The 72,089-nt window shown below is 45.1% G+C and overlaps 1 protein-coding gene across 2 annotated transcripts; it reads right to left on the bottom strand.

Annotated features, from left to right (window-relative positions):
* Positions 1 to 38,927: 38,927 nt before the first annotated feature.
* Positions 38,928 to 66,534, bottom strand: LOC141153289 (uncharacterized). Of its 2 annotated transcripts, XM_073638002.1 has the most exons (5): positions 66,461 to 66,534; positions 46,376 to 46,690; positions 44,215 to 44,316; positions 41,114 to 41,136; positions 38,928 to 40,287 (listed from the first exon to the last, which is right to left on the bottom strand). In XM_073638002.1, exons 1-5 carry the CDS (start codon positions 66,516 to 66,518, stop codon positions 40,159 to 40,161), a joined length of 627 nt encoding a protein of 208 aa, XP_073494103.1. In that variant the 5' UTR covers positions 66,519 to 66,534; the 3' UTR covers positions 38,928 to 40,158. The 2 variants fall into 2 exon arrangements, 1 of the variants encoding a protein (XP_073494103.1); XR_012247276.1 differs by lacking the exons at positions 44,215 to 44,316; positions 46,376 to 46,690; positions 66,461 to 66,534 and adding an exon at positions 41,403 to 41,523 and having other exon boundaries at positions 40,177 to 40,287.
* Between the last annotated feature and the right edge of the window lie 5,555 nt (positions 66,535 to 72,089).

Genomic DNA, 72,089 nt, shown 5'->3' with positions numbered 1-72,089 from the left:
GGTTTTGCAGTTCCACGGGTCAAATCTCTGTATTATCCTGCTTTTGGCAAATTTTGCCGTAAAAAAACACTGTAATAGTGTCTTCCTGTTAGCTGGACGGTTTTATTTAAATGGAACGCAACCGACCCCGGGGTCCGCAATGCAGCCAAATGGACTGCTGCCGAACACTATCCGGGAGGAAAGGAAAAGCGACAACTAAACAGATAACCCGTCCGTGTTAACAGCACACCGGACCGGGTAAAGCGGTACGCTCTATCTCCGTTAACAGCACGGAGGAGAGAGCGACCGGCGACGCACCTAACAATTATCTTAACCCTTCGTGTTAAGGCACACGGAAGGGTGAGACGGTTCGCACAATCTCCAAGAACCGCAGGGAGACGTGCGACCGTGGGAACAGCAGTAGCCCTGTCTTTGATACAGGCGCTACGCTATGGGGATTGGCGCTAAAGCGGTTCACACAATCTCCAAGAGCCGCAGGGAGACGTGTGACCGGACTAGGAGCAGTAGCCTTGTCTTCGGTACAGGCGCTACGCTATAGCAGTCGGCGCTAGTATGTGGGTGTGATACCCGCCGGGTATTTGTGCACTCAGCCGGCATGCTACCGGACTGAGCAGACCCGCTCTATATGGCTACCTGCCTGCATAAAGCTATGGCTCTTAGAGGAGCCCAAGAGTTTCAGCGTGCACACCACAAACAACCAGCTCAAATGATCTGAGCGCGCCGCCATGTTTGTGGGCGGGCCTTTTAAAGATTAAGCCCTGCCCCACTGTCGCACCATTGGTGACGACACCCGTGACCAATCAGGCGGTGCCAGATCACCGGGTCAGGTGGGTGCCAAACCACCAATCATGATCCGCCAGGTCACGGACATGCTCAGAACGGCAAACTCTGGACTCCGCAAGCACTGTCTCCCTCTGCAACCGAGGCTTAACATTGTTAGGCACAACTACCTGGGAGATAAACAGTGCTCGTGGACCAGCTAGGCGTTGAGGCTGACGATGATGCTGAGCAGCATCAGGCCTGGCTGGACTGAAATGGGAGACCAAAGAAGGTCCTGGACCCATTTCAAATCCAACACCAGACCGACGCCTAACACTTCCTGACTGTTCAGACACAAATATATCTGTTTAAAAGATTCTGGTGTAGGCCAGACACATAAAACTGTGGTTTTCCTTTTCCACGGTTCTAATCTCCTTTTTATTACCCTTTTTTCATTGATAGTGCGAGTGTAAGCTATTTTACTTCATTTACAATGGGCAAGGCGCGTGGCAAGGGACGTGGAACTGGACGTTCTGGTGATGGTGCGTGTAGAGGACGGGGCCGTGGCCAAGGTGAAAATGTGCCACTACCAACAGCCACATCTTCTCGCTCCCACTTCTTGACCAAATTACTAGGGAAGCACACTACAACACCAGTATTGCGAACTGATCAGTGTGAACAGGCTATTAATTGGATAGCAGATAATACTTCCAGTTACCTGGGCTCCACCACCTCCGGTCGGTCTTCCACACGGTCAAGTTTTAATAGCCGTGAGTCTCGACCGCATACTCCTCCTCACACTGATGCTCCTTCCTCCCACCATGCCGAGTGTCGTCAGACAGTAACTGATCCCACACTTGGACACTGTTATGATCTGCAACATGTACTAAGGAAAGATAGGGGAAGGCTGTCCCTACAGTAAGACTAAGCGGAATCCCTACGATGTAGCGGGCTGCTGTTCCTAGTGAACAGACCCGCCTTAGTCCTCGGCTAACGAACGAAGACCTATAGAATTAAGGGAGGGGTCCCTAAAAGAACTAAGGACTGGGACAAAAATGGGACACCTCCTAAACAGAAGTTGTTGCAGAACACAAAAAGACAAACTGACAAAAATGTACTAGAGGTCCCAGAAGACCAAGCAAACTTGACAGAGAAAGGCACCGAAGCACCAGGCTAGAGAAACAGTCAAACACTGAAGTCCAGCACAGCCAGAAGGGCGGAGCTGGAATATAAAGGCAGATGGTCACGTGACCGCAAAACACAAGATAGAAAAAACAAACAGGAGGGTTCTAACAGTACCCCTTCTTTTATGAGGATCCTACGGATCCTCCAGGCCCAGGCCCATCCGGAAACCTCCTGTGGAAAGCTTTAACAAGCCTTGGAGCAGAGACATCATCCATCCTTACCTAGGAGTTGTCTTTGGGACTGAAACCCTTCCAGGAGACAAGATACTGTAATCTCCCTCTATGCCATCTAGAATTTAAGATACGAGAAATTTCATATTCGCCATCTTCCACAACAGGAGGAACTGTGACAGTGGCTTCCCTATCAGATGCATCAGCCTTTTTCAACAAGGAAACATGAAACACAGGATTAATCTTCCAGGAAGTAGGGACATCTAACCTAATAGCAGACGGGTTAACAACCTGAAGCACTTTAAATGGACCCACAAACTTAGGACCCAGTTTTTTAGAGGGAATCCTCAACCGCAGGTTCTTCGAGGACAACCAAACCATGTCACCCACAGTAAACAAAACCTCCTTACGTTTCCTGTCAAAATACTTCTTGGACTTCTTGTTAGCCTCTTGAAGGTTGCAACGTACATTAGTCCAAACTCTCTCCAAATCACCGGAAAAATTCTCCTCCTCCGGCACCGCCGACCCCAATTTGGAGAACGAACCAAAAGACGGATGTCTCCCAATACAACAAAAAAAAGGAGAACACCCAGCAGAGGAGGATGTATGATTGTTAAGAGCAAATTCTGCGAGAGGCTGAAACTCAGACCACACCTCTTGATTGTCCACCACATAACAATGCAAAAGCTGTTCAACATCCTGGTTCTTTCTTTCAGTCTGTCCATTAGACTCAGGATGATAACCAGATGAAAATGACAAATGGACTCCCAACCTGTGACAAAAAGCACGCAAGAAGTGAGCCACAAACTGAGGTCCTCTATCAGAAACAATATCCGTGGGAACGCCATGGCGCTTGACAATTTCCTTAACAAACGACTTTGCGAGTGTCTTAGCGCAGGGCAGCTTAATGAATGGAACCAAATGACACATCTTACTAAAACGGTCCACAACCACCCAGATGACAGTGAAACCCTCGGACACAGAAAGATCAGTAATAAAATCCATTGTGAGATACGTCCAAGGTGCACTAGGAACCTCCAGAGGGCAAAGCAACCCCGCAGCAGGAGTATGTGAAGCCTTTGACCTAGCACACACAGTACACTGACGCACCCACTTGATGACTTCCTTCTGCCATCTAGGCCACCAAAAACTGCGACTGATAAGTCTCTTAGTCTCCGAAATTCCTGGATGACGTGCCAACCGAGACTCATGACACTCCACAAACAAATCTCTCCTAAAGGCTCTAGGCACGAACAACCTCCCATGGGGAGTGTTAGATGGAGCAATAGGAAATCTAGCGCCTTCTAAAAAATGACGCCAATGTTCAAACGCAAGTTTAATAGCCAGCAATTCCCGATTTCCAACATCATAATTCAGTTCGGTTTCTGAAATTTTTTTCGAAAAGAAGGCACAAGGATGTACTCCACCCTTGTTCTCCTGAGACAAAACTGCTCCGACCCCCACCGATGAAGCATCGACCTTGACCGAAAAAGGCTTGGTCTCATCAGGCTGCATAAGGATAGGGGCAGAACTGAACCTCTCTTTTAGATACTCAAACGCTTCAATGGCCTCAGTAGTCCACTGGGCCGTATTCGCACCTTTCCTGGTGAGATCGGTTAGAGGTTTAACAATTACAGAAAAATTCTTAATGAATTTCCTGTAATAATTGGCAAAACCCAAAAATCTCTGTATAGATTTCAAACCAATAGGCCTAGGCCATTCCTGCACAGCCTGAACCTTCACAGGGTCCATCTCGAAGCCCTTGCTGGAGACAATGTAGCCCAAAAAACTAATTTTCTGCACAGTGAACTCACATTTCTCCAGCTTAGCAAAGAGTGAATTATCACTCAATAACTGCAAAACTTCACGTACACTCTGCCAATGGGACTCTAGATCTGGTGAGTAAATCAAAATGTCATCCAAATACACAACCACATTCTTACCAATCAAAGGTCTCAGGATGTCATTAATAAGGTTCTGAAAAAATGCAGGTGCATTGGTAAGACCAAAAGGCATCACCAGATTCTCAAAATGACCTACCGGAGTGTTAAAAGCAGTTTTCCATTCATCACCCTCCTTGACTCGCAACAAATTGTATGCCCCCCGGAGATCAATTTTGGAGAACCACTTGGCCCCCACTAACTGGTTAAACAAGTCAGGAATTAACGCCAATGGGTAGGAATTGCATACGGTAATCTTATTAATTTCACGAAAATCCAGACACGGACGTTAACCGCCGTCCTTTTTTTTAACAAAGAAAAATCCAACTGCCACAGGCGACTTAGAAGGTCTAATGTGACCAGCAGCCAGGCTAGTCTGTATGTACTCCTCCAAGGCCTTTCTTTCAGGGATAGTCAGATTAAACAAGTGACTCTTGGGAAGAGTAGCTCCCGAAACAAACTCAATGGCCCAATCATAATCCCTATGAGGAGGTAGAACTTGCGACTCCTCCTCCGAAAAAACCCTACAAAAATCTTGAATAGGTACCGGTAATTCCCCTTTTTCCACCGCCACAATGCCATCATAACAACATTTATCATAGCACTTCGGACTCCAAGACTTAATCACATTAGTAGACCAGTCCAATAAAGGATTGTGCAGTTTTAACCAAGGCAATCCTTGAACAACTGGAGAGGGTAAATTATCCAATACAACCAAGTCCAAAATTTCTTGGTGAACTCCATTGATAGTGAGGGGAAATGCAGCAGTCTTGTGAGTAATACATTTCAAAGGAGTGTTATCAATTGCAATCACAGAAATAGGTGATGACAAAGGTTTGGATTTCAATTTAAGGTTGTCCAAAAATCCTTTATCAATCACATTAAGTGTTGAACCACAATCCACAAATACCTGAAATTCAATCAAATTTCCCTGCAGAGTAGTACTCCCAGAAAGAAATACTCCTGCAGAGCGTAAACAAGCTATACGGGCGTAACTGACCGTTTTTTTTTTCTTTACTTAAACGAGGCTCACAATACTTAATCAAATAGTCAGCTTTACCACAATAAAGACACAATCCCTCGGTAAACTTCTGGTCTCTTTCCTGAGAGCGGAGTGACATCGCACCAACCTCCATCGGTTTTCCGCCGTCAGAGCAGACTTTCTGGGGACTAGGACCTGGCATTACAGGAGTCTTTATCTCATTGAGCCTGCACCTCAGTCTCCTGTCTATACGAACAGCTAACTGCATAGCATCCTGCAGAGTCTCAGGTGCAGGGAATGCAATTAAGAGATCCTTAACCCTTTCACTCAGACCAGCAAGAAATAAACATCTCAGCGCAGGATCATTCCACTTCACTTCTGAAGCCCATCTTCTGAAGTATGTGCAATAATTTTCAACATCATCTGACCCCTGATTCAAATGTCTGAGTTCTGATTCAGCAGATGAGATTCGATCAGGATCGTCATATAATAGCCCCATAGCAGAAAAAAATTCTTCAACAGACCTTAAACACGGATCATTAGGCTGGAGAGAAAAGCCCCACCCCCGTGGATCATTGCGCAAAAGTGACATAATAAAACCAATGCGCTATGATTCATTCCCAGAGGACCTTGGTCTCAAACGAAAATATAACAAACAAGCATTTTTAAAGGAAAAAGAATCTTGCTGTTTACCATAAAAAACATCAGGCAGTCCTACCTTCAGTTTGACAAAATGCGCTCCAGAACAGCTACTCACGTGTTGCTGAAGCTTGGCCACCTCCAGAGACAATCCCTGCAGGCGTTGAGTTAAATCCTGTACGGAAACCATACTGATCACCGAATTTCTTTGCTTTTAGTTTTTTGCGACTGGACTTACTGTTATGATCTGCAACATGTACTAAGGAAAGATAGGGGCAGGCTGTCCCTACAGTAAGACTAAGCTGAATCCCCACGATGTAGGGGGCTGCCTGTTCATAGTGAACAGACCCGCCATAGTCATCAGCTAGTCTGAACGAAGACCTATAAAATTAAGGGAGGTGTCCCTAAAATAAATAAGGACTGGGACAAAAATGGGACACCTCCTAAACAGAAGTTGTTGCAGAACACAAAAAGACAAACTGAAAAAAATGTACTAGAGGTCCCAGAGGACCAAGAGAACTTGACAAAGAAAGGCACCAAAGCACCAGGCTAGAGAAACAGTCAAACACTGAAGTCCAGCACAGCCAGAAGGGAGGAGCTGGAATATAAAGGCAGATGGTCAAGTGACCGCAAAACACCAGATAGAAAAAACAAACAGGAGGGTTCTAACAGACACTCTGAAGAGCTGTTCACTGGTCCATTTCCAAATTTGTGCCCCTCGCCTGCTCCGCTAGAAGTGGTGGAAGAGGAGATCCCATATAGTGATGCCCAAATATTTGAACAGCCACGGCCACAGGAAGTCGACTCTGGCAATTTGTCACAAGAGGTGGATGATGACGAGACACAATTGCCACGAAGTGAGGAGGAGGATCGTGGTGCGCAAGTGGAAGAGGAGGAGGTGGTGGATGATCTAGTAACTGACCCTACGTGGCAGGAGGACACGCAGAGCGAGGCCAGAAGCACACAGGGGGAGGGAGGCAGAGTACCCCAACAGGCAGAAAGAAGCAGTGTGGTGGACGCACACAGAAGGTGGGCAACAGTTCCCTGTAACACCAACACGAGGGAGGTTGCCAGTACAAGCGGTAGGTCTTCCAGAGTCTTGAATTTTTTTAAAGACTCTGCTGATAACCCCAAAAAGGCCATTTGTAACACCTGCCATGCCAGCATCAGCAGGGGTGACAAAACTACCAGCCTGACCACAACCAGCATGATCAGGCACATGGCAGCAAAGCACACGATTTTGTGGGGCGAACCCCAGGGTCCACGACGAGTGCCAGCGGGTGTCACCACTGCTTCTTCCGCTGTTGTGCGTGTGATAGAACCCCTTGTTGTGCCTGCAAGGCAATCCCCTGTCCATACTGCATGCAAAGATGCCCCCTCCTCTCAGTCTTCATTTGTTATGGCAGTTTCTCAAGAAACAGCATCAACGTCCACGTTCACGTCCCACCGCAGCGTTCAATTGTCCATATCCCAGAGCTTTGAAAGAAAGCGCAAATTCGCAGCCAACGCCACACAGGCCACAGTCCTAAATTCGCACATTTCACGACTGCTTGCGTTGGAAATGCTGTCTTTTAGGCTGGTGGAGACGGAATCCTTCCGCAACCTTATGGCGGTGGCCGTCCCTCGGTACTCGGTCCCCAGCCGACACTATTTTGCCCGGTATGCCATCCCCGCACTACACAAGCACGTGTCCCAAAACATCTGCCGTGCCCTCAACAACACAGTTACTGGGAGAGTCCACCTGACAACGGACACGTGGACAAGTGCTTGTGGCCAGGGACGGTACATCTCCCTGACGGCACACAGGGTAAACATAGTGGAAGCCGGGACCCAGTCAAACCTTGAGACGGAACACATCCTTCCCACACCGAGGATTGCGGGCCCTATGTCAGTCAGAGTTGCCCCCACAGTGTACAGTTCCTGCGCATCATCCTCCTCCTTATGTTCTGCCTCCATCTCAGATATCACCACATCAGTTACAAGCTGGAAGCACTGCAGTACTGCCTCAGCCAAGCAGCAACAGGCTTTGCTGAAACTCATAAGCTTAGGTGATAAACCTCACACTGCTTGTGAGTTGTGGACAGCTGTGAAAGAGCAGGCAGATCTGTGGCTGAGACCGCTGAACCTACATCCAGGCATGGTCATGTGTGACAATGGCCGTAACCTGGCGGCGACTCTGAGGTGAGGCGAGATCACACAGGTACCATGCCTGGCTCATGTGCTTAACCTCGTGGTTCAGCGGTTTCTTAAATCGTACCCCGAGTTGCCAGATCTGCTCGTCAAAGTACGCCGCCTGTCAGCTCATTTTCGTAAGTTGGCTACAGCTTCGGCCGCCCATGCTGTGTTGCAGCAGCATTTGCAGCTTCCGGCACACCGACTGGTGTGTGATGTCCCCACACGTTGGAACTCTACCCTCCACATGTTGCAAAGGATTTGTGAGCAGAAGAGAGCAGTTGTGGAGTACCAGATGCAACAAGGCCATCGATATTCAGGTCAGACTCCACACATAAGACCTCAGGAGTGGACCTGGATGTCTGACATATGTACCATCCTGACAAACTTTGAGGAGTCCACCAAGATGGTGAGTGGCGATGACGCCATCATTAGCGTCAGCATCCCACTTGTCTGTCTTTTGCAATGCTCTCTGCAGAGAATTAAAGAGGCATAGCGGGCGATTACACACAGCCCAGCCTCATCTCATCCCAACGTGCATTGGGGGACAATGAGGGAGAGGAGGAGGAGGAGGAAGAACAGGAGCTGGTATCATGCGCAGTAGACGGTAGTACCTGTACAACTGTCATGCCGTCGGTTCAGCATGGGTGGCCTGAGGACTGGGGGGAGGAGAAGGAGGAGGAGGAGGAAGAGGAGAGCATGGTCAGTCGTCATCTTGGTGAGGACACGGAAGTCTTGCCCGTTACCAGTCTGGCACTCACGGCTGACTTTATGTTACGCTGTCTTAACCGTGACCCTCGCGTTGTCAAAATGTTGGGTGACAGTCATTACTGGTTAGTGACACTTTTAGACCCCCGCTGCAAGAATAACTTTCACTCTCTTATTCCTGAGGTTGAGAGGTCTACAAAAATGGGGCAGTACCAGAAGGCCCTTGCTGCAGAACTGTTAAAAAAATTCCCATCTGAACACGCTAGCGGCAGAGGTCAATGTTCGTTGCCCAACCAAGGCGTAGAGGCGAGAGAGACGCAACTCCAATCCAGCAGAGGCAGGGGAACACTGTCAACATTCTGGGACAGTTTTCTGAGACCCGCCCAGCTTACAGGCCCTGAGGCGCAGGGTACTCTCACAAGGAGTGGAAAGTTTCAAAAGAGGGTGAGGGATTACCTTGCCGACCGTACCAGCGTCCTCTGTGATTCCTCTGTGCCTTTTAATTATTGGGTATCCAAGCTGGACACTTTGAATGAACTCGCTCTATACGCCTTGGAGGTCCTGGCCTGCCCTGCCGCTTGCGTGTTATCGGAGCGTGTTTTCAGTGCCGCTGGGGGAATTATAACAGATAAGCGCACTCGCCTGTCAACTGACAATGCTGACAAGCTAACTGTTAGGGGGACAGTTGCAGACAACTTTATTATAATGGAATCCAACCGAACCCGGGGTCCGCGATGCAGCCTGATGGACTGCTGCCGAACACCTTCTGGGTGTGAAGGAAAAACTAATAGAATATCAATCCCTTCCGTGTTACAGCACACTGGAACAGGTATAGGAATTCGCACTATCTCCGTTAGCAGCAAAAGAGATATGCGGTAAAAAACTATCTGTAGTCCTGTTACAGCACAGGGACTACACTGGCAGCGCTAGGACGCGTGTGTGACTACGCCGATGGGTACACGTGCCTCCAGCCGGCATGCTACCCGGACTGAAGGGTACTACTCCACGTGGCTGACAACCGATAACCGTGGATATGACGTCTGCAGGCTGCTCGGGGTGTTCGGCGACCCCTTTGGCAGAGCCAGACTGCTAGACGAAGCTACCTGCATATTTCCACTACACCTGCCTATGGAAACTACACGTGGAACACAGTCATCCACACAACAGCATCACTTGCTCAATGATCAGAGCGCGCCGCCATGTTTGTGGGCGGGTCTTTTAAAGACTAAGCCCTGCCCACCTTCGCACTATTGGTGGCGTCACCCGCGACCAATCAGCTGACTCCCGAACCACCAATCACGGTCCGCCATGTCACGGGCATGCTCAGTACCGAGAATCCTGGACTTAGGCTCCAACAGCCCTGTCTCCCTCCGCAACCTATGCTTAATGTTGCTAGGCACAAATACCCAAGAGACAATCTGTACATCTCATGGACCAGCTAGGCGTTGGGGCTGATGATGATGCTGAGCAGCATAAGCACCAGCTGGACCAGAATGGGAGACCACAGTAGGTTCTGGACCCATTTCGAATCCAGCAACAGCCTGACACTTAACATTATCCACCCTTCTAACATCCTCCTCCACTTAACGCTCATTTTCCTCAACGAGCAGGGGAGCATGAATGTGGTCCACTGATTCACAGGGAAGATCCTCATATCCGTGACCCCTCCGGTGTACAAGGTACCCTTTTTTCCCACGAACCATCTTAGACCCCATAATAGCCTGCAGCTCGAGATTAGCACCCCTGGAGTCTGTAGCAGGTTGGGGTTCAGCGAGTTTTGACAGGTGAACGGGTCTAAGGAGCGACACATGGAAAGTGTCTTGACTCCTCAGGTGTCGTGGTAACTGTAACCGGTACATTACAGAGTTTACCTGGGCCAAAATTTTGAACGGACCAATAAAGCGAGGAGCAAACTTAGCAGATCTCCCGCATAATCTAGTATTGCGAGCCAAGAGCCACACTCTGTCGCCCGGATAGTATACGGGGGCTGGATGACAAGAAGTGTCAACCGACTCTGTATCTGTGGAGTCCGTCATGGTTGATGGGTGGAGAAGACCAGCCGGACTTTGACGTAATGATTTATCTCTCGCACAGAAGGCACATGCGAGAACAAATTCCTTGACGTCCTGGCACCACCGGGGCCACCAATAGGACCGTTGAAGGGACTTAGTGGTACGTTTGACCCCAAGATGGGCTCCGATCTTAGGGGCATGAGCCCAGTAGAGCACCTCATTTTGTAGATTAGGGGGAATAAACGTCCTTCCTGAAGGAACCTGGTTCTTTTTTACATAATCTGACAAGACCTGGGTCTCGGGGACAGACAGAGGATCTGTGCCGGGAGCCATATCGGTAGAAGGGTCAGAGACTACCCTCCGGGTGACTGTAACCATACACTGAGACATGCAATTCTCACTCCAGGAAGAAATTCTCCCCGGATTCCAGTCAATGTGTGGAGTGTGACAACGTAACCATGGAAGACCCAAAAACACCTCATCTAATCCACCGGGAATAATAAGAAAGGAGATAACCTCCCGGTGATCCTGAGGATATGAGATGGTGAGGGGAATCGACTGGTGGGTCATTTGCGTGTCCAGGAGTGAACCGTTGACTACCCTAATGTTCATTGGTCTTGGCAGTAACTCTATAGGGATGGCATGCCTCTGGGCAAATGTAGATGACAAAAAATTGCCATCGGTGCCAGAATCCACAAACACCTTGGCAGTAACCGTGGTTGCTCCGAAGAACAATGTCACCTTATACAATGATTTGGAGGTAGAAGCCCCTGAATCGAACACACCTCCTCCAACGGTGGTTAGACACACTCGTTTACCCAACTGCTTGGAACCCTTATTAACGGGGGACTCCAAGAGACGTGCTGGTCGGGAACGAGAAGAGTTAGACTCAGTTCGGGATATATCCATAGCCTTAGGCTCCAGGTCGGGAGTCTCGGGTTTGGAAATGGGTCTAGAGAAGGATGGTGCCAACCGATACTGAGGTCTGGTGACCTCCAGCTCTAACTTGTGTTCTGCATGACGCAAATCTATTCGGTTAGCGAGAGATATTAACTCCTCCAGGGAGGTTGGAATCTCTCTGGTAGATAGAGCATTTTTAATATGCCCAGCCAGACCCTTCCAGAACACCGGGATAAGCGACCGCTCAGACCAATCCAGTTCAGCCGCCAGGGTTCTAAACTGGATGGCATAGTGGCTGGCGGTGGCCGAACCCTGGATCAGCGCAAGAAGCTTAAGAGCCGTATCATGCGTCACCTGAGTACCTAGGAATATACTTTTTAGGGTCTTAAGGAAAAGACCCGCATTTGCTACAACCGGATCATTCCGCTCCCATAGAGTAGTAGCCCACTCCAGAGCCCTGTGGGAGAGTAATGAGATGACATAACCCACTTTGGCTCTTTCGGAGGGAAACCATGCCTCCATCATCTTCAAGTGAATGGAGCATAAATTAATAAAACCCCTGCAGAATTTACTGTCCCCACAAAATTTTTCCGAGAGAGCAAAACGGGGTAATAGGGCAGTTGCAGTGGTTGCAGTATTCACCGCAGCCGAGTTAATAATATTGGCTGCAAGAGAAGCCGCCTGGGTAGCTACTGCAGTGATATCAGCGACCGGGACAGCTTGTTCCAGAGACTTAAGTCTGGCCTCAATTCGCTGTATATAGTGCAGCAGTTGCTGGTTGTCGGCCATGTTTGGCAAGACTGGAACAGGAATAGGAATTCGCACTATCTCCGTTAGCAGCACGAGAGATATGCGGTAAAAAACTATCTGTGGTCCTGTTACAGCACAGGGACTACACTGGCGGCGCTAGGATGCGTGTGACTACGCCGATGGGTACACGTGCCTCCAGCCAGCATGCTACTGGACTGAAGGGTACTACTCCACGTGCCTGACAGACGATAACCATGGATAGGACATCTGCAGGCTGCTCGGGGTGTTCGGCGACCCCTTTGGCAGAGCCAGACTGCTAGACGAAGCTACCTGCCTATTTCCACTAGCCTGCCTATTTCCACTACACCTTCCTATGGAAACTGCACGTGGAACACAGTCGTCCACACAACAGCATCACTTGCTCAATGATCAGAGCGCGCCGCCATGTTTGTGGGAGGGTCTTTTAAAGACTAAGCCCTGCCCACCTTCGCACTATTGGTGGCGTCACCCTCGACCAATCAGGTGGTGCCAGGTCACCGAATCAGCTGACTCCCGAACCACCAATCACGGTCTGCCATTTCACGGGCATGCTCAGTACCGAGAATCCTGGACTTAGACTCCAACAGCCCTGTCTCCCTTCGCAACTTATGCTTAACATTGCTTGGCACAAATGCTCAAAAGACAATCTGTACATCTTGTGGACCAGCTAGGCGTTGGGGCTGATGACTATCCTGAGCAGCATCAGCCCTGGCTGACCCAAAATGGGAGACCACAGAAGTTTCTGGACCCATTTTGAATCCATCAACAGCCTAACACTGACCCTTATTAAAATGAACAAGCACTGTATTGGGCTGGACTTCTCATCGACAACAAAGTAGCATAAAGTCGAATCCACTGTGTTATTTTGGGAGGTGTATTCCCATGCACCGCTTCACACCCACACATGGGTATACGCTTCCTCATTTCAGCTGTATTTTTCTCTTCTCCTTATCCTCAGCTTCCACCACCACTATACCAACAGGGTGATCTTGGTCCGTGTTGCCAGCATTGCAAGTTCCTCCGTCCTAATTTTTGGCAGCTTTTGCTTAGAAGGCATAGGCAAAGACTATGGGAGACCCAATCCCCAATAAAGGGAATAATGTTTTTAAGATGCTGTACTGCATGGCTCTTGTTTGCCAGCATTGCAAGTTCCTCCATCCTAATTTTTGGCAGCTTTTGCTTGGAAGGCATAGGCAAAGACTATAGGAGACCCACTCCCCAATAATGGGAATAATGTTTTTAAGATTCTGCACTGCATGGCTCTTCCAAGGGGCATTTAAACCGTCTTGTTAAGCTACTGCAAGCTCCACGTCTCTTCCAATGGGTATTAAAAACGTCTTGTTAAGCTACTGCAACCTCCACGTCTCTTCCAATGGGTATTAAAACCGTCTTGTTAAGCTACTGCAACCTCCTCGTCTCTTCCAATGGGTATTAAAACCGTCTTGTTAAGCTACTGCAACCTCCACGTCTCTTCCAAGGGGCATTAAAACCGTCTTGTTAAGCTACTGCAACCTCCATGTCTCTTCCAATGGGCATTAAAACCGTCTTGTTAAGCTACTGCAACCTCCACGTCTCTTCCAAGGGGCATTAAAACCGTCTTGTTAAGCTACTGCAACCTCAACGTCTCTTCCAAGGGGCATTAAAACCGTCTTGTTAAGCTACTGCAACCTCCACGTCTCTTCTAAGGGGCATTAAAACCGTCTTGTTAAGCTACTGCGACTTTCACGTCTCTTCCAAGGGGCATTAAAACCATCTTGCTAAGCTACTGCGACCTCCACCACTTTTCCCAGGGACATTAATATTGTCTTTTTATTCCACTGCGACCTCCACCATTCTTCCAAGGGGCATTAAAACTGTCTTGTTAAGGTTCTGCGACCTCCACCACTTTTCCCAGGGTTATTGATATTGTCTTTTTATTCCACTGCAACCTCCACCATTCTTCCAAGGGGCATTAAAACTGTCTTGTTAAGCTACTGCGACCTCTACCACTTTTCCCAGGGGCATTGATATTGTCTTTTTATTCCACTGCGACCTCCACGTCTCTTCCAAGGGGCATTAAAACCATCTTGTTAAGCTACTGCAACCTCCACGTCTTTTCCCAGGGGCATTAAAACTGTTTTGTTAAGCTACTGCAACCTCCACGTCTCTTCCAAGGGGCATTAAAACCATCTTGTTAAGCTACTGCGACCTCCACCACTTTGCCCAGGGGCATTAAAACTGTCTTGTTAAGCTACTGCGACCTCCACCATTCTTCCAAGGGGCATTAAAACCGTCTTTTTATTCCACTGAGACCTCCACCATTTTTCCAACGGGCATTGCATTTCCTCCTAATTTTAGTCAGCTTTTGCATTTCAATGCATAGGCGAACACTAAGGGAGACCCACTCCCCAATAATGGGTAGAAGGCTTTTAGTATGCTGTAATCCACGTCTGTTTCAAGGGGCATTGCAGTTCCTCATAATTTTTGGAAAGCCTTCCATTCACTGCTTAGGCCAACAGTGTACAGGAGACCCAGTTGCTATAAATGGAAAAAATGGTTTAGTTAAGGCCCTCTGACCTCCATGTTACTTCCAAGGGGCATTGGAGTGCCTCGAAATTTTGTTAGGCATTGCACTCACTGCATGCCCTTTAACTGTGTAGCCGAACCGCTCCTTTTGGTACAGAACCATATCCTACAAGACATGTGTGGTTGACTGGCCTGATATTGATGTGAATGGTCCCTGTTACTCCTGCTCTTTCTCCTTTGCCACCACCTCATCCATCATTCATCACCTGAAGCTTTGTTTTAACGGGAGTCATAGAACTGGGATAGTAGCAGGAAAACATCCAGCAATCCTCGGAGGAGGTAGGATATGCGCCAAAACGTTGACCACCTCAGGCCTAGCCGCTACTACATACATGTGCTTGCATTCCAAGGAAACAAAGCAGACACTAACTTCTATCATCATCATCATGCTCCTCGTCTTGGCACTCTCAACTCCCCTGATGAAGAAGCCAGGGCCCACCGGAGGAGTGTGGTTCTCTGGTGGGCTCGTCCAATGCTGCCCTAAAGCAAGCCAGGTTAAGAAAAGTGTGGAGGAAGTTGACAGGAGAAATAGGGGCGGCTGGGGACCGTTTATGGACACCCAGCTGCCCCCAGGCGACTGGGGACCGTGTGTCGACACCCGGCCGCGGGGCGGCTGGGGACCAGGTATGGACACCCGACTGCCGGGCGGCTGGGTACTGAGTATGGATACCTCGCTGCCGAAGCAGCCATGAGGTAGTGGCCAGCTTCGGCCTCCTCCACACTAAAAGGCCCCATTTCAAGTGCAAGCTAGCAGTATGGTATTGCAGCCTGGGGGTGGGTGGGTGGCAGGCTCCATACTTGCGCTTGCATTGCAGGAATGGGGGAGGTACAATTGAACACTACCCTGGGACAAGGACTTGCACGGGGATATTTGCAAGTCTGCATCTTCTGATGTGGCAAGGATCACTTCTGATGGGCACACTTTTAGGCAGTGACCTGGGTGTCAGAGATGCTTCCAGGGGTCTTCCCCATGCTGTTCCCATGTCTTTTCAGCACTGTATGCATGTGTCACACAGCACATGGCCAGATAAGATTGTAAAATGTTAAAATGACATTTCCCGGTGAATGCATTTGTCACGGTTGAAAGCAATACAAAAGTGCAAGAATGCATAAAAAATGCTACTTGTGATCATAGTGTGGCACCCCAGGGGTCTGGTTACCACAGTAATAGAAATATCACATCTGGGAGCAAGTGGGAGGTTCCCTGGTCAGGAGCCCTTGAACATGCAACACCTCCTGCCCCAGTCCAGGGAGGGGAGGAACCTGCCCTTTATAAACTGGGTCTGGGGCGGGGTTAGTCAGACTAGAGACTAGAGACTAGAGAACTGAGACTGGAGACTGAGACTGAGACAGAGCTGAGTCTAGTTCCGAGTTAGCTGCAGACACAGGAAAAGCAACAGCTAGGAGCTCTGTAGGAGCAGGAGCTGAGTGCCAGGGACTGGAAGCAGATATAGCTCATCCTGGCTGAAGACACTACGACCGGACAATGGAGTCCGAGGCTGTGAGGATCTCTACGTCCAGCAGCAGAAACCAGCCGGCAGGGGATTCCAGGTCCTCTGGCCATAGAAACCCAGAGGCTCAGTCACGAGCAAGGGACCAGCACCGCCATCGAGGAGCGGAGGCTATCAGAAGGCCCCAAGTCACCAGCCATACGGGTGAGCACTACACGTTACACTCAGGGACGTGGGCTACTTTCACTCGCTTACAGAAAGGTAGACAGAAAGAGTGCAGACAGACGGGGAGGCCTACAACTACACCTGGCCAGTGGAACTCCTGTTTGTTCACAGACTGACCAGGCCTCTTATGCTAGCCAGTACTCCCCTGAGGGTCTGCCTTATCTTCATCAGTAAAGACCCTGAACTGCACTGCAAAGACTCTGAGTCGTTCCTGCTACACCCGTGCACCATCACTCCCAGCATCCCTATACACTGCCCTGAGGCTACAATCCTCCCGTGGGGGGTTGTACTACACTCTGATGCACCCACAACACCAGCCTCAGTGGTCTGCCCTGCAGCGGCGGTTCATCCTGACCGCAATCCACGGGTGGCGTAGTCGGACATTAACCTAAAACATATAAAAGACTGCCACTGGTTTGACCACCCTGAGCCATGGGACCGGGTCGCCGCCATGGAGACTACAACCCCCAGAGACCCGGCTCCGGGTAACCCACACACGTGCACACATGGCCTAGGGGGTGCGTCAATAGCCCAAGGTGTGGAGGAGTATTTTTGTTTTTGGTTATTTATTTTACCTTATACACACGTCTTTACCCTGGAAAGGAAGTTCCTTAACATATTTCACAGGAAAGCAGTTTCAGTTTCGTTTTTGAATGTTTTATTGTGAGCCCGTAAAAGTGGCTTAATACCTCTGACCACGTTGTTGACAGCACTGACCTGGGGGTCAGAAATGCTTCCTGGGGCAATGCCCATGCTGTCCCCATGTCTTTTGAGCACTGTCACTATCGTTTTGGGCACTTTTTAGGCTTTCTACAGACTGCCGGGGGTGCCGCCGCAAAAATGCTCGGGTCTCCCATAGACTAACACTGGGCTCGTTGCTCGGGTCGAGCACCCGAGTATCACGGTGAACCCGGTCCGAGCTTCGAGCACCCGAGCATTTTAGTGCTCGCTCAACACTAGTGTTGAGCCACCCCCGTAGTGTTCGAGTTCGGTTCGGTTCGTCGAACACCCGTATGTTCGCCGAACTGTTCGTCGAACTGTTCGTCGAACAACTTCGAACACCGTTAAAACCAATGGCAGGCAAACAAAAACACATAGAAATACATAGAAAACACCTTCAAAGGTGTCCAAAAGCTGACAAACTGCTCAGAAGACACAACTAACACATGGAAAAGTGACAAGTACATAAAGTCATGCGAAAAGAAAAGAGGTGGAGTAAAAGGAGGGGGAGATACAGATATAGGCATGTCATGCCCTTCTAAAACCAAAAAAGTGCGAAGCCGACACGGCCAGTCCGTTCCTGCCCGTGCGACCTCCGTGTCGCCGGGTTTGTGCCAGAGCTGCGGTGGACCCTGACTGCCAGCCCCCCCTATCCCTATACTGGTGCCTGTCCGCTGGTGGGTCGAGCGAGCCCCCCTGTGGTGGAGGCAGGTCTAAGCTTTTTAATTTAAATTGTCTCTCTAATTTGAATCAATACACTTTAAATCCTTTTACAAGGATCTATTGGAGGGCAAGTCTCATGCCAGCAGCCGCGTAATTCCAGCTCCAGTAGCGTCCACTAAAGCTGCTGCAGTTAAAAGCTTTTATAAGGATCGAGCTCGGCGGTCCACCGCAAGGCGTCCTACCGCCAGTCCCAGCCCCTATGCCTTGGGGTGTCTCCCCGATGCTCTTCACTGACTGTCCCGGGGGTCCGAACCATTTCCTTTGAAAAAATGAAGTGTCCAAACTACAGGTAGTGGAGCTTGCGTAACAGCTGGGATAATCCGCTGACTAGCAGACACTGCTACTAGGCACAAAGTATTTCCTGGGCTAGATGCAGTTAAAAATTTGTAATTAGATACTCTCGTTGGATGCTGAGAAAGCACTCCATGGAGTCTCCTGGCACGCCATATATTATTCCCTTAAAAAGCTTGGGGTAGGGGTCTAGGGGACCCTTTTACAGGCAAAATCACGGCCCTGTATCACAATACGTCACCTAGGCTGAAGATAAATGGAACATTTTCATCACCTTTCATAATCACCAATGGGACAAGGCAGGGATGTCCTCTGTCCCCTCTCTTATACATCCTAGTGACAGAGAACCTGCTCTCATCAATTCGCCATAACCCCAATATTAGGTGGATTGAGGTGGGAGGCACCGAGTACAAGTTCTCTGCATTTGCTGATGATGTCCTAGTATATCTAACTCAATCACATATATGCATCCCTGCTGTTATGGCTGAAATAGATCACTTTGTTACATGGTCAAATTTTAAAATCAATGCAGCGAAGTCTGAGGCCCTCGATGTCTCCCTCCCCAAATCCATACAGGATTCTATCCAGTCCAACTTTCCCTTTGCCTGTCCCTCACAGGGTATCAAATACTTAGGAATTCGTATTCATAGAGACCTCTCCCGTCTATGTTATCTAAATTTTGGGCCCTTTATTGAACAACTCCATACATACGACGATTGGCAAGTTAGAACTGTAAGAATCACTACGTGAGCCACTGGGGTTTGGTGGAAAAGCACATGTACACTGTGTTCCAAATTATTATGCAAAAAGTGTTTTGAAGTGATAAGGGAAGAATTTGTTTGTTTGTCAGTTAAACTCATTGATGGTGATGTGTGTCAGGGCTCTTTATATCACTGTAAGCAATTGCAGACACCTGTGCTAATTAGTTTGGCAGGTGTGTCCAATGAAAGGCAAGACTACTTAAGAAGGCTGTCCCACATTATTAAGCAGCCTACATTTTCTGCCAAAATGGGAAAGAAAAAGGATGTGTCGGCTGCTGAGATGCAACAAATTGTGGAGTGTTTAGGTCAAGGCATGACTACAATCAACATTGCCAAGACACTTCATCCTGATCATCGCACAATCAAGTAGTATGTAGCTGATTCACAGTACACACGTGTGTGTGTGTGCTGATAAGGGAAAATTGAGGACTCTTTCCTGCAGGCAATTACGTCAGGTTAAAAGAGCAGCTGCAAAAAAGCCTTGTCATAGCAGCAGACAAGTTTTTGAAGCTGCTGGTGCCTCCAACGTCCCCCGAACAACAAGATGCAGAGTCCTTCAGAGGTTTGCAGCTGTGCGTACGCCATCCTGTCAACCTCCTCTATGCACTGCAAACAAGCAGAAACGGCTCCAGTGGGCCGAACAATACATGAAGACTGACTTCAAAACTGTTTTGTTCACCGATGTGTGCCGTGCAACGCTCGATGGTCCAGATGGATGGAGTGGAGGATGGCTGGTTGATGGACACCCCACTCAAACACGGCTACAGCGCCAACAAGGAGGAGGTGGAGTAATGTTTTGGGCTGGAATCATGGGGAGAGAGATTGTCGGCCCCTTTAGGATCCCTGAAGGGGTAAAGATGAACTCCATAATGTATGTGGAGTTTCTCAAACAGCACTTCCTGCCATGGTTCAAGAAGAAGAACCGTGTATTCCTCAGCAAGATCATTTTCATGCATGATAATTCACCGTCTCATGCTGCACATAACACATCTGCATCTCTGGCTGATATGGGCATGAAAGGGGACAAACTGACCCCCATGCTCCCCTGACCTCTACCCCATTCAGAACCTCTGGAGCATCATCAAAAGGAGTGTCTTTGATGGCGGGAGGCAGTTCACATCTAAGCAACAGCTCTGGGAGGGTATTCTGTCCTCATGCAAAATAATTGAAGCATAAACCATCCAAAACCTGACAAATTCAATGGACGAGAGAGTTCAGAAGCTCCTTTCGAACAAGGGGTCCTATGTGCAAATGTAACATCACCTAGAATAAAGTTTTGAGTTGAAAACTGTTTGATTTCAGTTTCTAATAACCTGCTAATGCTTATAATTTCAAAAATTACCATTTTTTTGTTCTTTATTAAAATGAAAAGGATGATAGAAGAGTGTGGGGGATCTAAGAGTGTGGCAACCTAGTAGTCAGGATTACTTCGAATTCTGACAATCTGAGGGTCATGTTGCAGGTAGTGCAGCAAGAAGGCACTCATGTGTCTTGCGCATCTAGGAGACCCAAAATTATTTTCCGGGCTAGATGCAGCTAAAAATTATTATTAATTTTAAATCTGGTGGAGTTTAGTATAGATGGCCTAATAGAATCAGTACTGCACACTTCTACAAGGTCCAAATTATTTTCCAGCCAAGATACAGATAAACATGATTAGTAATTTTAAATCTGGTGTAGCTTAGTATAGATGGCCTAATAGAATCAGTACTGCACACTGCTACAAGGCCCAAATTATTTTCCAGCCAAGATACAGATAAACATGATTAGTAATTTTAAAGCTTAAAACGGTTGGTGAGGTGATTTTAACAAATCATCAAGTTTTTACTCTCCCCAGGATGACACAGGGGTAGAAAAGTCATTTCGGATCCATGATTTGTTCATCTTTATGAACGTAAGTCTGTCTACATTATCAGTGGAGAGCCGCGTGCGCTTATCTGTCAGCACACCACCAGCAGCGCTGAACACACATTCAGACAGAAGGCTGGCTGCAGGGCATGACAAGATCTCCAAGGCGTAAGTGGCGAGCTCCGGCCATTTATCCAGATTAGAAGCCCAAAAAGAGCAAGGGTCCAGTGACACAGTCATGGCTTCAATGTTTACTTGGAGATACTCCTGTACCATCGTCTCTAGGCGTTGACTATGTGTCAGACTTCTTGTCTCCTGTGGCTTTGCAAAGGATGGGCTAAAAAAGTGGTGAAATGATACCGCAAAATTGATGTTACCAGCAGATACTGTGTTTCTGTTACGGTTTGAGTGCTGAACACTCGACGGTCCCACGGTTGGCAAGTTGGAACTGTGAGATTCACTACGTGCACCACTGGTGTTTTGTGGAAAAGCACATGTAAGATTCTGCAACAGTCTCTGCTGATACTCCTGCATGGGTGCATCCCTTTTTATGGCAGGAATAATTTCTGCAAATTTACTTTTGTACCTGGGATCTAACATTGTGGCAACCCAGTAGTCAGGATTATTTCTAATTCTCACAATTCGAGGGTCATGTTGCAGGTAGTGCAGCAAGAAGGCACTCATGTGTCTTGCGCATCCAGGAGCACCAAGTCCCTGTTGTGTTGGTGGCGAGGTAACAATCATGCTTCCTTCCTCTGTCCTCTCCCCCCAACCTCGCACAACAGAAATGTGATCAAGGTCTCCCTCATCTGATGAGTCTTCCATCAGTTCGTCCTCCACTTCTTCCTGGGCTCCTGCACCTTCCTCACTAGTTTGGCTGCTACCATGCACCCTGGTAAAACCATCTCCCCCACCCTCTCATGCCTGCCGCCTTGGTGCTGCCGACCGTCTGGACCTTGCAAATGTTAGCCCTTCCGCATACAACTCCTCCTCCTCTACTTCCTCCACCTCCTCTTGTGCCACCACCTGACTCCGAATTCTGTTTAACATGTGCTCCAGCATGTAAATCAACGGAATAGTCATGCTGATAATGGCATCGTCAGCACTAAACATCTTCGTCGCCATTTCAAAACTGTGTAGAAGGGTGCATAGGTCCCTGATCTGAGACCACTCCTCCAGCGAGATTTGGCTCACCTCCGGATTTCATAGGCATAGGCTATACGTCAGAACGTATTGCACCAGGGCTTGTCGGTGCTGCCACAGTCGCTGCAACATGTGCAGAGTTGAATTCCACCGGGTAGGCACATCACATTTTAGCCGGTGAAGTGGCAGGCCCAACGACTTCTGTAGAGATGTAAGTCGCTGAGCTGCGGGATGCGAATGGCGGAAGTGAGCACACAGCGACCATGCCCTCTGCAGAAGGCCATCTAGTCCGAGACAGTGGGCTAAAAATTGATGGACAACCAGGTTCAACACGTGAGCCATACAAGGCACATGTGTGACATTGCCCCGGCGAAGGACCGCACCCAGTTTTGCAGCATTATCGCACACGACCTTCCCTGGTTTCAGGTCCAGTGGAGACAACCATTCATGAAACTGGTTCTCCAGAGCTGACCACAACTCCTCAGCTGTGTGACTCACATTTCCCAGACATTTCAAAGTAAAAACCGCCTGATGACATTGAGCCCTGCTGCCAGCATAGTAAGGAGGTGTGCCGGAACCCTTCTGCGCAGTTAGAAAACTTGTGGCATGACCAGACAGGCTTTGGGTGCAGGTGGTGGACCGAGAGGAGGTTGAGGAGGCAGAAGCAGTGGAGGAACTTTGAGATAAAGAGGATTGACGCACAACTCGTGGGGACGGCAAGACTTGGACAGCAGCCCCTTGACCTGCTGTCACCATAGCTACCCAATGCCCAGTCAGCGACATGTAACGCCCCTGTCCATGCCTACTCGTCCAAGTGTCTGTGGTGAAATGCACCCTGTCACACACAGAGTTTCTCAAAGAAGCGGTGATGTTGTGTGCGACATGCTGGTGGAGCGCAGGCACACCTTTCTTTGAGAAGTAGTGCTGACTGGGCATCTGGTACTGGGGCACTGCGACGGACATAAGGTCTCGAAAATCCTCTGTGTCCACCAGGCGGAAAGGAAGCATTTCTGTAGCCAAGAGCTTGCAGATGGTGAAATTCAACCTCTTAGCTTTCTCATGGCTAGGAGGAAATGGTCTTTTTCTTGTCCACATCTGAGGGACCGAGGGCTGGCTGTTGTGCTTAGAAGGGGTTGAGAAGGGTGTCCCCGGCAAACTGCGGGTCTGTGAGGAAGATGCAGGCGGACATGTTAGGTTGCCTTGATCCAAAGGTGGTGCTATCGATGTCGGACAGCGATGAACACCAGCTGGTGTTTCTGCCTCCAAAGAAAATGATGACATGCCAATCACGCTGGCTGTTGCGTGTAAAGAGGTGGCAGGTCTGCGTTCCAAAACAGGTGTGACTGCTGTCCCCCCAGTCACAGAGAATGAAGAGGCCGCGGATGCACAAGATGTGGCAGACGGCGGTTGGCCCGGCCGGCTAGGCCGCATTGTAGCACAGTGAGCTTCCCACTGCAACTTATGCTTCATGTCCATGTGATGCTTCTTGCATGAAGTACTCAAACTATGTATTTTTTGGCCTCTACAAATGTTACAGATAACACGAGTTGGGTCATCTTTATCGATCTGAAAAAATGCCCAGGCTATGCAAGGCTTAGCACCCATGCGACCTGAAGAGCCACCACGACTTGTGGTCAGAGGCAGAGTTGTGTTTGAGGATGCAGTTGTTGACGTGCTTCCAGTACTACGTCTCTGTCCAGGAAGGCGCAACCTGACCTCCTCGTCACTAGCATCCTCCTGTACGTCCTCTGCTGACCTCATCTCTTGGCTGACTGTGGGTTGACAGTACGTGGGATCTCCAACCTCATCATCATCACCCTGTGTGTTATCACACCCGTCGTCCTCAGAGCCAAACTCTTCCTGCCTTGACAAAAAACTAAAGTTGTCGCTCCAATCAGTTATTTGAGTCTCATCATCGTCTTCCTCATTGTCTCCACCAACAGGAGTTACAGTTTGGGAACGAGGGTCTACATTATGGTCAGAACCTTCTGCGTCTGGTCCTGGATCCGACTCATAAAGATTCTGGGCATCAGTGCAGATCATTTCCTCGTCTGGATTCACAGAAGCTCTGGAGCCGACCTCTGATTCCCAGGCTATAGTATGAGTAAACAGCTCTGCAGACTCAACCATCCGTTCTACCCCATACTCAGATGGGCAGCTAGGGACTTGGGAGCTGTGAGGAAGCAAGTGCGATTGGTGTGACACCTCTGAGGACTGGAGTATTTGTGATGTTGAAGTTGAGGTGGAGGAGAGCCCACTTAAAGGAGCACTTGATATCCGTTGAAGCACCTGCTGTTTTTGTGCCTCATCTGGAATTTGTAGCGATTGGCGTGGCCATAAGAAAGGGATCTTATCACATTGTCCGCTAAAAGAAGTAGACATCTTAGTTTGGCTGGAAGATGGTCTTTCTTCTGCAGATGTTACTGTTGCTTTAACACCTACCCCAACTTTTTTCCCCTTCCCAACACGCCTATTCCCCTTTCCAACAGCAGCAGGCCTTTTTCCACTCATTTTGGTGGTTAACTAATTCACAACTCTGGATTTGTTTGCACAAAAAACAATGGATGGGAACCGAGCAGAGCTGAGTGGCCGAACTGGGGTATTAGCCCAAAAGTATTGCAGAAAAAAATTATATTGAATTTGCAACCTGATGGAGGTCAGTATAGCTGGACTAATAGAACAAGTCCCACACACTGCTAGAAGCCTAAATATTTTTTCAGAGTTAGATGCAGAAAAAAATTATATTGAATTTGCAACCTGGTGGAGGTTAGTATAGATGGACTAATAGAACAAGTCCCACACACTGCTAGAAGCCTAAATATTTTTTCAGAGCTCGATACATAAAAAAATTATATTGAATTTGCAACCTGGTGGAGGTTAGTATAGATGGACTAATAGAACAAGTCCCACACACTGCTACAAGCTGAAATATTTTTTCAGAGCTAGATGCAGAAAAAAATTATATTGAATTTGCAACCTGATGGAGGTCAGTAAAGATGGACTAATAGAACAAGTCCCACACAATGCTAGATGCCAAAATATTTTTTCAGCGCTAGATGTAGAAAAAAATTATATTGAATTTGCAACCTGATGGAGGTCAGTATAGATGGACTAATAGAACAAGTCCCACACACTGCTACAAGCCAAAATATTTTTTCAGAGCTAGATGCCGAAAAAAATTATATTGAATTTGCAACCTGATGGAGGTCAGTATAGATGGACTAATAGAACAAGTCCCACACACTGCTAGAAGCCGAAATATTTTTTCAGAGCTCAGTGTGCTACAATGCGGTCTAGCCGGCCGGGCCAACCACCGTCTGCCATATCTTGTGCATCCGCGGCCTCTTCATCCTCTGTGACTGGGGGGACAGCAGTCACACCTGTTTTGGGGCGCAGACCTGCCACCTCTTTACCTGCAACAGCCAGCGTGATTGGCAGGTCATCATTTTCTTTGGAGGTGGTAACACCAGCTGGTCTTGAGCGCTGTCCGACATCGATAGCACCACCTTTGGATCAAGGCAACCTAACATGTCCGCCTGCATCTTCCTCACAGACCGGCAGTTTGCCGGGGACACCCTTATCAACCCCGTCTATGCACAATAGCCAGCCCTCGGTCCCTCAGATGTGGACAAGTAAAAGACCATTTCCTCCTAGCCATGAGAAAGCTAAGAGGTTGAATTTCACCATCTGCAAGCTCTTGGCTACAGAAATGCTGCCTTTCCGCCTGGTGGACACAGAGGATTTTCGAGACCTTATGTCCGTCGCAGTGCCCCAGTACCAGATGCCCAGTCGGCACTACTTCTCAAAGAAAGGTGTGCCTGCGCTCCACCAGCATGTCGCACACAACATCACCGCTTCTTTGAGAAACTCTGTGTGTGACAAGGTGCATTTCACCACAGACACTTGGACGAGTAGGCATGGACAGGGGCGTTACATGTCGCTGACTGGGCACTGGGTAACTATGGTGACAGCAGGACAAGGGGCTGCTGTCCAAGTCTTGCCGTCCCCACGAGTTGTGCGTCAATCCTCTTTATGTCATTTTTCCTCCACTGCTTCTGCCTCCTCAACCTCCTCTCGGTCTTCCACCTGCACCCAAAGCCTGTCTGGTCATGCCACAAGCTTTCTAACTGCGCAGAAGGGATCCTGCACACCTCCTTACTATGCTGGCAGTAGGGCTCAACGTCATCAGGCGGTTTTTACATTGAAATGTCTGGGAAATGTGAGTCACACAGCTGAGGAGTTGTGGTCAGCTCTGGAGAACCAATTTCATGAATGGTTGTCTCCACTGGACCTGAAACCAGGGAAGGCCGTGTGCGACAATGCTGCAAACCTGGGTGCGGCCCTTCGCCGGGGCAATGTCACACACGTGCCTTGTATGGCTCACGTGTTGAACCTGGTTGTCCAGCAATTTTTAGCCCACTATCCCAGACTAGATGGCCTTCTGCAGAGGGCACGGTCGCTGTGTGCTCACTTCCGCCGTTCGCATCCCGCAGCTCAGCGACTTACATCTCTACAGAAGTCGTTGGGCCTGCCACTTCACCGGCTAAAATGCGATGTGCCTACCCGGTGGAATTCAACTCTGCACATGTTGCAGCGACTGTGGCAGCACCGACAAGCCCTGGTGCAATACGTTCTGACGTATAGCCTGGGCCAACGAGATTCAGAGGTGGGGCAAATCACGCTGGAGGAGTGGTCTCAGATCAGGGAGCTATGCACCCTTCTGCACAGTTTTGAAATGGCGACGAAGATGTTTAGTGCTGACGATGCCATTATCAGCATGACTATTCCGGTGATTTACATGCTGGAGCACATGTTAAACAGAATTCGGAGTCAGGTGGTGGCACAAGAGGAGGTGGAGGAAGTAGAGGAGGAGGAGTTGTATGCGGAAGGGCTAACATCTGCAAGGTCCAGACGGTCGGCAGCACCAAGGCGGCAGGCATGTGAGGGTGGGGGAGATGATTTTACCAGGGCGCATGGTAGCAGCCAAACTAGTGAGGAAGGTGCAGGAGCCCAGGAAGAAGTGGAGGACGAACTGATGGAAGACTCATCAGATGAGGGAGACCTTGATCACATTTCTGTTGTGCGAGGTTGGGGGGAGAGGACAGAGGAAGGAAGCATGATTGCTACCTCGCGACCAACACAACAGGGACTTGGTGCTCCTGGATGCGCAACACACATGAGTGCCTTCTTGCTGCACTACCTGCAACATGACCCTCGAATTGTGAGAATTAGAAATAATCCTGACTACTGGGTTGCCACACTGTTAGATCCCGGTACAAAAGTAAATTTGCAGAAATTATTCCTGCCATAGAAAGGGATGCACGCATGCAGGAGTATCAGCAGAGACTGTTGCAGAATCTTACATGTGCTTTTCCACAAAATACCAGTGGTGCACGTAGTGAATCTCACAGTTCCAACTTGCCAACCGTGGGACCGTCAAGTGTTCAGCACTCAAACCGTAACAGAACCACAGTATCTGCTGGTAACATCAATTTTGCGGAATCATTTCACCACTTTTTTAGCCCATCCTTTGCAAGGCCACAGGAGACAAGAAGTCTGACACATAGTCAACGCCTAGAGACGATGGTACAGGAGTATCTCCAAGTAAACATTGAAGCCACGACTGTGTCACTGGACCCTTGCTCTTTTTGGGCTTCCAATCTGGATAAATGGCCGGAGCTAGCCACTTACGCCTTGGAGATCTTGTCATGCCCCGCAGCCAGCGTTCTGTCTGAACGTGTGTTCAGCGCTGCTGGTGGTGTGCTGACAGATAAGCGCACGCGGCTCTCCACTGATAATGTAGACAGACTCACGTTCATAAAGATGAACAAATCATGGATCCGAAACGACTTTTCTACCCCTGTGTCATCCTGGGGAGAGTAAAAGCTTGATGATTGGTTAAAATCACCCTACCAACCGTTTTAAGCTTTCAAATTACTAATCATGTTTATCTGTATCTTGACTGGAAAATAATTTGGGCTTTGTAGCAGTGTGCAGCACTGATCCTATTAGGCCATCTATAATAAGCTTCACCAGATTTAAAATTAAAAATAATTTTTAGCTGCATCTAGCCCGGAAAATAATTTTGGGGCTCCGAGATGCGCAAGACACATAAGTGCCTTCTTGCTGCACTACCTGCAGCATGACCCTCATATTGTCAGAATTCGAAGTAATCATGACTACTGGGTTGCCACACTCTTAGATCCCCCAAACTTTTCGATCAACCTTTTCATTTTAATAAAGACCAAAAAAATGGTCATTTTTGAAATTATAAGCATTAGCAGGTTGTTAGAAACTGAAATCAAACAGTTTTCAACTCAAAACTTTATTCTAGGTGATGTTACATTTTCACATAGGACCCCTTGTTCGAAAGGAGCTTCTGAACTCTCTCGTCCATTGAATTTGTCAGGTTTTGGATGGTTTCTGCTTCAATTGTTTTGCATGAGGACAGAATACCCTCCCAGAGCTGTTGCTTAGATGTGAACTGCCTCCCGCCATCATAGACACTCCTTTTAATGATGCTCCAAAGGTTCTGAATGGGGTAGAGGTCAGGGGAGCATGGGGGTCACACCATAAGTTTGTCCCCTTTTATGCCCATATCAGCCAGAGATGCAGATGTTTTATGTGCAGCATGAGATGGTGCATTATCATGCAGAAAAATGATCTTGCTGTGAAATACACGGTTCTTCTTCTTGAACCATGGCAGGAAGTGCTGTTTGAGAAAATCCACATACATTATGGAGTTCATCTTTAGCGCCTTCAGGGATCCTAAAGGGGCCGACAATCTCTCTCCCCATGATTCCAGCCCAAAACATTACTCCACCTCCTCCTTGTTGGCGCTGTAGCCGTGTTTGCGTGGGGTTTCCATCAACCAGCCATCCTCCACTCCATTCATCTGGACCATCGAGCGCTGCACGGCACTCATCCGTGAACAAAACAGTTTTGAAATCAGTCTTCATGTAATGTTTGGCCCACTGGAGCCGTTTCTGCTTGTGTGAAGTGGATAGAGGAGGTCGACAGGATGGCATATGCACAGCTGCAAACCTCTGAAGGACCCTGCATCTTGTTGTTCGGGGGACGTTGGAGGCACAAGCAGCTTCAAAAACTTGTCTGCTGCTATGACAAGGCTTTTTTGCCGCTGCTGTTTCAACCTGACGTAATTGCCTGTAGGAAAGAGTCCTCAATTTGCCCTTATCAGCACGCACACGTGTGTACTGTGAATCAGCTACATACTTCTTGATTGCCAAGACACTTCATCCTGATCATCGCACAATGTTGATTGTAGTCATGCCTTGACCTAAACACTCCACAATTTGTTGCTTCTCAGCAGCCGACACATCCTTTTTCTTTCCCATTTTGGCAGAAAATGTAGGCTGCTTAATAATGTGAGAGAGCCTTCTTAAGTAGTCTTGCCTTTCATTGGACACACCTGCCAAACTAATTAGCACAGGTGTCTGCAATTGCTTACAGTGATATAAAGAGCCCTGACACACATCACCATCAATGAGTTTAACTGACAAACAAACAAATTCTTCCCTTATCACTCCTAAACACTTTTTGCATAATAATTTGGAACGCGGTGTACATGTGCTTTTCCACAAAACACCAGTGGTTCACGTAGTGAATCTTACAGTTCTAACTTGCCAACCGTGGTCTGTATGGAATTGTTCAATAAAGGGCCCAAAATTAAGATAACATAGATGGGAGAGGTCTCTATGAATAGGAATTCCTAAGTATTTGATACCCTGTGAGGGCCAGGCAAAGGGAAAGTTGGACTGGATGGAATCCTATATGGATTTAGGGAGGGAGACATCGAGGGCCTCAGACTTCGCTGCATTGATTTTAAAATTTTACCATGTAACAAAGTGATCTATTTCAGCCATAACAGCAGGGATGGATATATGTGATTGAGTGATATATACTAGGACATCATCAGCAAATAGAGAGCACTTGTACTCGGTGCCTCCCACCTCAATCCACCTAATATTGGGGTTATGGCGAATTGATGAGAGCAGGTGCTCCGTCACTAGGATGTATAAGAGAGGGGACAGAGGACATCCCTGCCTTGTCCCATTGGTGATTGTGAAAGGTGATGAAAATGTTCTGACGCACCCCCTGGGCCTTGGGACACCCGGAGCCGGACCCTTTTTGGTGGATGCTGGTGGTTGTAGTCTTCGTGGCGGCGATCCGGTTCCGTGGCTCAGGGCGGTCAAACCAGTGGCGGAACTATTTATGTGGTTTTGATGTTTAAATGTCTGACTACGCCACCCGTGGATTGCGGTCAGAGTGAACCGCCGCTACAGGGCAGACCGCTAAGGCTGGTGTTGTGGGTGCAGCAGAGCGTAGCATAACTCCCCACGGGAGGAGTATAGCCTCAGGGCAGTGTATGCGGAGGATGGGGGTGATGGTGCAGGGCAGCAGCAGTAACGACACGGAGTCAGTGATGCAGTTCAGGGCCTTTACTCACAGTTCTTATTATCCAGACCACGTCTGCAGGTAACGGCTGCCCACGTCGTACTGTGCTCACCAGGTGAGGGGCTCAGACAACTCCCAGATAACTTTGGAGCGCTTCCCAGGACCCCCTTTGTGTGTCCTTTGTCTGGCCTTTCTTACCAACACTTCTGTCCGGCTGCTTCGGGCCTCCTCTTGGTAAACTTGGCGCCAGTTTCCCTGACCCTATGTGGTGCCTTCCTAGCGGGTGGAGCAAGGGGCTGCGCCACATAAATTGTCAGAGCCTCCGGTTTCTAGCTGAGGGTCGTTTCCTGCCTCCACTAGTTCGGGGACCGGTCTCCCCCTTTGGCCTGACCCCTCCACGCAGGTGGATTCGGGCATGCGGTGGCGACTCGCCCGTCCGCACCCCTGGGATCCCTTCATTCCTCGTTCCTGGAGCCTTCTCCGCTCCTCTTCCTTCCTTCTCCCTCTTGCAGGCCTGGGCCTCTGTTACTAGGCCCGCCTCCGGAGCAGAGCTCATGCAGAGCCCCTGCTCCCTGCCACTTCTGCTCAGACTTCTCTGCACTGAACTAAGATGGTGCCCACCTTTTATACTCCCTTCTCAATGCACCCAGGAACTGCTTCCTCCCTGCTCCTGCACTGCAGGGTTCCCCTTCCTCAGTGTTCCCTCCCCCCACTCCAGCCAGGGACAGGGACTGTCGTGCCCATCTCAGGGGCATATTGGTCGCCCTGCCCCACAGCAATGTGGTGTAATGCATGCAGGTGTCGGGTCCTGATCCACACTCCATCCTTATCTGAGAGTGAGATATCACACCTCTGGGTGAGGTGCAATACGTCTGTAGCAACCGAGCCCTCGGTGCTACAGTTCCATTTATCTTCAGCCTAGGTGACGTATTGTGATACAGGGCCGTGATTTTGGCTATAAAAGGGTCCCCTAGACCCCTACCCCAAGCTTTTTAAGAGAATCATATATGACGTGCCAGGAGACTCTATGGAATGCTTTCTCAGCATCCAACGAGAGTATCTACTTACAAATTTTTAACTGCATCTAGCCCAGGAAATACTTTGTGCCTAGTAGCAGTGTCTGCTAGTCAGCGGATTATCCCGGCTGTTAAGCAAGCTACACCACCTGTAGTTTGGACACTTAATTTTTTCAAAGGAAATGCTTCGGGACCACGGGATACTTAGTGAAGAGCATCAGGAGGCACCCCAAGGCATAGGGGCTGGGACTGGCACTAGGATGCCTTGCGGTGGACAGCCAAGCTCGATCCTTATAAAAGCTTTTTAACTGCAGCAGCTTTAGTGGACGCTACTGGAGCTGGAATTACGCGGCTGCTGGCATGAGACTTGCCCTCCAATAGATCCTTGTAAATGGATTTAAAGTGTATTCATTTAAATTAGAGGGACAATTTAAATTAAAAAGCTTAGAGCTGCCTCCACCACAGGGGGGCTCTCTCGACCCACCAGCGGACAGGCACCAGTATTGGGAGAGGGGGGCTGGCCGTCAGGGTTCACCGCGGCTCTGGCACAAACCCGGCGACACGGAGGTGGCACGGGCAGGAGCGGACTGGCCGTCTCGGCTTCTCACTTTTTGGATTTTAGAAGGGCATGACATGCCTATATCTGTGTCTCCCCCTCCTTTTACTCCTCCACCTCTTTTCTTTTCGCATGACTATATGTACTTGTCACTTTTCCATGTGTTAGTTGTGTCTTCTGAGCAGTTTGTCAGCTTTTGGACACCTTTGAAGGTGTTTTCTATGTGTTTCTATGTGTTTTTGTTTGCCTGCCATTGGTTTTAACGGTGTTCGAAGGTGTTCGACGAACAGTTCGACGAACAGTTCGGCGAACACACGGGTGTTCGACGAACCGAACCGAACTCGAACACTACGGGGGTGGCTCAACACTAGTATTAACATTCATTTTCAGCATTACTGAGAAAAAATCCAGTTATGATTTTGGTGCACGAACAGTTATCGAACATAACCTCGAACAGCCGAATTTTTTTCAAATCGTTCGTGTTCGCCGAACGGCTCGAACAACCCCCAAAACAGCTCGAATTTGAGATTGGCGAACAGTTCGAGTCGAACACCGCTCATCTCTACTCAACACTAATTGTGATTTTTAAAAACATCAGAAGCAGAAGAGAAAATCAGCTGGGAAGTTGCAATGAAAAACTGAAGTGATAGTAGAAGTTGTGTCTAAGGGTTTAATTTTCCACTTTTGTTTTGAAGATTCTCTTCCTTAATAAATACATGTTGGTGTTCATCCGATAATCTAAAGCATTTGCTCATATGACATCTAGAAAATTCTAATCTGCCATGTGAGCTATTTACATATTTGCCTAAATCTCAGGTGGAGACCTCCTGGATGCCACATTTTAACTAAACATTCAGTTCCTCTTATTCCTGAAGTTCTCTTCATGATAATATCCAAAACTCAGGACCTGTTGTTAGATAGCTCACTGTTTCAAACTTGACAACTTTTGAAGACAAGACTCTGCTAGGTGTGCTGCTGGGATATTTGGGCCATTAACATGACCCTTTCATAAAGTCATGCCCCTCAGTGCCCATTCCCTGCCTCTCTGTGTCCCATTTCATGAAGCTACATCTTGGAAGCATTGAGTTTTGTGAGTTTCTGTTGGAAGATTTGCGAACTCTTTCGCAAGTTCTGAAATTCTCCCGTTACTTTAGGAGTCTTAAGGACTTTCTAGGACATTTGGCAAATATAAGCGTTGTCCACACTCAGAGGAGAAGAGGAATGCAGGAACGAGGAGAGATTTGTATCTACATAGTCTTATCTGACATCTGTATTTGTTTAGTTGGGCTGAATGAAGTATGTCTTGAAATGCCTTGTTTTCTACCTCACTACTTGGAATTTTTCTGATGACCCTAAAAACCTTAAAATTGGCAAGCCACATATTTATTATGACGCTTCAATGTTCCACAACTTCTGGGTGGTTTACACAGTATGTGATAGTAATAATCACATGCTGATTGTTATCTGTATGTCTAGTTCCCTGTTTCTGATATAGTATCATCTTTCTGATTACAGGTCACACCACAATAGCATTTCAAACAAATTTTCCACATTTCCCTCTTTGGGCACACCAAGAAACCCGGTGGCACAATTGTATGACCCTCTCCTTGACATCTATGACCTATATAACAATAGGGAAATTTCCTGCTGTGACTATAACATCTATGTGGCATATATTGCACACTGTAATGGTAATAATAAAGCCATATTCTACTTTACAGCTTAAATAATTAGGAATTACACCAAAGAAATTGACCACAGAATTCTTACAAATATGTAATAAGCTTTGTATTATCAGTCCTTACCTGCAACACGGAATATCAGAAGCTGCAGAATAATTATGAATAGAAGTGAAGTCTTCATTTCTTGCTTTTTATAAAATACTGCAAGTCCGAGAAATGTGTCTCATGGTTGTGACTTTGGTTCCTTCTGTAACTTCCTGCAATGTGTGGTCGGCAGCAGCCTGTCTGGTAGGTGGGTTTTCATTATTGCAGTTGTGAACTGACGAGTGACCAGTGAAGACTTTATACAGAGGGAGGGTGAAGTTTGAGGATTTCCATCATAACAGTACATGTACAGTGCAGTATCAAGGGCATAGCTTATGGTGGTGCAGAGACAGCAGTAGCATGAAGGTCTTGGTTTCCGAGGGGGCGAACAGACATAATGCCATTAGTACTACATCAGCCTTGGAAGAAAACCCACTCCAAGGACCTTATCACTTATAAACCAGTACTACTCACTTTCAAATACACGCTCAGTTTTGAAAAACTGAACTATTATCATAACCATTAGAGCTAAACAAATATCCCGAACTTCGATCAAATCAGCAGGCAGAATGGATTCAATAAAAGTCCAAAAGTCTCATTTCAAAATGTCTTGAAAAGATGTTTATTTTGCTGTGAGTTCTCTTCAGACCCCAAAGCATAAAAAAATGAAATGGAGGTGAGAGAAGGGGTTAATAAATAAGCTCCTATTCAACTGTCCCAGGCTTGCCCCTCACCTGTCTTGCCACCACTTTCAGTCTTCAGATCTTTGGGCAATGATTAGGACTCATAGAGTCATACGGGGCATGACGCCCGTCATTGATACCAATGATTAGTGATGTACCCCATATAACTGTGTGGTGCGATGCACATCATTGACATGTGTCATGCCCCACGTGACCACCTGAGGAACAGACAGGGCTGTAATATCAGAATATGATAGGGCATGATAAGTGATGATCGGGCCTGGAACAGATGAGTGTAATTTTTTATTGTTTTTTAACCCTTCCCATGACTCAAAAGAAACCATCACATTTTTCTAGATTTGTATAAATCGAATCTTAAAAATGTCAGATTCTGAAATTTGGAGGAAATTCAAAACAAATTGGATTAGCTCATTTCTAATAACCTCCCTTAAGAAGTCCTTCCTTGACCCTTCCTCATTTTTCTGTTACTGGCCATCTCATTACTCTTATTTGCTTTAAATCATCACCTTGATCTGTCCTTCCACCTCTTATCTATTCTTATCTATTGGCTGTAACATCCTTAACAAAAGTCACTAATATCTTCTGCTTTCTGCCAAAGCCTGACTGCCACATCTTTTAAGCTACACATTCATTGTTTTACTATCCTCTATCACCTCCAACTCAAAAAATTTCCCAAATTCACTCTCCTCTTTATTTTGAGTTGACAAAAATGCTAGTACATTCCCTCATCATCTCCCTCCTAGACTACTTAAACATCCTCCTCTGTGACCTCCAATCTTACTCTTTTATGTCACGCCAATTCCCCCTTAACTCTGCTACCCAGTTGATCCTCTCCCCTCATTACTATTCTAGCAGTTTGAGTTTTAACAAACAACCTTCCTGTTGTTCGGGAGATAAACCTCTGCCAGAGAAGACCGGCAGCATCTTTCTCCCTTTCAGCTAACAGCTATCTAATGTGTATGAGGGCTGTGATTCAGTGAGGGCTATGGTGCTGGATGTGAGATATATTCCTTCCAGCAAGTGCCTTTCGCACTGATAAACAGCAGATAAGGAGGTCAACACCTGGCCTGGACCTTCTCTGCTATTCCAGATTGCACAGCTACAGGTCTTAAGACAGCATAAAAATACAGCCAGAACATATTGGTGAGTGGTTAAGAGCAGAGAAAGGTTTTGAGACATCAGACCTGAACAGGCTGGAATGTCCGGGCCCTAACCCATGTTGCGGAAACAAGCTGGACTTTTGCTTCTGACTGATGTGACTGTTTTTTTCTGCTGCCAGTGTGAATAAAACACTGAACTTCGAATGAAAACCTGTGTGTGCCTTTTTACTGCATTCCTGCCATTGCTTGCCAGAGTGAATCCCCACAGGGCCCTTAGTTAGCGTGCCCCTGACTGCTGAGCCTCCTCACCATTTCAGCTAAACTTTTTTTCCCATCACCGGAAACATGAAAAACTCTTCCCAACTCTTGACCTAATGGTCGCTTAAACTTCTTTGGCCAATAATAAATGTTCTTGCCTCTGGGCTTTTATACTGTTCCCCCTGCCGGATTCATCCTCTTTCCCCATATGTTCTTGGTTCTTAGAGAAAATGGTCAGAGTCCAGTGTATGTAGTCAGAACTAATGGGAATGGTGGTCGAACAAACGCTTCAGACCCGATGGTCTATGTTTAAAGATCCTGCATATTATATTCCCGTAGACTGGTTACTCATGAAAGCATGGTGTCCGATAACAAATTGGAACCATGTCGCGTTTGGAAAACCACTGTGTGCCTAAACATTGGAGCTCCCCCACAAGTGACCCCATTTTGGAAACTAGACCCCCCAAGGCACCTATCTAGATGCATGGTGAGCACTTGGAACCCCCAGGTGCTTCACAAATTAATCCGTAAAAATAAAAGTGTTTTTTTTCCCACTTTTTCATTTTTACGAATCAATTTGTGAAGCACCTGGGGGTTCCAAGTGCTAACAATACATCTAGATAGGTGCCTTGGGTGGTCTAGTTTCCAAAATGGGGTCACTTGTGGGGGAGCTCCAATGTTTAGGCACACAGGGGCTCTCCAAACGCAACATGGTGTCCGCCAACAATTTGAGCCGATTTTCCATTCAATTTGTTAGCGGACACCATGTCACGTTTGGAGAGCCCCTGATGTGCCTAAACAGTGGAGCTCCCCACAAGTGACCCCAATTTGGAAACTATACCTCTCAAGGATTTTATTAAGGTGTATAGTGAACATTTTGAACCCAGAGGTACGACACAGAATTTGTTTACATTAGGTCATCATATTGAATAAGTTGTCATTAGTCTTGAGCGCAAGTGCTCGCTACTTGAGTTTGCATCGGGTACTCAGGTATGCACCATGTACTGCGTGTGCTTAAGTGACATGCTCGAGTCCCTGTCCCGCATGTTTCATGGTTATCAGACACCCAAAAAAAAACATGCGGGGATCGCTCGTGCATGGCAGGCAATCCCCGCAAAGTTTTTTGGGCCGCGAAGCATATGGGGCGGAGACTCGAGCATGTCACTCAAATACCCATGATACTCAATGCATACCCGAGCACCTGCGCTCAACACTAGTCGCCATATCGTCATCTTTTTTTCTTACTTTTGAAAAAAATCCCAACCCCATCACAACCCTAACCCCAAACCCAGCCCTAACCCTAGCGCAACCCTAACCCTAGGACAAACCTAACCCGAGAGTTTATTTTCTACGCCGTTCCTCGTGCAGTATAAGTGATTAGACGACTTTATTCTTCGGGTCGGTGCGACTACAGCGATACCAGAATCATATCGGGTTTTTATGATTGACAGCTGTCACACACTAAAAGACGCATTTTTTGTAAAATCCAGTTTTTGCATCGCCATATTTTGAGAGCTATAATTTTTCAAGATTTTGGCTGACAGAGTCATGTGACGGCTTGTTTTTTGCGGGATGAGTTGACGTTGTTATTTGTGCCATTTTTAGGCACGTGACATTTTTTGATCGCTTTCTATTCCGATTTTTGGGAGGCAGAATAAACAAAAACCAACAATTCAGGAATTGTTTTTTTGTTTTTTTTTTATTCTGTTCCGCGTTTGGTAAAATTGATAAGGTAGCTTTATTCTTCTGGTCAGTACGTTTACAGCGGTACCACATTGATATAGTTTTTCTATGTTTTGCACTTTTACATAATAAAAGCAATTTTATAGAAAAAATTATTTTTTAGCATCGCTTTATTCTGAGAGCTATAACTTTTTTATTTTTCGGCTGATGGAGCTGAATGGCAGCTTGTTTTTTGCGGGACGAGATGACGTTTTTAGTGGTATAATTTTTATTTATATTCATATTTTTGATCGCGTGTTATTCCATTTTTTGTTTGGCGGTATGGTGATAAAGCATTGTTTTTTGCTTCGTTTTTTATTTCTTTTTTTTACCATGTTCCCTGAAGGGGTTAACTAGTGGGACAGTTTTATAGGTCAGGTCGTTTCGGACGCGGCAATACCAAATATGTGTACTTTTATTGTTTTTTTGGGGGGGTTTTGATAATATTTATTGATGGGTACATTATATTTTTATTTTTGGTGGATTATTTTTTTATTTTTTTTTATATTTTTACAAAAAAAATGTTACTTTTTTTTCACTTTATGACAGTTTTTTAACTTTTTTACTTTGTCCCACTATGGAACTTTCACTTTTTTTTCTCTGATCGCCTGCATGGCACAGGAATGGAGCACCATCCCTGTGCCATGCAGGCTGTCAGCGCTGGACAGGTAGAAGATAGTTTGGAGATGCACTGCGCATGTCCAAAAAATCTTCCTGCTGTCTGGTGACCCGGATGTTGTCATGACGACATCGGGTCGTCATGGCAACATCCTGGAAGCCACGGCAGACAGCGCTGGAGGCCGGAAGAGGAGGTGAGTATCCCGATCACCTCCCCTTGCCACCGCAATGCTGTGATCGACTGCGATCGACTTCGATCACAGCATTGCGGGGGTTAATGTGCCGGGAGCGGTGCAGGACCATGCAGGCTGTCAGCGCTGGACAGGAAGAAGCTAGTTTGGAGATGCACTGCGCATGTCTAAAATATCTTCCTGCTGTCTGGTGACCCGGATGTTGTCATGACGACATCGGGTCGTCATGGCAACATCCTGGAAGCCACAGCAGACAGCGCTGGAGGCCGGAAGAGGAGGTGAGTATCCCAATTACCTCACCTTGCCACCGCAATGCTGCGATCGACTGCAATCGACTTCGATCGCAGCATTGCGGGGGTTAATGTGCCGGGAACGGTGCGGGACCGCTCCCAGCACATAGCACCGGGTGTCAGCTGTGACAATCAGCTGACACCTGGCAGTGATCGTGCCCACACAGCCTGTGTGCAGGTGAAATCGACAGTTAGTTAGTGGTCGTAACCATGGATATCTAAGCTACTGCAATGCCCTGCACATGGGGTAAGCAACATAGTTTATCAGAAAAACTATGCTACATTTCTAATTGGAGGTATTTGCTAATATTATTATTATTACACCTACTACATATTGGGATAGAATCTTGGAGAAAATAATACACCTTTAAGGATGCTTTAAAGCAAGTGATAAAAAGAAGTAAAAGAAGACGCATATATAATAAATAGCATGCGGTAGGTGGGGGCCATGTTGCAGAATTAGCTGTGTGACTTAGGAGTTTGCAGCTTTGGACATCATTACTATGTTATGTGTCTGATCTCACACCGTTGTTCTCAGACCTGGAGATCTGAAGGATAAAGTAGAGACCATATGGGCAGGGATTTTTCTGGATTTTTGTTTTTCTGAAATTATTATAATTTCTTCTTTTACATTAACAATATTGTCTTCTAGACTAGCATAGTTTAAAAGGTGATGTCCACTGCAGAACTACACACTTTCAATGTCCCTAATGTTCAACGTCCCATCTGAAGGGACTTTGATGGCTGCTCTTGTGGGAACTACACATTTAATTATAAGAAGATTTAATTTGAAACTAAATATTAATGGAAAGAAAGGAAGAATCCCAGGATATATGAGGGGCTCCATATGGGATTATTGGACTCCCAGGTTAGTTCCTATTTTCTTCTTAGGGCAATTTTGACAAGAGATTTTCCCACCAAAAAAGTCTGTGTTTCCTCTTGGTTGCTGAGTAGACGAGATTAGGGTAGTGACAGTAGGTGATTGGTTCATTGTTTGACCTATGGTGTGGCCTTCAAAACAAAAGCTTTGTTTGGGTAGCAACAGTTGGTGATTGGCTCTTTATTTGGACCTATGAGGTTGCTGTTGCAGATGGTGAACCAACCTGTCTGCCTCGGTAACAGTGAGTCATTGGATTAAACAAATACCATGTGACCCTCTGTTACTATATAAGAACATGCACTGGGGATGGGGGTTCTGTCAGATTACCTCTCCTGAAGACTGGTTCCTTACCACCATCCCTATCTCCATTATGTTTCTATGATTTTATGGTACGTCGGTTGCCTTGTGTGAGTGGACAGTGAATGATTTAATCAGATGGTCAGTACGGGTTTATGGCTGGGCCTTTTTGAGTTTTGGTAATTACATTTTGGTAGAATTTCGGATGAAGGTATGGTGTTTGCCATACAATCCACGAGGCCCAGTCATAGTGTACAGCAATACAGTTTAATATCTCAGCTTCCTTATCTATCACAAATGCTGGTCCACATGGTCATTCAGGAAGACCAAGGCTCAACCATGTAGCTTAGTTAAGCTTCTTCTCACTCCCGAGGCTTTATAGCAGCATATGTTGTTCTCTCCTCTGTTCCCTTCGTCCTAGGTCGTTGATTAATTCGGGATGTAGAGACGTCAGCGTAACAAATCTCTTGAGTTTCCACCTCTTCCTTTTGCTGTTCAATCAGAGAACGGATGATGTCACAGCAAGCATACAACTCAAAGCCGTCACTATCAAAATATGTTACCTGTAAAGTGGCCCTAGTCTTGCATTATTGATATCCCGACTGTACAGAACCAGGGGGACTGAAAAGATTATAACATCTGCTCAGAGCAGTTTACAGCCCCAAAATCTGCATACTGACAGACACATGCCAACTAGTCTATTCTCTGTTTCTTTCAATAGAACATTACGAGAAGCAGAAAATGTTGCTAGTTGGCATGTGACTGCTAGTATAGAAATCACATCATTGTGGTCACGTGACTACAGCTTGAGCAGGCAATAGAGGGGAATCTTAACAATTGGGATGTTGCACACTGTCAAAGTTCAGAAATCTGCAAATAGAGGGAGAGAATGCAGAAATTTATGCTGAGGCTGGGAAACACTTTAAAGTGAAGGAACTGAATTGGCAGACCAGAGCACAGAGCTATGGTTGCTAAATAGCTGATCAGTTGTGTTAGGAAAGTTGGACCATCAATCAGTCCATGAATTCTTTTACCTCCTGATGTAGCACTGAGCACCGCCAGAATAACACTTTAGGAACTGTAATATGTAATACTGAGATAATAATGGAGGATCTCCCTTTCCAACGCTCATATAATATATATAAGCCAGAGTAGAAATTGGCTACAAAGAGGGTCTTTGCCACTAATTGACCTACAAAGTCACCCAGAGCTGTGTAATGTGTCTATTCCCTTTTGATGAGGCCACATGGTAATTAGATACTTGCTGCCAAGTTTTGTTCAAGTGTACGGCTGAATGAGGAGATCCTATTTACTCACTTTGATCTTTTGCCTCGGGTATCCTAAAAATTGAAAAAATGCAAAAAATATTATTTTATCATAATGTCTAATTTATTAGTGTTAAGGGGAAGAGAAATATCAATGGGTACACAAGAGGATAATGTGGTTTCTAAATTGTCTATTCTACAGAACATGGTCACAGGAGTCAAGTGATAAAGGCACAAATATTCATAAAAAAAAGTGTATTTAAAGGGGTTGTGAGACACTTAAAATTGAAAAACAATATATGCTCAGCATGGGATAAAATAATGAAAGAAGTAATACTCACCTTGTTGATGCCACAACACTCCTGTCGTGGTCCCTACTGGTTTCTGTATTGCCTGTGCCATTCGGACAGACCCGGAACCACAGCAGCCAGTGTTTGCCTACAGTGATCACATGTCTGTCTAAACAGTTCAGGAAGTACAGAGGCTGAGAGAGACTTGTGACCAATCACTGGCTGCAGAGGTGACCAACACACAGAGCAAGAAGTACAGAGACTCATACTCCAAAATAGTGAGAGGGTGATTAGAGATCAGTAAGCTGAATGTTACTTTTATCACTATTTTACAACATTTTCAGCATTTTTTATGTGGCCAGAGAAACCCCCCATTATTACTTTATGGCTACTTATAACATATCATTGTAGCCATATACTTAACTTTCATGCACTTTTCTTTCATTGTAGCTACCAAGAAAATGCTCAAAAATTGAAATGTGCAACATACATCTCCTACATAAGGAAAATAGGTGAAAGATAAAGGCTAAAAACTGTGTGTATAGTGCCACCTATAGGCGGCTCACCTGTACAGTTAGAGTTATCAAACATAATAGGAAATCAGTATATATAGCAAGAGCCACTACATGGGTACCTCACATGTGCTGATGAGGGCCAACAAGTCCCAGAATATCTACAGATGAGTGAGAATCCAAGTTGTGTTCCAAACTCTGTAAGTTGTTGGACATTGACTTACAGGAGAGTCGTCTATGGAGAAGTAGTATTGTTCTTTCCGAGTGGAGCATTAAGGTATGTGTACATGGTGTCTTTTTTAGTTGCTTCTGCTTAGGAATTCATCTGAAAACGCACTTAAAAAATGCTAATAATAATGAAAATATGCACTGGAATGCCAAAATGATATTGCTGTGCATATTTTACATCTTTTTTAGTTTCTTTTAACGGCTTCAGGGTTCGAAAGCAGTGAAGCGGCTATAAGAAGCGATCTGACCATTCTTCAGGCGACTTCTGTTTGTATATAAAATAAAAAAATAAAGACGTTAAAGAGGATGCTTTACGAAGAACACCGCGAAGGTTTTACTGAAGGATGTTCCTCTGCTAAAACTCAGCCAATACGCCATCTTCTAAAAGACGCCATGTGCACATATCCTTACAAACCAAAACTCACACTTTGCACTGACGAGGGGCAGTATTGTGGCGCCCCTGAGGGTTCAGTCGCCACAGAGGTACTGCACCTCACCCAGAGGTGTGGTGTCTCCTTCTCTCAGGTAAGGAGGGAGTGCTGCCCGGAACCCCAACACCCGCATTCAACACTACACTACTCCAGGCTGGCAGGAAGGGCAAGATGCAATGTGTTTCTGCTGAGCCCTGTCCTTGGCTGGAGTGGGGGGAACCAAAGAGAGGGGGAACCAGTAGTGGGTGTGGGTGGAGGATGTAGGGTAGGGGAGCACCATTGTAGGAGGTATATAAAGGGAAGCCATCTTAGGGTGGCAGACTAGTAGTGTGGAGTAGTCAGAGTGAGTAGCAGTAGAGGAGGGGAGCAGAGTCTCTTTAGGAGCTCTGCTCCATAAGGGGCCTAGTAATAGAGGCCCAGGAGGGGAGCAGAGGAGGAAGGCTCCGGTAACATAAGGGATCCCAGGGGTACGGAAGGAGCAGGAAGCCACCCCTACGCCCGAGTCTGCCAGGTGTCAGACGGATCAGGCCGCAAGAAGGGAACCTCTCCCTGGACCAGCCGTGTTACTCTAGGTCTCGGCTGGAAAACCGGAGGCTTCTGCACTTCCATGGTGCAGTTGCCACAGTCTCACCCTAGTCACCGTGAAGGGCATCAAGTAGGTCCAGGAACTCCAGGTTGCCCAGAGGGACTTCAGAGCACCTGATCGGGACAGTGTGTGGGAAGCACAGGGCAGGAGGGAGAAGACCCGGCGTGAGAAGTCAGTCTAGTAAGGAACATAAAGAAAGCGGGGTTCCGTCAAGCGCTCCTGATCTATTTGAGAAAGTTCTGAACCCCTTGGCTCGTAGACGCAGTGCGACGCGGGAGGCTGACATCCGTACGGTGTACCTGAGAAACTTGATCAAGAACTGTGAGTAAAACTCGGATGACTGCATTGCACTGCCTCCGTCAGTTTTTTCTGCTGCGCCATCTCTCCTGCACTGCAAGCCCCAGCATCACCACCACTTGCACCTACACTACCCCGGGAGCCCGCTCCACCTGTGGGGAGCAGAAACATCCCAGCTGCCATCTCATCACCCCGCGGAGGTCTGCAGCAGCGCCGGTAACCATTACCAGCAACCACAGGTGGCGTCACGAGACAAACTGTATACTAAAATCCCTTTTTAAAGAGAGACCCAGAGTACGGGTCCGGGAGCCGACTACCGTGACATCCTAAACAAGGTAAAAGGCCCGGTTACCGAGTCCCCTATATTCCCCCTGGGTGACACAGTATCCCAAAACAAAGTGTCTGCAACTTGAGTTTCTGGTTCTGGCTTTTATCCTAAGTCATGTGACAAGGCTCGTTAAAGAGTCGATATTGACTTTTATTATTGCTACTTCCTATAGGTGGCAGTAGAGTCCTAGTTCTCTTCCTCTCTGAAGAGACAATTTGCATATTTCCCAGAGGAGCATTGCGGCTTTAAAAGTCTCCTCACCTTGACATGCTTAACACATCACTCTCCGCAAGGAGAAACATTACCCATTGGATAGATATCCTTACTCTAATGGCTCATTATGTCTGGAAGGAGAATCCCTTCCTTCTGACATTCAGAATATGAGACTCATCGATGAGATGGGCAGCATGCAGAAGACCACATAGTAACTGAACTCATACATATCTTGTGATCCTGGACCTGCTGAATGAAAGCAACCTACCTGAGAACCGGCATGTAATAAGCACAATAAGAATAGTTATCATACACGTCTCAAGTCCAACGATAATGTAGATGGTAAAACAAGTTTGATTTTCTTCAGCATCTAAAAAAAAAGTTGGTTGTAATTAGGATGTAGAATTGCTCTTGATGAAGCTGCTACCTCACTGATACCTACATAAGTATCTAACCGATTTAGGCAATATATAAAATAACATGGTCTACATCCCAGGTTGACAACTTAGCAATCATGATCGCTAATGTGTGGCAATTAGATAATAGATCGCTGGATTTTAGATTAAAATATGAAATTTTGGGGCTTTAGGAGAACAGAAAAGATGGAGTAATCTGTAGGTACTAAGTGATGACCAGGTCTGTTACTGCCGCCATGACATACTGGAATCTTCCTTGAAGGTATTAATTTTACACATGTAATGTGATACTATATGTTTTCAAAAGTATCATGTGAATAAAATACTGAGGGATTGCATTTTTTACATTGGATTATTCTTAGTGTTGTGCGCTCAAGCAGTCCTATTATCATCATGATAGCGAGGGGCAAAAATCGTTTTTATCTTTCTACCTATTGGAATCTTTTGCTTTTGGACTGGACGTTGGTTTGACTAAGTATCCCGAGTCGTTTAGGACTTTAACTTATAAGTCAACTTTTTCCAATAGGTGGAAGTAGAGAACCCATAATCTTCAACCTATCGGAAAGCTAATTTGCATACTCTTTTTCCCAGGAAGCATTACCTGGACTGTAAGTCTCACTACACATACTGGTAGATTAGCACCCTGAAATGACTGAGAAAAGGGAGCAATAAACTAGATAGAATGTTTATGAATTTTGAATCTATTAAATAGGAAAAATCTGTTAATTTGAATGAGAGGTAACATCAAGTGATCAGCAACTGGATGTACCCTAAAAGACCTTCATGTCCACTGTTAATAGCAGTCCTTTATCAACACTTGTCACAGAATTAAATGTTGGGAGACAATGTTTCTTCAGAGGTTTACACTATGAGCAGCACAACCATAAGAACAGATAGTGAGAAAAGATAAAAATTCCAAATATGTAATCATGTCATTTATTTCAGTCAATTAAAAAAATCTGTGATGGGGGGTACTGAGACTGACACTGTTATGTGAAGCATTGTGATTGGAACTATTGTGTGCGCTATTGTTTTATGTGGCACTATTATGTGCGTCAATGTGATTAGCAATGTTGTGGGGAGCACGGTGATCTGTCTATTGAGCCATTCTACCCCTGTGCCTCCAAATTCACACTACATAAGTTGAAATCTTTGCATGTTTTTATTTTGTACTATGGTAATTTTGTGTGGAAGATTTACTTCTACAGTTGAATATAGTGCCACAAGTAGGTGCCTTATGACGGTTCCTGTAAACTTCTATGTAAACTCCCACTCCTTTCTCCAAGACTTTTCTTGAGCTGCATCAGTTCTCTGGAATGCACTATCCCAAACAAACTGGTTAAGTCCCAGTATACACAGTTTTAAGCATGTCTTAGAAGGTTTAAGGGGGAACATTTCTCAGTGTGGAACTGGCATAAGAAGACTCCTGGTTTAAGAAGACTTAGGCCATGCAATGCTCCTTTGTGAATTTTAATATGAAAATAACCTTTTCAGAGAGACAAAGGAACTGATCTCTAATGCCATGTCATAATCCTAAAAGTCAATATCAACCCAAATATCCCAGAGGAGCATTGCGCTGCCTATAAGTCTCCTAACGCCGGCTTGGCACTCTCCACAAGGAGAAATGTTCCCCTTATACTCTCTGTTTGAGGTCTCTTACCCAGCTAAATCAGATCTCCTGCTTTGCACTGATGAGGGACAAACAACCCAAAACACAAGTCTGCAAAAGGAGTGTCTGCTTTGCATTCTTATACTTTTCATATTTTGGCAAGGGTCGTTGTAGGGTTGATGCTGAATTTTAGGATTGTTTCTTACAATAAGACACACTAGAGTTCAACTCCTCTTCCTCTATGAGGAGACTATTTGCATAAGCATGTCTTAAAAACATATCTCTTTAGAGATCACCTCACAAATTTAACTTTTCTCAATTCTTCATTCCTAAATTTTCCTCAGAATCTGGTCCATAAACAATGTAAATTTTCCATCTGAAGAGGCCTTATATCATTATATTACCTGTGGGATCTGGTGTCGGGATCATTTCCACTCTAGCTCCAGATTTTTCTTCCTTCGAGTCACTTTCCATATGGCAGATATAAATCCCCGAGTCTTCCTTTGTCAGGTTACTAATAGTAATTTCCATATTATCCTCGCTTAATCTAGTTCTATTTTTGTAACGTTGGTGATCAGCAAGATTCTCTCCGCAGCCAAAAGTCCACTTCAGTGAGAAATGGTTTGTGTTGGGCTTTAAGGGACATTTTATGCTCACAGATGTTCCTGGTTTAACTTTTAATATTTGAAGGTCTATTTCAGTGGAATTTTGTTGGCCAACTGTTGTAAAGAAGAAAATTAAGAACAATTATCTATAAAACTCAACATCATGTGATCTGGGCTAGTTTTAGACAAAGTGTGTGGCCCTGGGTAAATATTAAAAGTGAGACCTCAAATGCTAACAAATTTGTATTGTGCTATCACACAACATTTAGGGTGCGAGCTGATTTAAGATCTTTAAACAAGAGTCAATCGACTATATTGAAGTCGTTTGGGTCTTGTTTCCCGGTCTCTTTAAACAGCCCGACATAGAATGATGGCATAGAATGATGTATGTCCTCATACATATCATGTTATCAGCAGCACATCTCCTGTATATACGAGGCAATGTGCTGTCGAGAACAATGATTTTTGTTAAACGTTCTCCAAAAATCAAGATCGATATTTCCGCTATATGGTGACAGTAGATTAGATACCAGTTCTGTAGAGCATTTCAAGAGATATAGTACAGATGTAGACGGTGACTTACAGCTAACTTTCTCTCTCATGGAATCATTCACTTTTCCCATCTTTTCCATCTGGCTTAGTTCAAGATGACTTCTCCAACTTCTCCAGCAATAAGCGCCAGTCGAGTTTACAATAAAGAGATTTGAGTTTGCACATTTCCAGCACTGTCCCCATCTAGTTTCAGTCTGCACAGTGCTACCGTATTTGTCCCTGTTACTCCTGTGTGACATGGTAACAGTGCTTCTCTTACTGCCTCATATAGTAATGACCACCACTGTGCCCCTTACATAGTTAAACACCCCCTTTGTGCGCTCTAGATAGTGAAATTGCCCTTAGAACATATGTCTGAGTGTCCTAAAAAATAATAGTGTTCACATTTTGCCCCTAGAAAGTAATAATCCTCTCTGTGTGCCCCTCTGACGGCTATAAAACCATGAGTGCCCCTCTAATGTAATTATGCCTCTTAAGTGTCCACTTAGGAGGCATAATTGCTTAAGGGGGCAATAATGTCCACCAATGCCTCAATAGCACCCTATATACAACATAATGACTTTCACAGCTCTCCTATATCCAGTATTATGTCCCCCAGACCTCCCTATATACAGTACAATGGCCTCACAGCTCCCTATATAAAACATGATAGCTCTCACAGCTCATCTATATACAATATAATTGTATCCAATATTCCATATATACAGTGGGGGCCAAAAGTATTGGCACCCCTGCAATTCTGTCAGATAATACTCAGTTTCTTCCTGAAAATGATTGCAATCACAAATTCTTTGGTATTATTCTCTTCATTTAATTTGCTTGCAAGGAAAAAACACAAAAGAGAATGAAGCAAAAATCAAATCATTGATCATTTCACAAAAATCTCCAAAAATGGGCCAGACAAAAGTATTGGCACCCTCAGCCTAATACTTGGTTGCACAACCTTTAGCCAAAATACCTGCGAACAACCACTTCCGGTAAGCATCAATGAGTTTCTTACAATACTCTGCTGGAATTGTAGACCAGTCTTCTTTGGCAAACTGCTCCAGGTCCCTGATATTTGAAGGGTGCCTTCTCCAAACTGCCATTTTGAGATCTCTCCACAGGTGTTCTATGGGATTCAGGTCTGGACTCATTGCTGGCCACCTTAGAAGTCTCCAGTAGTGTTGAGCCACCCCCGTAGTGTTCGAGTTCGGTTCGGTTCGTCGAACACCTGTGTGTTCGCCGAACTGTTCGTCGAACTGTTCGTCGAACACCTTCGAACACCGTTAAAACCAATGGCAGGCAAACAAAAACACATAGAAACACATAGAAAACACCTTCAAAGGTGTCCAAAAGCTGACAAACTGCTCAGAAGACACAACTAACACATGGAAAAGTGACAAGTACATATAGTCATGCGAAAAGAAAAGAGGTGGAGGAGTAAAAGGAGGGGGAGACACAGATATAGGCATGTCATGCCCTTCTAAAATCCAAAAAGTGAGAAGCCGAGACGGCCAGTCCGCTCCTGCCCGTGCCACCTCCGTGTCGCCGGGTTTGTGCCAGAGCCGCGGTGAACCCTGACGGCCAGCCCCCCTCTCCCAATACTGGTGCCTGTCCGCTGGTGGGTCGAGAGAGCCCCCCTGTGGTGGAGGCAGCTCTAAGCTTTTTAATTTAAATTGTCCCTCTAATTTGAATGAATACACTTTAAATCCATTTACAAGGATCTATTGGAGGGCAAGTCTCATGCCAGCAGCCGCGTAATTCCAGCTCCAGTAGCGTCCACTAAAGCTGCTGCAGTTAAAAAGCTTTTATAAGGATCGAGCTCGGCTGTCCACCGCAAGGCATCCTAGTGCCAGTCCCAGCCCCTATGCCTTGGGGTGCCTCCTGATGCTCTTCACTGAGTATCCCGTGGTCCCGAAGCATTTCCTTTGAAAAAATTAAGTGTCCAAACTACAGGTGGTGTAGCTTGCTTAACAGCCGGGATAATCCGCTGACTAGCAGACACTGCTACTAGGCACAAAGTATTTCCTGGGCTAGATGCAGTTAAAAATTTGTAAGTAGATACTCTCGTTGGATGCTGAGAAAGCATTCCATAGAGTCTCCTGGCACGCCATATATGATTCTCTTAAAAAGCTTGGGGTAGGGGTCTAGGGGACCCTTTTATAGCCAAAATCACGGCCCTGTATCACAATACGTCACCTAGGCTGAAGATAAATGGAACTGTAGCACCGAGGGCTCGGTTGCTACAGACGTATTGCACCTCACCCAGAGGTGTGATATCTCACTCTCAGATAAGGATGGAGTGTGGATCAGGACCCGACACCTGCATGCATTACACCACATTGCCGTGGGGCAGGGCGACCAATATGCCCCTGAGATGGGCACGACAGTCCCTGTCCCTGGCTGGAGTGGGGGGAGGGAACACTGAGGAAGGGGAACCCTGCAGTGCAGGAGCAGGGAGGAAGCAGTTCCTGGGTGCATTGAGAAGGGAGTATAAAAGGTGGGCACCATCTTAGTTCAGTGCAGAGAAGTCTGAGCAGAAGTGGCAGGGAGCAGGGGCTCTGCATGAGCTCTGCTCCGGAGGCGGGCCTAGTAACAGAGGCCCAGGCCTGCAAGAGGGAGAAGGAAGGAAGAGGAGCGGAGAAGGCTCCAGGAACGAGGAATGAAGGGATCCCAGGGGTGCGGACGGGCGAGTCGCCACCGCACGCCCGAATCCACTTCCGTGGAGGGGTCAGGCCAAAGGGGGAGACCGGTCCCCGAAACTAGTGGAGGCAGGAAACGACCCTCAGCTAGAAACCGGAGGCTCTGACATTTTATGTGGCGCAGCCCCTTGCTCCACCCGCTAGGAAGGCACCACATAGGGTCAGGGAAACTGGCGCCAAGTTTACCAAGAGGAGGCCCGAGGCAGCCGGACAGAAGTGTTGGTAAGAAAGGCCAGACAAAGGACACACAAAGGGGGTCCTGTGAAGCGCTCCAAAGTTATCTGGGAGTTGTCTGAGCCCCTCACCTGGTGAGCACAGTACGACGTGGGCAGCCGTTACCTGCAGACGTGGTCTGGATAATAAGAACTGTGAGTAAAGGCCCTGAACTGCATCACTGACTCCGTGTCGTTACTGCTGCTGCCCTGCACCATCACCCCCATCCTCCGCATACACTGCCCTGAGGCTATACTCCTCCCGTGGGGAGTTATGCTACGCTCTGCTGCACCCACAACACCAGCCTTAGCGGTCTGCCCTGTAGCGGCGGTTCACTCTGACCGCAATCCACGGGTGGCGTAGTCGGACATTTAAACATCAAAACCACATAAATAGTTCCGCCACTGGTTTGACCGCCCTGAGCCACGGAACCGGATCGCCGCCACGAAGACTACAACCACCAGCATCCACCAAAAAGGGTCCGGCTCCGGGTGTCCCAAGGCCCAGGGGGTGCGTCAGAACATTTTCATCACCTTTCACAATCACCAATGGGACAAGGCAGGGATGTCCTCTGTCCCCTCTCTTATACATCCTAGTGACGGAGCACCTGCTCTCATCAATTCGCCATAACCCCAATATTAGGTGGATTGAGGTGGGAGGCACCGAGTACAAGTGCTCTCTATTTGCTGATGATGTCCTAGTATATATCACTCAATCACATATATCCATCCCTGCTGTTATGGCTGAAATAGATCACTTTGTTACATGGTAAAATTTTAAAATCAATGCAGCGAAGTCTGAGGCCCTCGATGTCTCCCTCCCTAAATCCATATAGGATTCCATCCAGTCCAACTTTCCCTTTGCCTGGCCCTCACAGGGTATCAAATACTTAGGAATTCCTATTCATAGAGACCTCTCCCATCTATGTTATCTTAATTTTGGGCCCTTTATTGAACAATTCCATACAGACCACGGTTGGCAAGTTAGAACTGTAAGATTCACTACGTGAACCACTGGTGTTTTGTGGAAAAGCACATGTACACCGCGTTCCAAATTATTATGCAAAAAGTGTTTAGGAGTGATAAGGGAAGAATTTGTTTGTTTGTCAGTTAAACTCATTGATGGTGATGTGTGTCAGGGCTCTTTATATCACTGTAAGCAATTGCAGACACCTGTGCTAATTAGTTTGGCAGGTGTGTCCAATGAAAGGCAAGACTACTTAAGAAGGCTCTCTCACATTATTAAGCAGCCTACATTTTCTGCCAAAATGGGAAAGAAAAAGGATGTGTCGGCTGCTGAGAAGCAACAAATTGTGGAGTGTTTAGGTCAAGGCATGACTACAATCAACATTGTGCGATGATCAGGATGAAGTGTCTTGGCAATCAAGAAGTATGTAGCTGATTCACAGTACACACGTGTGCGTGCTGATAAGGGCAAATTGAGGACTCTTTCCTACAGGCAATTACGTCAGGTTGAAAGAGCAGCGGCAAAAAAGCCTTGTCGTAGCAGCAGACAAGTTTTTGAAGCTGCTTGTGCCTCCAACGTCCCCCGAACAACAAGATGCAGGGTCCTTCAGAGGTTTGCAGCTGTGCATACGCCATCCTGTCGACCTCCTCTATCCACTTCACACAAGCAGAAACGGCTCCAGTGGGCCAAACATTACATGAAGACTGATTTCAAAACTGTTTTGTTCACGGATGAGTGCCGTGCAGCGCTCGATGGTCCAGATGAATGGAGTGGAGGATGGCTGGTTGATGGACACCCCACGCAAACACGGCTACAGCGCCAACAAGGAGGAGGTGGAGTAATGTTTTGGGCTGGAATCATGGGGAGAGAGATTGTCGGCCCCTTTAGGATCCCTGAAGGCGCTAAAGATGAACTCCATAATGTATGTGGATTTTCTCAAACAGCACTTCCTGCCATGGTTCAAGAAGAAGAACCGTGTATTTCACAGCAAGATCATTTTTCTGCATGATAATGCACCATCTCATGCTGCACATAAAACATCTGCATCTCTGGCTGATATGGGCATAGAAGGGGACAAACTTATGGTGTGACCCCCATGCTCCCCTGACCTCTACCCCATTCAGAACCTTTGGAGCATCATTAAAAGGAGTGTCTATGATGGCGGGAGGCAGTTCACATCTAAGCAACAGCTCTGGGAGGGTATTCTGTCCTCATGCAAAACAATTGAAGCAGAAACCATCCAAAACCTGACAAATTCAATGGACGAGCGAGTTCAGAAGCTCCTTTCGAACAAGGGGTCCTATGTGAAAATGTAACATCACCTAGAATAAAGTTTTGAGTTGAAAACTGTTTGATTTCAGTTTCTAACAACCTGCTAATGCTTATAATTTCAAAAATGACCATTTTTTTGGTCTTTATTAAAATGAAAAGGTTGATCGAAAAGTTTGGGGGATCTAAGAGTGTGGCAACCCAGTAGTCATGATTACTTCGAATTCTGACAATATGAGGGTCATGCTGCAGGTAGTGCAGCAAGAAGGCACTTATGTGTCTTGCGCATCTCGGAGCCCCAAAATTATTTTCCGGGCTAGATGCAGCTAAAAATTATTTTTAATTTTAAATCTGGTGAAGCTTATTATAGATGGCCTAATAGGATCAGTGCTGCACACTGCTACAAAGCCCAAATTATTTTCCAGTCAAGATACAGATAAACATGATTAGTAATTTGAAAGCTTAAAACGGTTGGTAGGGTGATTTTAACCAATCATCAAGCTTTTACTCTCCCCAGGATGACACAGGGGTAGAAAAGTCGTTTCGGATCCATGATTTGTTCATCTTTATGAACGTGAGTCTGTCTACATTATCAGTGGAGAGCCGCGTGCGCTTATCTGTCAGCACACCACCAGCAGCGCTGAACACACGTTCAGACAGAACGCTGGCTGCGGGGCATGACAAGATCTCCAAGGCGTAAGTGGCTAGCTCCGGCCATTTATCCAGATTGGAAGCCCAAAAAGAGCATGGGTCCAGTGACACAGTCGTGGCTTCAATGTTTACTTGGAGATACTCCTGTACCATCGTCTCTAGGCGTTGACTATGTGTCAGACTTCTTGTCTCCTGTGGCCTTGCAAAGGATGGGCTAAAAAAGTGGTGAAATGATTCCGCAAAATTGATGTTACCAGCAGATACTGTGGTTCTGTTACGGTTTGAGTGCTGAACACTTGACGGTCCCACGGTTGGCAAGTTGGAACTGTGAGATTCACTACGTGCACCACTGGTATTTTGTGGAAAAGCACATGTAAGATTCTGCAACAGTCTCTGCTGATACTCCTGCATGCGTGCATCCCTTTCTATGGCAGGAATAATTTCTGCAAATTTACTTTTGTACCGGGGATCTAACAGTGTGGCAACCCAGTAGTCAGGATTATTTCTAATTCTCACAATTCGAGGGTCATGTTGCAGGTAGTGCAGCAAGAAGGCACTCATGTGTGTTGCGCATCCAGGAGCACCAAGTCCCTGTTGTGTTGGTGGCGAGGTAACAATCATGCTTCCTTCCTCTGTCCTCTCCCCCCAACCTCGCACAACAGAAATGTGATCAAGGTCTCCCTCATCTGATGAGTCTTCCATCAGTTCGTCCTCCACTTCTTCCTGGGCTCCTGCGCCTTCCTCACTAGTTTGGCTGCTACCATGCGCCCTGGTAAAATCATCTGCCCCACCCTCACATGCCTGCCGCCTTGGTGCTGCCGACCGTCTGGACCTTGCAGATGTTAGCCCTTCCGCATACAACTCCTCCTCCTCTACTTCCTCCACCTCCTCTTGTGCCACCACCTGACTCCGAATTCTGTTTAACATGTGCTCCAGCATGTAAATCACCGGAATAGTCATGCTGATAATGGCATCGTCAGCACTAAACATCTTCGTCGCCATTTCAAAACTGTGCAGAAGGGTGCATAGGTCCCTGATCTGAGACCACTCCTCCAGCGTGATTTGCCCCACCTCTGAATCTCGTTGGCCCAGGCTATACGTCAGAACATATTGCACCAGGGCTTGTCGGTGCTGCCACAGTCGCTGCAACATGTGCAGAGTTGAATTCCACCGGGTAGGCACATCGCATTTTAGCCGGTGAAGTGGCAGGCCCAACGACTTCTGTAGAGATGTAAGTCGCTGAGCTGCGGGATGCGAACGGCGGAAGTGAGCACACAGCGACCGTGCCCTCTGCAGAAGGCCATCTAGTCTGGGATAGTGGGCTAAAAATTGCTGGACAACCAGGTTCAACACGTGAGCCATACAAGGCACGTGTGTGACAATGCCCCGGCGAAGGGCCGCACCCAGGTTTGCAGCATTGTCGCACACGGCCTTCCCTGGTTTCAGGTCCAGTGGAGACAACCATTCATGAAATTGGTTCTCCAGAGCTGACCACAACTCCTCAGCTGTGTGACTCACATTTCCCAGACATTTCAATGTAAAAACCGCCTGATGACGTTGAACCCTACTGCCAGCATAGTAAGGAGGTGTGCAGGATCCCTTCTGCGCAGTTAGAAAGCTTGTGGCATGACCAGACAGGCTTTGGGTGCAGGTGGAAGACCGAGAGGAGGTTGAGGAGGCAGAAGCAGTGGAGGAACTTTGACATAAAGAGGATTGACGCACAACTCGTGGGGACGGCAAGACTTGGACAGCAGCCCCTTGTCCTGCTGTCACCATAGTTACCCAGTGCCCAGTCAGCGACATGTAACGCCCCTGTCCATGCCTACTCGTCCAAGTGTCTGTGGTGAAATGCACCCTGTCACACACAGAGTTTCTCAAAGAAGCGGTGATGTTGTGTGCGACATGCTGGTGGAGCGCAGGCACACCTTTCTTTGAGAAGTAGTGCCGACTGGGCATCTGGTACTGGGGCACTGCGACGGACATAAGGTCTCGAAAATTCTCTGTGTCCACCAGGCGGAAAGGCAGCATTTCTGTAGCCAAGAACTTGCAGATGGTGAAATTCAACCTCTTAGCTTTCTCATGGCTAGGAGGAAATGGTCTTTTACTTGTCCACATCTGAGGGACCGAGGGCTGGCTATTGTGCTTAGACGGGGTTGATAAGGGTGTCCCCGGCAAACTGCCGGTCTGTGAGGAAGATGCAGGCGGACATGTTAGGTTGCCTTGATCCAAAGGTGGTGCTATCGATGTCGGACAGCGCTCAAGACCAGCTGGTGTTACCACCTCCAAAGAAAATGATGACCTGCCAATCACGCTGGCTGTTGCGGGTAAAGAGGTGGCAGGTCTGCGCCCCAAAACAGGTGTGACTGCTGTCCCCCCAGTCACAGAGGATGAAGAGGCCGCGGATGCACAAGATATGGCAGACGGTGGTTGGCCTGGCCGGCTAGGCCGCATTGTAGCACACTGAGCTTCCCACTGCAACTTATGCTTCATGTCCATGTGCCGGTTCTTGCATGAAGTACTCAAACTATGTATTTTTTGGCCTCTACTTAGCTTTTCCTGACAAATGTTACAGATAACACGAGTTGGGTCATCTTTATCGATCTGAAAAAATGCCCAGGCTATGCAAGGCTTAGCACCCATGCGACCTGAAGAGCCACCACGACTTGTGGTGAGAGGCAGAGTTGTGTTTGAGGATGCAGTTGTTGACGTGCTTCCAGTACTACGTCTCTGTCCAGGAAGGCGCAACCTGACCTCGTCATCACTAGCATCTTCCTCCACCTCCTCTGCTGACCTCATCTCTTGGCTGACTGTGGGTTGACAGTAAGTGGGATCTCCGACCTCATCATCATCACCCTGTGCGTTATCACACCCGTCGTCCTCAGAGCCAACCTGTTCCTGCCCTGACAAAAAACTAAAGTTGTCGCTCCAATCAGGTATTTGAGTCTTATCATCGTCTTCCTCATTGTCTCCACCAACAGGAGTTACAGTTTGGGAATGAGGGTCTACATTATGGTCAGAACCTTCTGCGTCTGGTCCTGGATCCGACTCATAAAGATTCTGGGCATCAGTGCAGATCATTTCCTCGTCTGGATTCACAGAAGCGCTGGAGTCGACCTCTGATTCCCAGGCTATAGTATGAGTAAACAGCTCTGCAGACTCAACCATCTGTTCTACCTCATACTCAGACGGGCAGCTGGAGATTTGGGAGCTGTGAGGAAGCAAGTGCAATTTGGGTGACACCTTTGAGGACTGGAGTATTTGTAATGTTGAAGTTGATGTGGAGGAGAGCCCACTTAAAGGAGCACTTGATATCCGTTGAAGCACCTGCTGTTTTTGTGCCTCATCTGGAATTTGTAGCGATTGGCGTGGCCGTAAGAAAGGGATTTTATCACATTGTCCGCTAAAAGAAGTAGACATTTTAGTTTGGCTGGAAGATGGTCTTTCTTCTGCACCTACCCCACGGACACAACCTTTTTTCCCCTTCCCAACACGCCTATTCCCCTTTCCACCAGCAGCAGGCCTTTTTCCACTCATTTTGGTGGTTAACTAATTCACAACTCTGGAGTTGTTTGCACAAAAAAACAATGGATGGTAACCGAGCAGAGCTGAGTGGCCAAACTGTGGTATTAGGCCAAAACTATTGGCTGGGTTAGATGCAGAAAAAAATTATTTTTAATTTGCAACCTGATGGAGGTCAGTATAGATGGACTAATAGACCAAGTCCCACACACCGCTAGAAGCCCAAATATTTTTTCAGAGCTAAATGCAGAAAATTTTTTTATTCAATTTGCAACCTGATGGAGGTCAGTATAGATGGACTAATAGACCAAGTCCCACACACTGCTAGAAGCCCAAATATTTTTTCAGAGCTAGATGCAGAAAAAAATTATTTTTAATTTGCAACCTGATGGAGGTCAGTATAGATGGTCTAATAGACCAAGTCCCACACACCGCTAGAAGCCCAAATATTTTTTCAGAGCTAGATGCAGAAAAAAATTATATTCAATTTGCAACCTGCTGGAGGTCAGTATAGAAGGACTAATAGAACAAGTCCCACACACTGCTAGAAGCCCAAATATTTTTTCAGAGCTAAATGAAGAAAAAAAATATTTTTAATTTGCAACCTGATGGAGGTCAGTATAGATGGACTAATAGACCAAGTCCCACACACTGCTAGAAGCCCAAATATTTTTTCAGAGCTAGATGCAGAAAAAAATTATTTTTAATTTGCAACCTGATGGAGGTCAGTATAGATGGACTAATGGACCAAGTCCCACACACCGCTAGAAGCCCAAATATTTTTTCAGAGCTAGATGCAGAAATTTTTTTTATTCAATTTGGAACCTGATGGAGGTCAGTATAGATGGACTAATAGACCAAGTCCCACACACTGCTAGAAGCCCAAATATTTTTTCAGAGCTAGATGCAGAAAAAAAATATTTTTAATTTGCAACCTGATGGAGGTCAGTATAGATGGACTAATAGACCAAGTCCCACACACTGCTAGAAGCCCAAATATTTTTTCAGAGCTAGATGCAGAAAAAAATTATTTTTAATTTGCAACCTGATGGAGGTCAGTATAGATGGACTAATAGACCAAGTCCCACACACCGCTAGAAGCCCAAATATTTTTTCAGAGCTAGATGCAGAAAAAAATTATATTCAATTTGCAACCTGCTGGAGGTCAGTATAGAAGGACTAATAGAACAAGTCCCACACACTGCTAGAAGCCCAAATATTTTTTCAGAGCTAGATGCAGAAATTTTTTTTATTCAATTTGCAACCTGATGGAGGTCAGTATAGATGGACTAATAGACCAAGTCCCACACACTGCTAGAAGCCCAAATATTTTTTCAGAGCTAGATGCAGAAAAAAATTATTTTTAATTTGCAACCTGATGGAGGTCAGTATAGATGGACTAATAGACCAAGTCCCACACACTGCTAGAAGCCCAAATATTTTTTCAGAGCTAGATGCAGAAAAAAATTATTTTTAATTTGCAACCTGATGGAGGTCAGTATAGATGGACTAATAGAACAAGTCCCACACGCTGCTAGAAGCCCAAATATTTTTTCAGAGATAAATGAAGAAAAAAATTATTTTTAATTTGCAACCTGATGGAGGTCAGTATAGATGGACTAATAGACCAAGTCCCACACACTGCTAGAAGCCCAAATATTTTTTCAGAGCTAGATGCAGAAAAAAATTATTTTTAATTTGCAACCTGATGGAGGTCAGTATAGATGGACTAATAGACCAAGTCCCACACACCGCTAGAAGCCCAAATATTTTTTCAGAGCTAGATGCAGAAAAAAATTATATTCAATTTGCAACCTGCTGGAGGTCAGTATAGAAGGACTAAAAGAACAAGTCCCACACACTGCTAGAAGCCCAAATATTTTTTCAGAGCTAAATGAAGAAAAAAATTATTTTTAATTTGCAACCTGATGGAGGTCAGTATAGATGGACTAATAGACCAAGTCCCACACACTGCTAGAAGCCCAAATATTTTTTCAGAGCTAGATGCAGAAAAAAATTATATTCAGTTTGCAACCTGATGGAGGTCAGTATAGATGGACTAATAGAATGATGCTATGCCCAAAAGATTTTACTTCACTAGGTGCAGAAAAAAAAATTGGTATTCTATACACAGGTGGTATATCTTGCAACACAGATAGGCTACTCCACTGACTAACACACTCTGCAATAGGCCAAAAAGGATTAGCTTTGCTAGATTCAGCCAAATGCTGTGAAAAAAACTTGCACAGCACTGGCACAGACCTGCCTGGCAAAAACTGATAGGAACTGATGTAACCTAGTCCTGAAAAGGACTCCAATTACAATTAGTCTTTACTCCCACAATCTATCTATTTAAGAGCACAGACATGCTTGATAAAAGTCGTAGGAAATGCTGTAACCTAGTCCTTAAAAGGACTGCAATCACAACTATTCCCTACTCCCAAGCTATCTGTATATTTGTGCGAAAATTGGCTTGAAATTAACAAGGTATAGCGCACACAGCAACAGCGGTGCCGTCTAACACGCAGCTGCAGCAGTGAGAAAATGGTGGCGACGGGGAAAATGGCTTGGTCTTATAGGGCAAGGACATGTGACATACACTGCCAATCACACATGCCCTTGCTTGTGTGAAAAAAAGCACTTCGCTCCGTGTGTGCGCTGCTGATAGGCTGACAGATTGCACCTCCCCACTGCAAATGCGGGAAAGAGAAAAAAAAATGGAGATCTTCATTGTTCCTGCAGAGATCCATCCCCTGCCCCTCCCCCCGCCCCGCTGTACACTGAAACTGCGTATTAACATTAATTTTCATCATTACTGAGAAAAAATCCAGTTATGATTTTGGTGCACGAACAGTTATCGAACATAACCTCGAACAGCCAAATTTTTCTCAAATTGTTCGTGTTCGCCGACCGGCTCGAACACCGCCCAAAACAGCTCGAATTTGAGATTGGCGAACAGTTCGAGTAGAACAACGCTCATCTCTAGTCTCCAGTGCTTTCTCTCAAACCATTTTATAGTGCTTTTGGAAGTGTGTTTTGGGTCATTGTCCTGCTGGAAGACCCATGACCTCTGAGGGAGACCCAGATTTCTCACACTGGGCCCTACATTATGCTGCAAAATTTGTTGGTAGTCTTCAGACTTCATAATGCCATGCACACGGTCAAGCAGTCCAGTGCCAGAGGCAGCAAAGCAACCCCAAAACATCAGGGAACCTCCGCCATGTTTGACTGTAGGGACCGTGTTCTTTTCTTTGAATGCCTCTTTTTTTTTCCTGTACACTCTATGTTGATGGTTTTTCCCAAAAAGCTCTACTTTTGTCTCATCTGACCAGAGAACATTCTTCCAAAACGTTTTAGGCTTTCTCAGGTAACTTTTGGCAAACTCCAGCCTGGCTTTTTTATGTCTCGGGGTAAGAAGTGGGGTCTTCCTGGGTATCCTACCATACAGTCCCTTTTCATTCAGACGCCGACGGATAGTACGGGTTGACACTGTTGTACCCTCCGACTGCAGGGCAGCTTGAACTTGTTTGGATATTAGTCGAGGTTCTTTATCCACCATCCGCACAATCTTGCGTTGAAATCTCTCGTCAATTTTTCTTTTACGTCCACATCTAGAGAGGTTAGCCACAGTGCCATAGGCTTTAAACTTCTTGATGACACTGAGCACGGAAGACACAGGAACATTCAGGTCTTTGGAGATGGACTTGTAGCCTTGAGATTGCTCATGCTTCCTCACAATTTGGTTTGTCAAGTCCTCAGACAGTTCTTTGGTCTTCTTTCTTTTCTCCATACTCAATGTGGTACACACAAGGACACAGGACAGGGGTTGAGTCAACTTTAATCCATGTTAACTGGCTGCAAGTGTGATTTAGTTATTGCCAACACCTGTTAGGTGCCACAGGTAAGTTACAGGTGCTGTTAATTACACGAATTAGAGAAGCATCACATGATTTTTCAAACAGTGCCAATACTTTTGTCCACCCCCTTTTTTAGGTTTGCTGTGGAATTACACTGTGTTCCAAATTATTATGCAAATAATATTTTCTCAGATTTTCCCAAATTACCTATATGAATTGCAGTCATTGTAATTTTCCAGTCAAATAACTATTAGAGTACAATTGAAAGGTTTTTGTGCAAACTGCCTATGATAGCAGTATATTTAAAAAAAAATAAAACACTCAAACTGCACTCAAAATGCATGTTCCAAATTATTATGCACAGCAGAGTTTTCAACCTTTTCATTTTAATAAAGAACAAAAAAGTGGTCATTTTTGAAATTATAAGCATTAGCAGGTTATTACAAACTGAAATCAAACAGTTTTCAACTCAAAACTTTATTCTAGGTGATGTTACATTTGCACATAGGACCCCTTGTTCGAAAGGAGCTTCTGAACTTTCTCGTCCATTGAATTTGTCAGGTTTTGGATGGTTTCTGCTTCAATTGTTTTGCATGAGGACAGAATACCCTCCCAGAGCTGTTGCTTAGATGTGAACTGCCTCCCGCCATCATAGACACTCCTTTTGATGATGCTCCAGAGGTTCTCAATGGGGTTGAGGTCAGGGGAGCATGGGGGCCACACCATAAGTTGGTCCCCTTTTATGCCCATAGCAGCCAGAGATGCAGATGTGTTATGTGCAGCATGAGACGGTGCATTATCATGCATGAAAATGATCTTGCTGCGGAATACACGGTTTTTCTTCTTTAACCATGGCAGGAAGTGCTGTTTGAGAAACTCCACATACATTATGGAGTTCATCTTTACCCCTTCAGGGATCCTAAAGGGGCCGACAATCTCTCTCCCCATGATTCCAGGCCAAAACATTACTCCACCTCCTCCTTGTTGGCGCCGTAGGCGTGTTTGCGTGGGGTGTCCATCAACCAGCCATCCTCCACTCCATCCATCTGGACCATCGAGCGTTGCACAGCACTCATCGGTGAACAAAACAGTTTTGAAGTCAGTCTTCATGTATTGTTCGGCCCACTGGAGCCGTTTCTGCTTGTGTGCAGTGGATAGAGGAGGTCGACAGGATGGCTTATGCACAGCTGCAAACCTCTGAAGGACCCTGCATCTTGTTGTCCGGGGGACGTTGGAGGCATCAGCATCTTCAAAAACTTGTCTGCTGCTATGACAAGGCTTTTTTGCCGCTGCTCTTTTAACCTGACGTAATTGCCTGTAGGAAAGAGTCCTCAATTTTCCCTTATCAGCACGCACACGTGTGTACTGTGAATCAGCTACATACTTCTTGCTTGTGCAATGATCAGGATGAAGTGTCTTGGCAATGTTGATTGTAGTCATGCCTTGACCTAAACACTCCACAATTTGTTGCTTCTCAGCAGCCGACACATCCTTTTTCTTTCCCATTTTGACAGAAAATTTAGGCTGCTTAATAATGTGGGACTGCCTTCTTAAGTAGTCTTGCCTTTCATTGGACACACCTGCCAAACTAATTAGCACAGGTGTCTGCAATTGCTTACAGTGATATAAAGAGCCCTGACACACATCACCATCAATGAGTTTAACTGACAAACAAAAAAATTCTTCCCTTATCACTCCTAAACACTTTTTGCATAATAATTTGGAACACAGTGTATATCCAATTTGGCTTTAGGACAATTATTTTTGTGTTTTTTCATTGAAGACAAATTAAAGGGAGATAATAATACCAAAGAATTTGTGATTGCAATCATTTTCAGGAAGAAACTGAGTATTATCTGACAGAATTGCAGGGGTGCCAATACTTTTGGCCATCACTGTACAGTATGATGACGCCATAAATCCTATATAAAGTGTGATGTCCCCACAGCTGCCTATATACAATGTAATGTCCCCACAGTCCCCTATATACAGTATCGTCATCTTCACAGCTCCACTATCTACAGAATGGGGTCCCCACAGTCCGCTGCATACAGTATGTGTCCCGCACAGCTCCTATACATGATATGATGACCCCAAAGCCCTCTACATACAGTATGATGGCCCAAACAGCCCCCTATATACAGTAAGGTGAACACACAGTGCCCTATTCACAGTATGAGGCTCCAATAGCCCACTGTATAAAGTATGATGTCTCCCACAACACTTTATATACACTATGGGGCACTGACAGTCCTCCTTATACACAGTACGCAGCTCCCCTAAACGAAGTAGGATATCCCCCCAGATTTTTGTATATTTGTTTTACTAGTTAATCTTACATCCATAAACACCACACCAATACAACGCTCTAAAGTGCTGTCTTTTTGGATGTCTACCTACGTAGCATTTTGTGTCATGTCCTTTTTTTGGAAGGGGAGTTAAACTTTGCTAAAAAAAGAAAAATAGACATTCACCTATTCATGTCGCCTGTTTTACTAGTCAAATTTCACAATTGTGCACATCCTTTTAGGGAAGGGAGGTTGAATTGTGTTAAAAAAAATGTAGACCTTTATCTGCGCTTGTCTGGTTTTCCCACCTGTTTTATTCTTGTCCAATGTGACAGCCGAACACTCCTCACCAATACAGTGGCCTGTTGTTACATAAGATTTCTGGGGATTTGTACCTACCTTGCATGTCTTGTTCAGTCCCTTCTAGCAGGGTGTTGTATAATTGGATGTGAATTTATTATAGTGTTTTATAAAGTGCATTGTAAAAGAAAAAGTGGCTATGGATAGGGTAGTGTAAAAGAAAAAAAAAACATCAAAACATAACACGTCTAAAAATATGGGCGTTATGTCTGATCACAAATGAATATGTGGGATAATTTTTTGACAATTTTTAATTAAAAAAAAAACCATGAAATGTCTGTCAGTGCAGTGTTATGAAATGGCTTGCTGGTTGCTACCAGGTTACCATCTGTTGCCATGAAGCTTGAAAACTATTGTATATAGTCCTATAAGACGTCAGAGTGTTACACACATCTTTTCAGAGCAATTGGAAGCTTTCAGTATTAATAATCAGGGTAAATCGATTTTTGAAAAGATAAATTAATTGAACATGGTGAATTTGAATTTTGAAAGATTCGATCATTTCTAGTGGTCGCACTAAATATTGATATCATGTATCATCTTTTGTTCATTCATTTTACATTTTGTTAATTGATAAAAATAAAGTATTAGCACTTATTTTTTTTAATTTTTTTTACTTTGGAGCATTTTTTCACACCTGCCCTAATGTATCTATCTATATATCTATCTATCTGTTTATCTATAAAATCATACGTAGATATGTACATATCCCTTTACACAGAACCCTATATACAGTATGGGGCCCCCACAGCTCCCTAGATACAGTATAGGGTCCCCACAGCTCCCTATATATAGTATATGGTCCCCACAGCTCACTATACACACTATGGAGTCCTCACATCCCCACTATAATTTAAAATAACATTACTGTTATATAAAGCTAATAAATACATAAAAATGTTTTTTAAAGTTAAAAACTCTTTGGCAAACATTCATAAATCATGGAACATAGTAAGTAAATATTTGATATCCAACAACTGTAACATGAGTAAAAACATTTTGTAGCACAATTGGTGAGCAGGATAAAATGTAAAAATAAAAAAAATGTTCCGCTTTGTTTTTTCTCATGTTCTGCCCATAATAATAATTAATACAAATTAAATGAATACATTTAAGCCCCATATACGTATGAAGTACAGGTGCATCTCACAAAATTAGAATATCATCAAAAAGTTAATTCATTTCAGTTCTTCAATACAAACAGTGAAGCTCATATATTATATAGAGTCATTACACACAGAGTGATCTATTTCAAGTGTTTATTTCTGCTAATGTTGATGATTATGGCTTACAGCCAATGAGAACACCAAACTCATTATCTCAGTAAATTAGAATACTTTACATCAACAGCTTGAAAAATGTTTTTAAAAACCGAAATGTTGTCCTACTGAAATGTATGGTCAGTAAATGCCCTCAATACTTGGTCCGGGCTCTTTTGCATCAATTACTGTGTCAATGCGGCAATGTGGCATGGAGGGATCAGCCTGTGGCCCTGCTGAGGTGTTATGGAAGCCCAGGTGGCTTTGATAGAAGCCTTCAGCTCGTCTGCATTGTTGGGTCTGGGGTCTCTCATCTTCCTCTTGACAATACCCCATAGATTCTCTATAATAGATTCTCTATGGGGTTAAGGTCAGGCGAGTTTACTGCCAATCAAGCACAGTGAAACTGTTGTGTGTAAACCAGGTATTGGTACTTTTGGCAGTGTGAACAGGGGCCAAGTCCTGCTGGAGAATGATATTTCCATCTCCAAAAAGCTTGTTGGCAGAGGGAAGCATGAAGTGCTGTAAAATTTCCTAGTAAACGGCTGCACTGACTTTGGTCTTGATTAAACACAGTGGACCTACACCAGCAGATGACATGGCTCCCCAAACCATCACTGATTGTGGAAACTTCACACTAGACCTCAAGCAGCTTGGATTGTGGCCTCTCCACTCTTCCTCTGGGACCTTGATTTCCGAATGAAAATTGGAACTCTGGGACCTTGTGGAGTTTGTCAGTGACTGCCTTCTGGACATCTGTCAAGTCAGCAGTCTTCCCCATGATTGTGGAGCCTACTGAAACAGACTAAGGGACCTTTTTAAATGCTTAGGAAGCCTTTGCAGGTGTTTTTTGTTAATTATTTTAATTTACTGAGATAATGACTTTTGTGTTTTCATTGGCTGTAAGCCATAATCATCAACATTAACAGAAATATACACTTGAAATAGGTCACTCTGTAATGACTCTATATAATATATGAGTTTCACTTTTTGGATTGAAGAAGTGAAATAAATTAACTTTTTGATGATATTCTAATTTTGTGAGATGCACCTGTATATCAAATATTTTTCTTTGCATGCCCATTCTTGATGCCTTTAGAAGTTTGAAAATCTAATTTTGTAACTCTTGGTATTATTATTATTATTATTATTATTATTATTATTATTATTATTATTATGTTTACCAGTCCGAAAATTGCTTCATAATATAGATTTCATACTTTTTTTTTCAGTCAACTCAAATATAATATAATATAATGTGTTTTTCAATGAAACGATGTCCGGCACTCTGTAAGGGAGCTAAAATCTTCAAATTTATGTCAGGAACATAAATAAAGACAGGACAGCTCCATCAGAAAAACTAAAGTGTTTTTTTTATGCCAGAAGGTCTTAGTCAAGGAATACTGTATTTTTAATTTCATTTTTCTTATTTTATATAATGAAAAATACAACATATATCTATTATAATATTGATATTTCTATGTTTTTTTTTGTAGCTTGTGTTATATAACAAATAGTAGAGTTTGAAGAAAAATATCAGCTCCTTTTGTTATCTTTTCTGTTGTTACTGTTTTGAAGTTTCTAGCAGATCAATGTCATTATTGATTAAGTGTATAATGTCATTTCTGCTGAGACACGATTACCTGAGTTCAGAATAAAGATTTGAAGAGAAATTGTGACGATACTAAAAGAACCTTCTTATTCTTCCAATCTAATACTTAAACAGAATTTACATTTATTGTTTTAAATGTTTTTTTTTTCTTTTTATTTTATTGCAACTTTATATAAATTGAAAAATACAATATATTCTTTTTTATTTCATACAGTTTACTATAATCAGACATTATATCATTTATATTATTTAAAATACATTTAGGCTTAAAAACAAACATGAAAATATGTAAATCCGTCTTGTCTTTTTTATCATTTGGATATCCTTATTTGGCAATGAACTTTATTGATATGTCCAAATCATGAAATATCCAGAATATACGGTATATCTGTATTTTCTTTTTTTTTTGTTTTAATGTTTCATGTAAAAGTAGACATTAAATGGAAAGTAAATATTGATTTATTTTATTTATTTTTATGTCTATGGCAGCTTATATTAAGTAGAACGTTCTAAAAATTTTTGCTATTTTAAATATTTTCCAGCCAAGCACATTTCAGTCCTTTTTTCTTTTAATCTCTGTTCTAAAGAGACTCATCCCTCAGAACTTTATGAATAAGAATAAACTGAAGAATGTCATGATATATATTTTCTTACCGATCTGAAGAAGAAGACCCAAAAGAGAGAATATGAAGAGAGTCACAGAAAGCTCCATTTTGCGATCAGAGTGATGAAAAAAAAGAAAGATTATGCAGCGGTTCTTCTCTACTGCTTTATATCACTTACACATCTCACACCCCTTAAATGGAAAATGTGGTTAATGTGTTAATGTGGCCATCCTGTATATCGTGTAAAAGTCATGTACCATGAAAATTGACCAAAGGTTGCAACTTGCTGCTAAATATATTTGGCTTACTGGAGTTTCTAAAATAGCAGTGTACCTCTGAAGACCATGATATACTTTTTATAAAAATTAATTTACATAAAAATTAAAGGGGTGGTCCATGATTAGAAAAACTGGTGGCAGAACTTGAAGTCTGAATCATCTGCTTTTACCATTACAAAAGTAAAGAAGTTACAAAAAATATACTTACAGTGGTGGCCAAAAGTATTGGCACCCCTGCAATTCTGTCAGATAATACTCAGTCTCTTCCTGAAAATGATTGCAATCACAAATTCTTTGGTATTATTATCTTCATTTAATTTGCTTGCAAGGAAAAAACACAAAAAAGAACGAAGCAAAAATCAAATCATTGATCATTTCACACAAAACTCCAAAAATGGGCCAGACAAAAGTATTGGCACCCTCAGCCTAATACTTGGTTGCACAACCTTTAGCCAAAATAACTGCGAACAACCGCTTCCGGTAACCATCAATGAGTTTCTTACAATGCTCTGCTGGAATTGTAGACCATTCTTCTTTGGCAAACTGCTCCAGGTCCCTGATATTTGAAGGATGCCTTCTCCAAACTGCCATTTTGAGATCTCTCCACAGGTGATCTATGGGATTCAGGTCTGGACTCATTGCTGGCCACTTTAGAAGTCTCCAGTGCTTTCTCTCAAACCATTTTACAGTGCTTTTGGAAGTGTGTTTTGGGTCATTGTCCTGCTGGAAGACCCATGACCTCTGAGGGAGACCCAGCTTTCTCACACTGGGCCCTACATTATGCTGCAAAATTTGTTGGTAGTCTTCAGACTTCATAATGCCATGCACACGGTCAAGCAGTCCAGTGCCAGAGGCAGCAAAGCAACCCCAAAAGATCAGGGAACCTCCGCCATGTTTGACTGTAGGGACAATGTTCTTTTCTTTGAATGCCTCTTTTTTTTTCCTGTACACTCTATGTTGATGCTTTTTCCCAAAAAGCTCTACTTTTGTCTCATCTGACCAGAGAACATTCTTCCAAAACGTTTTAGGCTTTCTCAGGTAAGTTTTGGCAAACTCCAGCCTGGCTTTTTTATGTCTCTGGGAAAGAAGTAGGATCTTCCTGGGTATCCTACCATACAGTCCCTTTTCATTCAGATGCCGACGGATAGTACGGGTTGACACTGTTGTACCCTCGGACTGCAGGGCAGCTTGAAGTTGTTTGGATGTTAGTTGAGGTTCTTTATCCACCATCCGCACAATCTTGCGTTGAAATCTCTCGTCAATTTTTCTTTTCCATCCACATCTAGGGAGGTTAGCCACAGTGCCACGGGCTTTAAACTTCTTGATGACACTGCGCACGGAAGACACAGGAACATTCAGGTCTTTGGAGATGGACTTGTAGCCTTGAGATTGCGCATGCTTCCTCACAATTTGGTTTCTCAAGTCCTCAGACAGTTCTTTGGTCTTCTTTCTTTTCTCCATGCTCAATGTGGTACACACAAGGACACAGGACAGAGGTTGAGTCAACTTTAATCCATGTTAACTGGCTGCAAGTGTGATTTAGTTATTGCCAACACCTGTTAGGTGCCACAGGTAAGTTACAGGTGCTGTTCAGTACACGAATTAGAGAAGCATCACATGATTTTTCAAACAGTGCCAATACTTTTGTCCACCCCCTTTTTTAGGTTTGGTGTGGAATTATATCCAATTTGGCTTTAGGATAATTCTTTTTGTGTTTTTTCATTGAAGACAAATTAAATGAAGATAATAATACCAAAGAATTTGTGATTGCAATCATTTTCAGGAAGAAACTGAGTATTATCTGACAGAATTGCAGGGGTGCCAATACTTTTGGCCACCACTGTATTTTGATATTATTGCATGTGTAAAAGTCCAATCCATTCAATTATAGATTCCTTTAAGCCATGTGTAAATGTTGACAAAAAAAAGTACCTTATTTTGTGAACTATAAGACACACCGAACCATAAGATACACCCCAAATTTTGGGGAGAAAAATAGGAATTTTTTTTTTTAAATAAAATGGGGGTACATCTAGTCCAATTTTATGGTTGCTTACCGGGGAGTGGGAATGGGGGGAGGGGTGACTGTGATGGAGCGGTGTCACAGGTGGCAGGGTTGCAGCTGCAGGAGGCAGGTGGTGGCAGGAGTCGGGTGATGCTGCTGGCACCAAGCTAGGAGGAGGGAGTGTCCTGCACGTGTGAGGCTGTGGGTCCTGGTTTTTCATAAAATGTCGGTGGTGAGCAGAGTCCCCTTCCCATTGATTTCCCTGGGGTGGGCTTTAGGAGAATGGCTGCCAGAGGCAGCGCATGTGTAGATTTTGATCCCGAAGCCAATCCCAGGGAAATCAATGAAAAGTGTGGTTACACCACTCACCGCCAACATTTTATGAAAGCCTAGGGCCCGTAGCCTCACACCGCCAGGACACACCCTCTTCCCAGCATGGGCCCGCAGCATCACCCCACTCCTGCTGCCGCCAGCCTCCTGCAGCAGGGACCCTGCCTCATTTAACACCGCTCCACTGTAGCTGCCCCCCCTTGCTCCCCTGGTAAGCTACATAAAATACACCCCTATTTTTCTCCCAAATGTTTTGGGGAAAAGTGCATCTTATAATCCAAAAAATATGGTAATTAAAACCAAGCCTTTGCACAGTTTCATTGAGGTAAAAATAAAAAAAAGTTATGCATCTTAGAAAATTGTGACACAAACAACATTTGTTTTACAAAGTGAAGAATTTTTTTTCTATTTGCCACCTGGCTGGAAATGCCCATTCAGCTAGTCATGGGCTCCACCAGTGACCAACCATAGCCAATATATGTCTTAAATTACAAATGTCTTCCAGACCATTCTGTCATCCAGATCAGGGGGTCTCTATATATAGTATACTATATAAGATTACCAATGTTTTGGTCCTCCTGGACCCTGATCATGGATGTTGAGGCTTTCAGACTGTTCTCTGAGCGTCCACCACACTGCTCTTTACAGACCATGATCAAGGTCCATGAGGCCATCTTGTAAAGTTTAGACCCCTTGAACATGACATGCTGACAGATTAATAAAGTTTCCTTCACTGCAACTAGGAGTGTCGTGTTCTTTTGTGGACCATGTCTGGATATCCATCCAACCAATGAGCTCCACTATCCACCCAGAGTAACGAACATAACCTTTGTTCTCCTTAAATATATGGTTCATGTTTTGTCGACAAGACTTAGCAGAACCAGAGAATTACTGTTTAGTGAAATTGAGTGTTATTGTGCTGGACGATAAGCACTGGGCTTTCAACCTGTCAGTAAGTTGGCAGACGATGTGGTTTGTCAGAGTCTAAATGTCCTGCGGTTTTCCGGTATGTAAAGCTGAACATATTTTTTTTAAAGAAGTTAAAACTATCAGGATCTATTTTAAGCTAAATCTAACAGTTGGGTACACAACTAGTTCCAGGTAGCTGTTACCAAGGTGTTGTTATACATTATAAAAATGTAGTTTTAACCCTCTAGATAAGTCACTGGATGAACCAGACATAATGTATCAAGTGAAAAGGTATAAAACGACACTGCTGTAATAGAGTATGAAAGATTTACAGACCAAAAACTTCAATATTAGGAGAACAGATTGCATCATCCAGATCGTTCATGAATCATGATAGAAAACCATCACTCAGTGACTTTTTCCTGCTGATACCTCTTTAAAGGCCTTATGTGATTAATTATCTCTTCCTGGAGGTTTCGATATTTTGGATCTCCAGACCTCATTGTAATGATTTGAACAGCCTCTACCATTCCATAGAAGTTTACGAATAGTAGCTCAGTATTAGAATTTGAGAATAGTCAGGAACAGATAGATCAGGAAAAGGATCACTATGACATTATCAATAAAAGGGAAGAACAGAGCCAGGAAGGAGACATCTTAATCATCTGCCATACTTCAGTTGCAAGAAGCCTCTTACATAGACCACTGGACCCAATCTCATTAGGAGAGGCCAGTGGCCATTACAATCCACCACTGAGGACTGGAAGAGGAGAGCCATGGATGCATTTGTTGACTTATGATCAAGAGGTAGCTTTCAGTGAGGGGAAGGAGCAGCAGCTTCCTTAGATTATAACCGAAATCAGCGAATCTAGAGAAGGGATCATTGAGTAATTAAATTTTTTGTATTTCTGCAACTCTGGAAAAAAAAACGCAACAAGAAGTGATCAAAGTGATTTTTGCTGCACAATGAACTCAGTAAAAATAAAAAACAATGGCGATATTGAGTTTTATAATGAATTCATCACACTTGGAAATTTTTCCCATTTTCTAGCGAGTTCAAGTATGAGTGGTGTTATTCAAAGTTACAATCTGTCCTGTAAAAATCAAGCCTTCATATGGGTTTGTCGATGGAAAATAAAAAAAAGTTATGTCTCTTGGAAGTAGTCAAGGAAAAAGTATCCTTTACTACTAGCAGTATCGTAACAACCTGCTCAAAAGTCAAGTGGGCATTCCCTCCGTCTCGAGAAAGACAGGTTCAATCTTCAGAGGAGTAAAGGCTTTTTTTTAAAGTAAGAACATTTGGTCTGTGGAATACTCTACCTCTAAAGTGGGAATCAGTGATTTTTTTTTTCAAAAAAAGTTTTAGATGATTTTTTATATAAAAAAATATTTCTAATGTGACTAAACATTTTCTATCACATCATTACCCTCATAATAGGGCTAGCTGTGGACTGCCCTTGTCAGGGCGGCAGCTAAAGAGTACTAGAATATTGTCGCCATCATAATGTCATGTGTGTTTCACCTATCACCCCTTACCTTGGTTATTACTGGGATATATTATTCACCTGCCAAATCATATATTCCTGATTGTGATCTAACCCAGGTGGATAAGACCCTGGTACTGACCAAAGGTTCCCAGTTGTTTCCAGTGATAAAGACCGACCTACTGGGCAGCGAGAGGGGTGACTGGAATTGACCAGGTTTTCTGATATTATACTAGAGGACCTATACTCCTCAGTCTGTTAATCCTGGCAATTTACATTCATCAATATTGATGTTTTAGCTAGTCGTCCACCTCTTTTTGAGGAGAAATCATACCCTTTCTCCTAATGGGCGTGACCCTTTCTTGATGAGAATTATTATTGTTTTTTTCCTTGTTTTGTAAATAGTTGTGTTAACCCCATAAGGACAGAGCCAATTATGTACTTAATGACCGGGCCAATTTTTACAATTCTGACCACTGTCACTTTATGAGGTAGTAACTCTGGAACGCTAATGGATCCCACTGATTCTGAGATTGTTTTGTAGTGACATGTTGTACTTTATGATAGTGGTAAAATTTGTTCGATAAGACTTGCGTTTATTTGTGAAAAAAACGGAAATTTGGAGAAAATTTTGAAAATTTTGCAATTTTCAAGCTTTGAATTTCCATGCTC

This window comes from Phyllobates terribilis, unplaced genomic scaffold (genome assembly GCF_046119375.1).
Source record: "Phyllobates terribilis strain yellow unplaced genomic scaffold, ASM4611937v1 Scaffold_7__3_contigs__length_470593459, whole genome shotgun sequence".
NCBI lineage: Eukaryota > Metazoa > Chordata > Amphibia > Anura > Dendrobatidae > Phyllobates > Phyllobates terribilis.
Note: the sequence above shows the minus strand (reverse complement) of the source record. Positions and strands in the feature narration are given on the sequence as shown.

Coding starts and splice junctions, on each gene's coding strand:
- LOC141153289 (XM_073638002.1), bottom strand. CDS start 66,518: ATGGAGCTTTCTGTGACTCTCTTCATATTCTCTCTTTTGGGTCTTCTT. Junction 46,691..66,460: donor GGGTCTTCTTCTTCAGATCG/GTAAGAAAATAT, acceptor TCTTTACAACAG/TTGGCCAACAAAATTCCACT. Junction 40,288..41,113: donor ACCCGAGGCAAAAGATCAAA/GTGAGTAAATAG, acceptor CTGATTGAACAG/CAAAAGGAAGAGGTGGAAAC.